A 72,089-nucleotide genomic window follows, 5' to 3' on the forward strand; every position below is an offset into this window, starting at 1 on the left:
ACTCAACACCAAACAAATAAACAATCCAATCGAAAAGTGGGTGGAGGACCTGAAAATATACCTCTCCCAAGAAGACATACAAACAGCCAATAGATGTATGAAAAGATGTTCAACCTCACTGTCAATCAGGGAAATGCAAAATAAAACTACAATGAGATACCCACCTTACACCAGTTCAAGTGGCCATTATCAACAAGACAAGCAACAATAAGTGTTGGAGAGGCTGTGGGAAAAAGGGAATCCTCATTCACTGCTGGTGGGAATGTAGACTGGTACAGCCACTATAGAAAGCAAGTCTGGTGATTTCTCAAAAAATTAAAAATAGAGATACCATATGACCCAACAATCCCACTCCTGGGTATAAAGCTGAAAAACCTGAAATCATTTATACGCAAAAATATATGCATCCCTATGTTCAATGCAGCATTATTCATGGTGGCCAAGAGTGGGAAACAGCCAAAGTCCCCTATGATAGAGGACTAGATAAAGAAGATGTGGTATATATACACAATGGAGTACTACATGGCCATAAGAAAGGATGAAATAGCGTCATTTGCAACAACATGGATGGACCTTGAGAACATTATGCAAAGTGAAATAAGTCAAACAGAAAAAGCTAAGAACTATATGATTTAACTTACATGTGGAATATAAAACTGGAACTTAAGAACAAAAAGACCAGTGAGATGGTTGCCAGAGGGAAGGGGGTGGGGGAAGAAAGGGGTCCTAATATGAGGTGACAGGAGATTTGACTTTGGGTGGTGGGCACATGGTTCTATATACAAATTTTGTAAATTAGTAATCCACACATGAAACCTACATGTTCATGTTGAGTAATGTCGCCACAATAAAATTTAAAAATAAAATGTAAAAAAAAGTTAAAGGTTAAGGAAAGGTCAGTCAGTACATGCCATCTTATATAATAAAGAGGTAATATGCAAATTGACCATCACTCCAACACATAAGATGGCCACCCCATGTGGTCAAAGATGGCCACTACCATGTCAACATAAGATGGCCACCACAAGATGACAAGCAGGGGAGGGTAGTTGTGGGTGATCAGGCCAGCAGGGGAGGGCAGTTGGGGGTGATCAGGCCAGCAGGGGAGAGCAGTTAGGGGTGACCAGGCCTGCAGTGGAGGGCAGTTGTGTGGAACCAGGCCTGCAGGGGAGGGTAGTTAGGTGTGACCAGGCCTGCAGGGGGGGGCAGTTGGGGGAGCACTAGGCCTGCAGGGGAAGGCAGTTGGGGGTGACCAGGCCAGCAGGGGAGGGAAGTTAGGGGTGACCAGGCTGGCAGGGGAGGGCAGTTAGGGGTGAGAAGGCTGGCAAGGGAGGGAAGTTAGGGGTGACTGGGCCACGGGGAGGAGAGTTGGGGGTGACCAGGCCAGCAGGGGAGTGCAGTTAGGGGCAATTGGGCCAGCAGGGGAGCAGTTAGGTGTCGATCAGGCTGGCAGGCGCGTGGTAAGGGGGTGATCAGGCCAGCAGGCAGAAGCGGTTTGAGGCAATTAGGCAGACAGGCAGGCGAGCAGTTGGGAGCCAGCAGTACTGGATTGTGATAGGGATGTCCGACTGCCTGGTGGGATCGGGCCTACACATGCAGTAGGACATCCCTCGAGGTGTCCCAGATTGGAGAGTGTGCAGGCTGGGCTGAGGGACAACCCCCCGCCCACCATGCATAAATTTCGTGCACCAGGCCTCTAGTTATGTAATAATTTTCATGGTGATTTTCTCCATAAGGCATTACAGGGGATGAAAATGAATGCATAGAACTTTCATTAAGCAATAAGTAATACTGTCTTACATAAAACTCTGCCCTGAAAAATCCAGATTTAAATATCTCAAGTTAGAAGTTGGAATACTTTAAATGTGCCTTAAAAGATGAAGCATTCAGTAAAATAAAAGGCATGTACTTTTGAATGAAAAAAAATATATATAGTACTGGATAAATCCAGGCATTAAATTCCCTGACTTGATTAGGCAGAGCGACAAAGAAAATTCCCCATATGGCCTTCACCATTAAAGGATCCCAGAGTGGGGGTACTTCCCCACATTTTGTGTCCTATAGGAAGAAACATACAATAAAAATGGTGCTGCAAATGCTGTACAAAGTTCTAGCTTTCTCCCTGGGATCCTTAGAAACAATTTTGGGAAGAGACACTCTTCAGGAAGCATTTAAAGCCCATTTCTAATTAGGCCTGGATCGTCAATATACCCTACATATATAAAGGATGACATGGAATGGCATTAAGTGGAACCACAGTGAGAAATACAAGGTTTGCAATTAGATAAGGTGGGTTAGAATCTCTAGAACCACTGAAGATAATGTATATTGATGGTGGCCATCTACATCTTGTATGGGCTAAATGCTCTGATGCTTTTATAGAGAATTTAATAAACATGCAAAGGTCAAATTTACTGAGTTACTCAACATTAAAACTATAAGCCTCTTAAGCCACAAATATAGCTCCACCTTCTGGATTATAAAAAAAATTCCCCTTGGGGAGATTATAGCATATGCGGTAAAATTTTCAATGCATCCCAAACTTTGCTTTGGTGTCTGCTATAATAAAGACCTAGTTTCTTTGCCACAAAATGTCACAGATCTTTCTCCCACTTTTAAAAAGCTATTATCAAAGATAGGGTGTTTTTTTTCTCTCTCAAACTTTGAAAATATAATGTGGTTTCATAAAATTACATTTAAAAAATGATGGTGAGGATAGACCTGGCCCCCGCCCAAGGTGCTGAGCTTTGCGCAGGGAGGCGCTCCCCCTTAGGAAATTTGGCGTGGGGGACAGAAGCAGCTCCCCTTCGGGGAAATCTGTCAGTGCACACAGAGGGCTCCCCTTCGGGAAATTTGGGGGAATTTGGCTTGCAGGTCACAGCTGCCCTTTGGGGAGTCTTAGAGCGTGCACAGAGGGGCTTCCGTTTGGGGAATTTAGCGCACAGGACGGACTCTGCCCCCCCTTCGGGAAATCTGGGAGAGTGCACAGAGGCAGTTCACCTTCAGGAATTTGAGAGTGTGCGCCCTAGCCGGTTTGGCTCAGTAGAGAGAGCACACACAGGACGCAGCTCCACTTCAGGGAATTTGGCACGCTGGACACAGCTGCCTGGGATCCCTGACTCACAGTGCATTCACACTAAGAGTCAGCGACCCCAATTGTTGGTGCATGCACACACAGGGACCCTGATTCTCAACGAGAAACCGCACAAGGCAACAGAGACTCTGACACTCGATTCTTGGTGCAGACACAGGGAAACTCTGACTCCTGGCACATGCTAAGGATCTCATTTTTGGCACATACCAACAGTGTGGTGCAGACAGGGCCCCTGATTCTAAGTGTGCACATGAGACCACATGGAACACTGGGGACACTGACCCTGGGCAAGTCTGGTTCCCACCAACCAAAGGCAGCCACACGTCCTAGTGTCAGAGCACTTCAGTGAAACTCGGGTGGAGCGAAGTCCCCACAGCACACGGCCCAGGTCCACGCAAACGGAAGCTTGAGCTTTCTGGTGATAGCCAGAATAGGGAAACGAAATAACTCACAGAGGAAAGAAAATGTGGAGTAGCCAAGAAAGGAAATTAGTGAAACTGAAGCTTGCAACATGACCGAAAAGAAGTTCAGAGTAATGGTCATGGAATTTATACATCGGATGAATGAGAAAATCAACAACTTATGCAAAAATCAGGAAGTAATGAAAAATGATATAGCTACAATAAAAAACACCATGGAAAGTTTCAACAGTAGACTACAAGAAGCAGAGGACGGAATTAGTGAGTTAGAAGATCAGGTACAGAAACAAGCTCAATCTCAACAGCAATTGGAGAAAAAAATTAAAAAGCAGGAGGAAAGCCTAAGGGAGCTTCGGGACAACATGAAACGAAGTAACATGCGTATAATAGGGCTGCCAGAAGATCAAGAGCAGAAGGGATTAGAAAATCTATTTGAAGAAATAATGACAGAAAACTTCCCGTATGTGGGAAAGATAAAAGTTAAGCAAGTACAGAGAGTCCCAAGCAGGATCAACCCCAAAAGACCCACACCAAGACATGTCATAATTTCAATGGCAAATATAAATGATAAAGAGAGAATCTTAAAGGCGGCAAGAGAGAGACAGAGAGTTACCTACAAAGGAACACCCATCAGATTGTCAAATTAGTACTCAACAGAAACACAACAAGCTAGAAGTGAATGGAAGGAGGTATACAAAGTGTTGCAAAGCAAAGGACTGAATCCAAGAATACTATATCCAGCAAGACTATCAATCAATTGAAGGGGAAATCAGGTCCTTCAAACAAAAAAAAAGGCTCAGAGAGTTTATCACCACCAAACCAGCAATGCAAGAAATGCTAAAGGGAATACTGTAAAAAGAAGAAATAAACAGGTAAGAAGGAATACAGACACAAAAATAGATATGACTACAAACGAATACCTTTCAGTAATAACTATAAATGTAAACGGACAAAATGCTCCAATCAAAAGACATCGAGAGGCTGAATGGATAAAAAAACATGACCCATATATATGCTGTCTACAAGAGACCCACCTCAGAACAAGAGACTCACACAGATTGAAAGTGAAGGGTGGAAAAATATCTTTCAGGCAAATGGAAATGAAAAACAAGCTGGGGTAGCAATACTTATATCTGACAAAATAGACCTCAAAGTAAATGCCATAACAAGAGATAAGGAAGGCCACTTCATAATACTAAAGGGAGAAATCCAACAAGAAGAAATAATTCTGGTAAACATATACGCTTCCAATATAGGAGCACCCAAATACATAAAAAAAACTCCTGGAGGATATCAAGGGAGAGATTAATAGCAATACAATCATAGTAGGAGACTTTAATACCCCACTATCACCATTGGACAAATCCTCTAAACAAAAAATCAGCAAAGAAACATCAATCCTAAATGACTCACTAGACCAGATGGAATTAATTGACATCTTCAGAACATTTCACCCCAAAGCCACAGAATATACATTCTTCTCAAGTGTACATGGGTCATTTTCAAAGATAGACCATATGCTGGGTCACAGGCAAAGTCTCTTCAAATTCAAGAAGTTAGAAATTATATCAAGCATCTTCTCAGATCACAGTGGCATAAAACTGGAAATCAACTACAATAAATACAATCCAAAGAAATCAAACACATGGAGACTAAACAGCATGCTATTAAACAAGGACTGGGTCACCAGAGAGATCAAGGAAGAAATAAAAAACATCATGGCAACAAATGACAATGAAAACACAGCAATCCAAAATCTATGGGACACAGTGAAAGCAGTCTTGAGAGGGAAGTTCATAGCTTTACAAGCCTATTGCAAAAAACAATAAACAATGGTAATAAATTACCTAACCCTAAAACTCAAAGAGCTAGAAAAAGAGCAGCAAGAAAAGCCCAGTGTAATGAGAAGGAAGGAAATAACAAAGATCAGAGCGGAGATAAATGACATAGAGACCAAAGAAACAATACAAAGATCAACAAAACCAAGAGCTGGTTCTTTGAAAGGATAAACAAGATTGATGGACCTCTAGCCAGGCTCACCAAGAAGAAAAGAGAGAGGACCCAAATAAACAAAATCAGAAATGAAAGAGGTGAAATAACAACAGACCCCGCTGAGATACAAAGAATTGTTACAAAATATTATGAACAACTCTATTCCAACAAACTGGACAACCTGGAGGAAATGGACATATTCCTAGAAAAATATAACCTTCCAAAAATCAATCAGGAAGAATATAAACAGCTCAATAGGCCAATAACTATGGACGAAATTGAAGCAGTCATCAAAAAGCTTCTGGCAAACAAAAGCCCAGGGCCTGACAGCTTCACAGGAGACGTACCAAAAATTCAAGGAAGAACTACAACCTATCCTCCTCAGACTATTCCAAAAAATTCATGAGGAAGGAACACTTCCAAGCTCCTTCTATGAAGCCAGCATCACCCTAATACCAAAACCAGATAAAGACAACACAATGAAAGAGAATTATAGACCAATATCCCTCATGAACATAGATGCCAAAATACTCAACAAAATTCTAGCAAATCGGCTCCAGCAGTACATCAGAAAGATCATACACCATGACCAAGTAGGATTTATCCCAGGAATGCAATGATGGTACAATATCCGCAAATCAATAAACGTGATACATCACATAAACAAATTGAGAGATAAAAATCACATAGTCATATCAATTGATGCAGAAAAAGCATTTGACAAAATCCAACACCCTTTCTTGATAAAAACTCTCAACAAGATGGGAATAGAAGGCTCATAACTTAACATAATAAAAGCTATACATGATAAACCCACAGCAAACAGCATACTCAATGGACAAAAACTAAAAACATTTCCCCTAAGAACAGGAACAGGACAGGGATGCCCACTGTCACCACTCCTGTTTGACATAGTACTGGAAGTATTAGCCATTGCAATTAGACAAGAAGAATAAACAAAAAGCATCCAAATTGGAAAAGAACAAGTAAAGCTGTCTTTATTTGCAGACGACATGATATTGTACATAAAAAATCCGAAAGACTCCGTCAAGAAACTAATAGACTTAATAAATGAATTCGGCAATGTAGCAGGATACAAAATTAACGCCAAGAAATCTATGGTCTTTCTATACACCAATAGTGAACTTACAGAAAGAGAGACTAAAAGGGCAATCCCATTTACCATCGCACCAAAAAAATTAAGATACCTAGGAATAAACTTAACTAAGGATGTAAAAGACCTATATGCGGAAAACTACAGGACACTGAAAAAAGAGATAGTGGAAGACATAAACAGATGGAAGAACATACCATGTTCATGGATTGGTAGAATCAACATCATTAAAATGTCCATACTACCCAAAGCAATCTATAGATTCAATGCACTCCCCATTAAAATATCAATGGCATATTTCACAGACCTTGAAAGAACTCTCCAAAAATTCATCTGGAATAAAAAAAAGACCCTGAATAGCCACAGCAATCCTGAGAAAGAAGAATAAAGTAGGAGGGATCTCAATATCAGATTTCAAGCTGTATTACAAAACCACTATTCTCAAAACAGCCTGGTATTGGCACAAGAACAGACATATAGATCAATGGAACAGAATAGAGAATCCAGATATCAACCCAAACCACTATGCTCAATTTATATTTGACAAAGGAGGCATGAACATACAATGGAATAAAGACAGTCTCTTCAATAAATGGTGTTGGGAAAATTGGACAGATACATGCAAAAAAATGAAGCTAGTTCACTAACTTACGCCATACACAAAAATGAACTCAAAATGGATACAGGACTTAAACATAAGACGGGAAACCATAAAAATACTAGAGGAATCCACAGGCAGCAAAATCTCAGACATATGCCAAAAGAACTTCTTCACTGATACTGCCCCTAGGGCAATAGAAGCTAAAGAGAAAATAAACAAATGGGACTACATCAAAATAAAAAGCTTTTTTACAGCAAAAGAAACTATCAACAAAAGAACAAGAAAGCCCACTGCGGAGGAGGAAAAATGGCGACTGAATAGTGTCGTGTTTGGAGTCTGGTCCTGGTGCGGAGAGTAGGAGCAGCAGAGGTTTGCTGGGGGAGTGTATGTTGACAAGCCAAGGGACAGCTAAACTCCAGGAGAAGGCGGGGGAGTGCTAGGCAGGTTTCCCCTGTCTGTGCAGCACCCACAGGGGCTGGGTCCCCTCCCGGAGCTGCGGGCTAACAGGGCACCTCGCCATCTTGCAAGGAAAGGAGGATTTTATTGGAAACTTGACTTTCCGCAACAACGGCAAACACTGAACAGCTGCGAGCACCAGAACACCGGTCCCCTATTGGCGCAAACATTCGGATTCAAAGGAACTCTTCACTGCACCATGGAAAGGTCAGATTTTGCCTGAAATAAGGTGTGGTTTCTAATCCCCGCGGTGGGTGAGGGAAGTGCGCCATCCACAGGACCAGCAGGAACCTGGAGGTCTGTGCCTAGAAAAATCGGCGGCAGTTGGAACTGCCGTGATCCGTGAATGTGGAAGGGGGTCCTCTGAGCTGCTAATAGAAGTGACCACTTAAAAGCAACTTATTTTAATCTGACGAGGAGGCTCAGACTAAGACTTTTCAAAGGAGTGCAGGCTCCTTAGTCTGGCGCACAGACCCACTGTCCGCACACTTGGGCTCTTTCCGACTCTGATTACTAAGCCCAATACATAGGAAAACCCAGGTGGAAAAACCCTGAAAGACTGCAGGGGGAAGTTGTTTTTTCGGAACCTGGGGAGCAGAGCTGGGTGTGACCATCAGAGAGGCAGCTCTGAGGCACACACCTCCACAAACCAGTAGTGAGTGCCATAGAGGGGAAAAAAAAAAAAGCTAGAGAGGCCCGGAAATCAATTCAGAAACACTGACACCCAGGGGCTGAAACGCTAATTACCTCTGGTGTAATAACAAATAAATACGAGAAATTAAGACACGGCCGGCTTAAAAAGCAGGACTGGCTTACAACACTGAGGAGCAGTGGAATGAAGCTGAACTGAAATACCGTCCAGACTGGGAAACAGGCGTACCAAACAGAATAATAGAGGAAGTGAATGACAGCTGCTACTACACATTTTAGTCTTCCTATTTTTTAATTTTAAATTCTTTTTTCAATTTTTTAAAATTTTTTTATTCTCATTTTTTTATTTTCATTTTTTGCATCTTTTACTTAAGAAACTAAAATTTTTTCTTTTTCCACACTCGATTTTCAACTTTTTAATTATTACATTTTTATTTTCAATCAGCATTATTATTACTATTATTTTACTTTTTTTTTTTTAATGTCATTTGATTTTCTCATTCTTTTATTTTGGGATTAGTGTCCTACATTCTATTTGCATCTTTCCCTTACAATCATTTTACCCTATCTCAACGCTAACATTATGCCATCACTCTCCTCCCAACCTTTCCCCTTTTGGTCTCCTGTTTATCTTAACCCTTTCTGGCTTTAGATTTTCCCTACTTTTTCAGTTTACCCTCTGCTAAAATTTCACCCTACTTATATATCCAATTCCCAACCTCCTGCTCCAAATCCATACAAACCTCTCTCTACGCTACCTTAAAAAAATTATTTTTCTCTCTGGCCTTTTGTTGTTGTTTGCGTGAAAGTTGATTAGATTGAATTTTTATGCTTTTTTATGAGATAGTTTTGATTATTCTTTTTGTTGGTTTGTTTGGTTCTTTTGTTTGCTTTGTTTTTGTTTGTTTTTTACTTCTGTTTTCCCTTGCCTCACTTGATATTAGTTGGTGTTGCAGTTTGTATTAATCTCCAGGTTCGTGTTGCTGGAATTTGCTGGGAATAGTGGTTGTTCTAGTGGAGTTTACTCCCCATATATATACTTTGTTCCCCTTTTCTCTCTTAGTATCATTCTTGTCTCTCTTATTTATTTTATTTTTTTTTCTTTCTGCTCTTTTCCCAAGTTCAGATTCACACTCCTTTTTTGTTGTTGTTGTTCTTTCTTTTTACTCTCCCTCTTCCACTCCTATTCCCTAATTTGTCTTTCTCTGGTGGTTACCTTTATTGGAGGTTATTAATATCATGAATACAATTCTGTTCAGTGCCTTGTCTGTTGTGCCTGGTAGTGTTGTATTTTGTACCTTTAAATCAACGCCAGAGAGAGAGATCTATATAACCAGACATCCGGAGAATAGAGACATTGGGGAGACAAAGAAATAGCCCCCATAGGAAAGAAAAGCAGGCATCACCAGAAAAGGAAGTAAACGAATTAGAGGCAAACAACCTATCAGAGAAAGAATTCAGAGAAATGGTCATAAGGTGGCTGAAAAGAATGGAAGACAAATTCGACACTATGAGTAAGAACCAAGAAGAAATGAAGAAGAACCAAGAAGAAATGAAAAATGACATCGCTGCTGTTAAGAACTCAATAGAAAGCATCAAGAGTAGACTAGAAGAAGCAGAGGACTGCATAAGTGAGCTAGAAGACAAGATGGGAAAAAATACCCATATACAACAGCTTCTAGAAACAAAAATTAGAAAGCTTGAGGAGAGCCTAAGGGAACTTCGGGACAACACAAAACAAAACAACATCTGCATAATAGGGGTTACAGAAGGAAAGGAAACTGAGACAGGAACAGAAAACCAGTTTGAAGAAATTATGACAGAAAACTTCCCTGATATACGGGAAAAAAAACACACAAATCCAAGAAGCTCACAGACTCCCAAGCAAAATGAACCCCAAAAGACCGACGCCAAGGCACATTATAATTAAGTTGGCAAACACCAACGACAAGTTAAGAATCTTAAAAGCGGCCAGAGAGAGACAGACAGTTACATACAAAGGAACCCCCATCAGACTAGCAACTGATTTCTCAACAGAAACTCATCAGGCCAGAAGGGAATGGAATGAAATATACAAAGTCATGCAAAGGAAGGGTTTCAATCCAAGAATACTGTAACCAGCAAGGCTATCAATCAAAATTGAAGGTGAAATCAGGAGCTTCACAGACAAAAGAGGACTAAGGGAGTTTATCACCACCAAACCAGCAATGAAAGAAATGCTAAAGGGTCTGCTGTAAAAAAAAAAAAAAGAAAGAAAGAAATAGGAAGCAAAGAAGGAACACAGGGGTATAGAATAAAAATGGCGTCAAATAAGTACCTATCAATAATAACTTTAAATGAAATGGAGTGAATGCCCCAATCAAAAGACACAGGGAAACAGATTGGATAAGAAAACAAAACCCATATATCTGCTGTCTACAGGAAACCCACCTCAAAAAAAAGGACACATACAGACTGAGAGTAAAGGGATGGAAAAAGGTTTCCAGGCAAATGGAAAGGAAATAAAAAAGCTGGGGTAGCAATACTTATATCTGACAAAGTGAAGGACATAAGAAGAGATAATGAAGGCCACTTCATAATACTAAAGGGAGAAATCCAACAAGAAGAAATAACTCTGGTAAACATATATGCACCCAATACAGGAGCACCAACATACATTAAAAAACTCCTGGAGGATATGAAAAGAGAGATTGACAACAATACAATCATAGTAGGAGACTTCAATACCCCACTATCACCATTGGCCAAATCCTCTAAACAAAAAATCAGCAAAGAAACATCAATCCTAAATGAGTCACTAGACCAGATGGAATTAATTGACATCTTCAGAACATTTCACCCCAAAGCCACAGAATATACATTCTTCTCAAGTGCACATGGGTCATTTTCAAAGATAGACCATATGTTAGGACATAGGCAAAGTCTCTCCAAATTCAAGAAGATGAAAATCATATCAAGTATCTTCTCAGATCACAGTGGCGTAAAACTGCAAATCAACTACAATAAAAACAACCCAAAGAAATCAAACACATGGAGACTAAACAGCATGCTATTAAACAATGACTGGGTTACCAAACACATCAAGGAAAAAATAAAAAACACCATGGAAACAAATGACAATGAAAACACAACAATACAAAATCTATGGGACACACTGAAAGCAGTCCTGAGAGGGAAGTTCATAGCTCTACAAGCCTACTGCAAAAAAACAAGAAACAATGGTAATAAATTACCTAACCCAACAACTCAAAGAGTTAGAGAGAAAGCAACAAGAAAAGCCCAGTGTAAGCAGAAGGAAAGACATAATAAAGATCATCTCTAAATGACATAGAGACCAAAGAAACAATACAAAAGATCAACAAACCAAGAGCTGGTTCTTTGAAAGGATAAACAAGATTATTGAACCTCTAGCCAGGCTCACCAAGAAGCAAAGAGAGAGGACCCAAATAAACAAAATCAGAAATGAAAGAGGTGAAATAACAACAGACCCTGATGAAATACAAAGGATTGTTACAAAATAATATGAATAACTCTATTCCAACAAACGACAACCTGGAGGAAATGGACATATTTCTAGAAAAATACAACCTTCCAAAACTCAATCAGGAAGAATATAAACAGCTCAACAGGCATGTAACTATGGAAGAAATTGAAGCAGTCCTCAAAAAGCTTCCGGAAAACAAAAGCCCGGGGCAAGATGGCTTCACAGGAGAGTTTTACCAAACGTTCAAGGAAGAACCAGAACCTATCTTCCTCAGACTATTCCAAAAAATTCAAGAGGAAGGAACACTTCCAGCCTCCTTTTATGAAGCCAGCATCAACCTAATACCAAAACCAGATAAAGACAACTCAATGAAAGAGAATTACAGACCAATATCCCTCATGAACATAGATGCCAAAATCCTCAACAAAATCCTAGCAAATCGGCTCCAGCAATACATCAGAAAGATCATACATCATGACCAAGTAGGATTTATCCCAGGAATGCAATGATGGTACAATATCTGCAAATCAATAAACGTGATACATCACATAAACAAATTGAGAGATAAAAATCACATAGTCATATCAATAGATGCAGAAAAAGCATTTGACAAAATCCAACACCCTTTCTTGATAAAAACTCTCAACAAGATGGGAATAGAAGGCTCATACCTTAACATAATAAAAGCTATATATGATAAACCCACAGTAAACAGCATAGTCAATGGGCAAAAACTAAAACCATTTCCCCTAAGAACAGGAACAAGACAGGGATGCCCACTCTCACCACTCCTGTTCAACATAGTGTTGGAAATACTAACCATTGCAATTCGGCAAGAAGAAATAAGAGGCATCCAAATTGGAAAAGAAGAAGTGAAGCTGTCCTTATTTGCAGATGACATGATATTGTACATAAAAAACCCAAAAGATTCCATCAAAAAACTAATAGACTTAATAAATGAATTCGGCAATGTAGTGGGATACAAAATTAACGCCAAGAAATCTATGGCATTTCTATACACCAATAGTGAACTTACAGAAATAGAGACTAAAAGGGCAATCCCATTTACCATCGCACCAAAAAAATTAAGATACCTAGGAATAAACTTAACTAAGGAGGTAAAAGACCTATACGCGGAAAACTACAGGACACTGAAAAAAAGAGATAGAGGAAGACATAAACAGATGGAAGAACATACCATGTTCATAGATTGGTAGAATCAACATCATTAAAATGTCCATACTACCCAAAGCAATCTATAGATTCAATGCACTCCCCATCAAAATACCAATAGCATATTTCACAGACCTAGAAAGAATTATCCTAAAATTCATCGGGAATAAAAAAAGACCCCAAATAGCCACAGCAATCCTGAGAAAGAAGAATAAAGTAGGAGGGACCTCAATACCAGATTTCAAGCTGTATTACAAAGCCACTGTTCTCAAATCAGCCTGGTACTGGCACAAGAACAGACATATAGATCAATGAAACAGAATAGAGAATCCAGATATCGACCCAAACCACTATGCTCAATTAATAATTGACAAAGAAGGCATGAACATACAATGGAATCAAGACAGTCTCTTTAATAAATGGTGTTGGGAAAATTGGACAGATACATGCAAAAAAATGAAGCTTGATCACCAACTTACGCCATACACAAAAATAAACTCAAAATGGATACAGGACTTAAACATAAGACGGGAAACCATAAAAATACTAGAGGAATCCACAGGCAGCAAAATCTCAGACATATGCCAAAAGAAATTCTTCACTGACACTGCCCCTAGGGCAATGGAAGCTAAAGAGAAAATTAACAAATGGGACTACATCAAAATAAAAAGCTGTTTCACAGCAAAAGAAACCATCAATGAAACAACAAGAAGGCCTACTGCATGGGAGAACATATTTGCAAATGGCATCACTGATAAAGGTTTAATCTCCAATATCTACAGGCAGCTTATACCACTTAATAAAAGGAAGATAAATGATCCAATAAAAAAATGGGCAACAGACCTAAACAGAATCTTTTCAAAAGAAGACAGAAGGAAGGCCAAGAGACGCATGAAAACATGCTCAACGTCACTAATTATCTGAGAGATGCAAATCAAAACAACAATGCGGTACCATCTCACACCTGTCAGAATTGCTATCATCAACAAATCAACAAACGACAAGTGTTGGCGAGGATGCAGAGAAAATGGAACCCTCGTGCACTGCTGGTGGGAATGCAGACTGGTGCAGCCACTGTGGAGAACAGTATGGAGTTTCCTCAAAAAACTGAAAATGGAACTCCCATTTGACCCAGTAATCCCACTCCTGGGAATATATCCGAAGAAACTAGAAACACCAATCAGAAAGGATATATGCACCCATATGTTCATAGCAGCACAATTCACCATAGCTAAGATTTGGAAACAGCCTGGGTGCCCGTCAGCAGATGACTGGATCAGAAAACTGTGGTACATCTACACAATGGAATACTATGCTGCCATAAAAAGAAGGAATTCTCATCATTTGCAGCAACCTGGATGGAATTGGAGAACATTATGCTGAGTGAAATAAGCCAGTCAATGAAAGAAAAATACCACATGATCTCACTCATTTATGGATAATAAAGAATATTACAAACTTGAACAAAAAGATAGATACAGAGGCAGTAAAGCATCAAACAGTCTATCAAATTACAGCAGGAAGGGTAGGGAGAGGTGGGGAAGATAAGAGATCAATCAAAGGACTTGTATGCATGCATATAAGCATAACCAATGGACGCAAAACTCTGGGGGGTGAGGGCATATATGGGAGTTGGGTGGGGGAGGCAATGGTAAGATATATACACATATAATACCTTAATAAAAAAAAATTGAAAACAAATAAATAAAAAGTGATGGTGAGGAGGAAGCAAGGTGGCGGCATTGGTAAACACCTGAACTTGCTGCCTCGCACAACCACATCAAAACTACAACTAAAAGACAAAACAGATATCATCCATAACTATGGGAAGGCTGGCTGAGTGGCATTTATACAACTAGAAAGAAAGGGAAAAAGCATACTGAGACTGGGAGGAAGTGCGGAAGTGAAGTGTGGAGGTACGGAGGCGTGCGTGGAAAAGGACTGGCAACTGCGTACGTTGTTTTTTCAATCTGGAGGGAGATATAAGCTCCCAACTTCTCTGAACTCCAGTTCTGGGCAAGACTCTGGGGACCCAGACTCATACAGTGAGAACCTGGACTGTCTGGCCTCAGGCCAGAACACGAGGCCAGCTTTCTCTCAAAGGTGCATGCAGAGATCATTGTTCCTGCACGGTGCCGCGGGACACAGAGACCCGGGGACCTATTCGGAGCATGGCTGAAGGTCAGTCATTGCTGTTTGCTCCGCCCAGGTGATTCCCTGAGACCCCACCCCACCCAATTTACAAACCCACCCACGTTGTGCACAGAGGCTTTTGCATATGAATGGCCTTGCCTTTTGCAATCTAAAACCTAACAAACTGCAGCTGGGTCAGAGAGCCCCAGAGTCTCCAAATAAGGCCCAAAGTTGGACAGCAGCTTGCATTACTTCACAGCTGGGCCTAATCTGGGCACCTCCAAACCCCCAACAAAGAGGAGGAATCTTCAGATCTCTCTGTAGCTCCTGCTGGGTGGCCTCAGGCAGTGGCTGACTTTGCACCTCCTTGGAGATCCAAGAACCAGTGTAGCCAGTGGTCAGAGTGAGACCATCCAAATTACAACTCTTCACAACCATAAGAAACACACTCAGGGGGCAGACTCAGTGAGCGCCAAAGCCCTACTGAAGCAAGTCTTGCCCCATAAGGGTGACTCCAGCACAGAAGTTCTCCCATTATAGACACAACTGACCCTCACAGCCAATTGGCCTGGAGGTCAATTCCTCCCAGTGATACCAACAGCAATCAAGGCTTAACTACAACAAGACTGTGCACACAGCCCACAAAGGGTATCCCAATTTCTCTTATAGGGACGTAAGCACAGGTGACCAAGGGTGCCTCAGCCAGTCTCTAAACAGACACTGACACGTACGACCCAAGGTACTTACTTAATATTGGCCGAGCATAAGTTACACAGGAGACAGACATGCAATGCACGAATCACTCATGGTTTATTTACAGAGTCCTGGTGGTTTCCAGACTTCTGCAGGCCACCCAGGGATCCGCGCCGACAGACACACACACTGGACATTGGACATTGCAGCTGCAGCTCGGCGTCTTGCTTGAGGCCTCAGTTTCCGGCTCACTGTTTGGACTCACAGTCCACGGCAGAGCTTGGGCAGATTGCAGGAAGTGGGGTGGAGAGTGACCGTCTGTGGAGGAGCAGAGCAGGCCTCTCTGATCTTCCTCTGGTGCTTCCTCTTTTTATGTGCCTAGATGGGCGTCTTCAGTGTGTCTTATCAGCAGGTCCCAGAAGCCTTACATATCTGGTTTTACATATGGGGAACAGATCACTTTATCTATTTTCTACATACATGCCACTCAAGGGTGTTTATCAACCTGTTTACATTACATTCAATACTTTTTAATATCACACTGTAATTCCACACTTTGATACTTATTCTATATTATTCTTATTACTATTACTATAACAAAGGGGTGCACCAAGAGTGTCCACTTCAGGTAATTAGGGAGGCTGAGCCTCTGGGCCCTATAGGACACCTAGCACACAAAGCCACTCTATCAACACAGGGAATCAGCCAAAATGAAGAGACAAATGAACAGGTCACAAATGAAAGAAATGGAGGAAAGCAAACTACTGATATAGAGTTCAAAAACCACAGTTATAAGGTTACTCAAGAATCTTCTAGAAACTTCCATGAAATTTAGTGAGACCCTCAAGGATATGAAAAAGGACCAACTACAAATTAAGCATACACTGACTGAAATAAAGAATAATATACAGAGATCCAACAGCAGACTAGAGGATCCCAAGAATCAAGTCAAAGATTTGAAATACGAAGAAGCAAAAAACACCCAACCAGAAAAGCAAAAAGCAAAAAGAATCCAAAAATATGAAGATAGTATAAGGAGCCTCTGGGACAACTTCAAGTGTACCAACATCAGAATTATGGGGGTGCCAGAAGAAGAGAGAGAGCAAGATATTGAAAACCTATTTGAAGAAATAATGACAGAAAACTTCCCCTACCTGGTGAAAGAAATAGACTTACAAGTCCAGGAAGCACACAGAACCCCCAACAAGAGGAATCCAGAGGACCACACCAGGACACATCATAATTAACCTTTTGCACTCAGATGTCGAGTGTGACTCGACACGGTTAGCATTAGAATAAAGGAATTGAGAAAAAAGCAAGCGAGTGCAAAGGGTTAAGATGCCAAGGGCAAAATACAAAGAGAGAATCTTAAAAGCAGCAAGAGAAAAACAATTAGTTACCTACAACGGAGTACCCATATGATTGTTAGCTGATTTCTTAACAGAAACTATGCAGGCCAGAATGGAGTGGCAAGAAATATTCAAAGTGATGAATAGCAAGAACTACAACCAAGATTACTCTACCCAGCAAAGCTATCATTTAGAATTGGAGGTCAGATAAAGAGCTTCACAGATAAGGATAAGCTAAAGGAGTTCATCACCGCCAAACCAGTATTGTATGAAATGCTTAAGAGTATTCTTTAAGAAGAGGAAGAAGAAGAAAAAGTTAAAGATAAAAATTATGAACAACAAAGTGACAACAAATACATATATATCAACAAGTGAATCTAAAAATCAAGTGAATAAAAAATCTGATGAACAGAATAAACTGGTGAATATAATAGAATCCAGAACAGAAAGGGAGTGGACTGACAATTCTCAGGGGGAAGGAGGTGTGGGGGGTGCAGGAAGAGACTGGACAAAAATCTTACACTTATGGATGAGGACAGTGTGTGTAAGGGCAGAGGATGGGGTGGGCACCTGGTGGAGGAGAGCTATGGGGGGGAAAAAAAGAGGGACAACTGTAATAATATGCATAAAGATTTATTAAAAAAATAAAAAATAAACAAAAAGTGATGATGAATGTAGGCGTTGAAAATGCTTTCAGTGAGTCATAACCAGATAACATCCACCTTGGAAAGAAGAATAAAGGTACCTTTTACTAGAAAAGATATAATGAGATGTTGCCATCATTTAGGACAGCACACTGGTACTTTACGAGCATAAAATTACTGCTTTACAAAAGTCTGACTTAGTACTTACATTTGAATACCCTAATATTATATTAAAGTAATTAATTAAAAAACACACACAACTCAATTGCAAGTTGACAAACAGGACAAAATTCCTCACCAAAAGTAGTCATTAAAAGCTAATAGTTACAGAATATATTTTACACTGACTTTTTAAAATGAAATTTTGTATTAAAATAATAAAATAAAGGGCATAAAACAGAAGCCATTAATTATGTTGTAATGGTGAATCCTGGGTTCAGGTTGCTATTTTAACAAAGTTTATTCTTTATAATATATTTATACTAGAGGCCCAGTGCATGAAATTAGTGCACTTGGGGGGTACCCTCAGCCAGGCCTGCACCTTCTCGCAGTCTGGGAGCCCTAGAGGGATGTCTGACTGCTAAGGAGGTGGGAGAGGCTCCCGCCACCACTGCTGCGCTTGCCAGCCACGAGCCAGGCTCAGGTTTTCTGGCTAAGCAGCGCTCCCCCTGTGGGAGCACACTGACCAACAGGAGGCAGCTCCTGCATTGAGGGTCTGCCCCCTGGTGGTCAGTGTGTGTCATAGCGACCAGTCATTCTGCCATTTGGTTAATTTGCATATTTTCCTTTTATTATATAGGATGGTCTGACATTCATTTCTCTTCCTCATTCCTCCTGTTTAAAATTTCTTAGAGTAAGCACAATGCCATTTCTTTAACTATTTACTGATCATCCAGAAGCAAAAGTGCAGCACAGGAAAATAATCTTTATTATATTGTAACTAGAAACAGACCAGATAGGAAGTCCACACAGTATTTTTCACTTTATTTTTTTTTACGATCAGGCTTCAATAACAATAATCAAACCGAGTCTCAGTTGCACAGATATTCTGGTCACTACTATAATCTTCAAGGGCACAAAAGACAGCAGCGTAAACTAATATGAAGGTAATGACTACGAAAATTTCCCATGGGCCAAAAATGTAGATCACTGCATTAAATTCTACGCTTGTATTTTCTTAATATTCTTCTTAAACATTGAACAATTTTTACTCAGCAAAATATCAAACATGCACATAGTATTCCTACAAGAATACTATCTTAATATTGTCAGTATTAATACCAAGCTATTCTTTCCCTCAGATTTAAATGAAACATGGTTCTATTACCCATATGTATGTGTGTTAGTGGTAATATGGAAACTTGATTTTGTTTTCAAGGTTAAATAGCAGATTGACTTCGCATTTGGTGGCCAGCTGTAGATCTTATTTTTTAAATAAATTTAACTACATTTCATAAACCCTGAGATTTTCAATAACTTGCCAATGATTGTATACTTTTCATTTATATTTCATTCCAATTAATTTGAACCCAACTTAAGTATTTAAAATTATTTACAGATGGTTGTAACTAAAGCAATGATAAAGTTTACTACTTGTAAAGTAAGACTCCTAATAAGGTCTTTAACTAAGAGCTGCATGTTTTATGCATTTTTTACTTGCTAAGGAGCAATTCTTAAAATTCTTAAAGTTATGATTCTCTGTCAGCAATAAGTCTTTTCACTTTGCTACATAAATAACCAGATTCACTTTTCCCTTTCTTGTAAAACAACTTTTTTTCTTCCCACAAACATGTTAATAGTCCAACTGAACAGGTGCCAAAAGAAACTTAGTATTTGAAGAGCAGATTGATAACCATAATGACTAGCAGAGAAATATGCTCATAACAAAGAGGCATTCAATAGTATTTGTTACACATGGAATGCGTGAATTGTAAGGCAGCTGTTAGGCAGATACTTTTCATCATACGCCATAACTCATTTTGTTTAACAAGGGAATTCAAGGTTACCAGATTTAATTTGCCCTCAAATGTAAATCCAAGATTTTGAAATTTTAAAAACTGTTTTAACAGTTCTCAAAAAATGTAAACAAATAGTAGTTGCTACTGCAATATTAGTTGAGAGGGAAAAAAAACAATTGCTTTCTACTAAATCATATGTACAACTGAGAAGAAATGCAAACTTAAGAAGTGCTAGCTAATTATTATTTTCTACAGATTTATCCTTGCAGTGATTTTTGTTCATATATTTATCCCTGTTAACTTCTCTGAAGCTGAAAGAGAATTTTATTATCTGAATGGATTTCCCTAACTCTTTAGGTACATAATGTTAGTGAAAAACTGGTGTAAATATAAGGTTCTATTTTCAAGTAATGCCATGTTTCTGTATTTGTTTTTTGCTGACATTAATTTTTTCCTATTGAAATGATTCTGTATATATAGAATATGAGCGAATCTGCCAACTTACTATGTATGAGATTGCTTGCTTATAATATTCAGTTTTTGAAGCAAATTGCACACTTGTCATCTAGAGTATTAATAAGTAACTTACTCTTTTTAGAAAGGATACACTGACAAATTCTCAAGTTAATGACTTTGGCCAAACAAGTTTAGTATGTCACAGGACAATAGCAATGGCAAAAACATTGACGATACAGTTCATGGTTCGGTTCTCCCATCTTACAGTACAGGTTCCTGAAAACACACACACAAAAGGACTTTGAAAGACCAGCAAAACAATGAAATTACCAGATAACATAGTTATGCATTTTCATAGGTTTTAATATCTTATTTCCTGCAATCTGTTAAATGTTAATATATCATATTTGTCTGAAGACATACTTGTTAGTTATAGTTAGATACAAAGCAATTCTATTGATAAAGTTTTTTTCAGAATTAGAAATAAATAAGCATTTGATAATAAGTACACTGCTTGACTTTGCTAGTAGTTGGATTTTGTTTGAATCAGCTTAGGGTCTCTTACCATCAGATGTGGTATCCCAAAAGCATGAGCTGGCTGTATGAAAGCCATATGCACTCCTCTGGACCACTGCACAGGTCACTAAAAATAAAGTCACAGAGTAAGGATGCTTATAAACAAAGGAAAAGATATCCAAGATCTAAGTGTTTGAATTTTTGGCTTTAAAAGGTGAAAAATAATAGAAAACAAAGCATTTAGCAAGCAAATAAATTTAAAAAATAAAAAAGTCCCTCACCTTGATTATCTAACACCATGATTTTGTCCCCACCGGATCCAGTCTGTTTGTTGCCCATTTCCATAACCAGTGTTTATGTGCCCTGCCTCATGGGCATAACTCAGTCAAAGAAAATATTCCACTTTAGAAATAATTATTGTGTGGTACTTCACAGTCCTACATGTAAGGAGGCACAGGGTTACTGTGAGGAAGACAGTAGTGCCCAGTAGGTTGTGGTAGAAAGAGCTAACTGATGTAAATGTAAAAGGTGATGTTACCAAGAAAAGGCTTTTGAAGAACAAGAGATATCTCTATTTTTTAGATATTATATACTAGAGGCCCAGTGCACAAAATTCATGCACAGGGTGGTTCCCCTCAGCCCAGCCTGCATCTTCTCCAATCTGGGACCCCTCGGGGGATGTCCGACTGCCGGTTTAGAATCGGGCCTAAACCGGCAGTCAGACATCCCTCTCACAATCCTGGACCACTGGCACCTAATCGCTCACCTGCCTGCCTGCCTGGCCGCCCCTAACTGCCCCACCCGCTGGCCTGATTGCCCCTCACTGCCTCTGTGTGTCAATCTGATCGCCCCTAACTGTTCCCCTGCCAGCCTGATTGTCCCCAACTGCTCCCCTCTTCTGGCCTGTTTGCCCCCAAGTGTCCCCCCTTCTGGCCTAGTCACCCCTCACTGACCCCCCTGCCAGCCTGGTCATCCCTAACTGCCTCCCACTGCCGGCCTGGTTGCCCCACGCAGCCTGCTTATTCAGTTGTTTGGTCGTCCCTCACTAACCCCCCTGCCAGCCTGGTCGCCCCACGCAGCCTGCTTGTTCAGTTGTTTAGTCATCCCTCACTAACCCCCCTGCTGGCCTGGTTGTAGGCAGCCATCTTGTGAGGGCGTGATGGTCAATTTGCATATCACCTCTTTATTATATAGGATTATCTTTGGATGAATAAATCAGAAGTCCTTTATACCCTATTAATATCCAACTACAGTGTCTATCATTCAGTTATATTCTCTAAATTCTGAGAAAATCACAAGGACAAAGGTGAGTAAACTTCTAAGGAAGGATAGTAACACTTACCAATATATTTATAAGCTTTTCCCAACTTAACCAAATGTGCTAAGGATTGTTCCACGATACTTGCAGTCCATTGGTTGATGTTGTTCTGATTATAATCTTCACCACCCAAAACTCCATCTATACACTAAAAGGGCAGAGGACAGTTAAACAAATTACACAAATTGCAGCAAAAATATATGCAAAATACAAAATGCATTTGTAACCCAATAGAGCATCTTAGAAATTATGTATCTAGTAAGTATTTAGTAAGCAGTGTTTCTAATTGTATAAGAATTTTCAAAGCATGTCCACATGCATTATCTCACTATGAGATACTATGATCACATAGAGATAAATATGCCATGGACCTGTTGTAAAGAACTTAACCTAGCAAAGAAGCTAATAATTCTGTAACACAAGGAAGACTAATAAAGGGTGTTAAGTTATATCATAAAAGGATTAGGCCAGTAGATATTTTAAAAGGGTGATATCAATTGGTTAAAGAATAGAATGGCTTTGAGAGAGAAAAGATGGCGACCAGCAAGAAGGTAGGGAGGGAGAGATTGTGAGAGAGTGAGGAAGTGATAGAGGAGTGTGTGGATGTGTGTGGTGTGTGTGTGAGAGCTAGGGACAGTTTGATCCTCCAGGTCTTCCAAGGGGCTTCCAAACTGGGCAGTCTTAGATGGGGAAACCCCGCTGCCACTGCAGACACTTCGGGGGCGGCCAGCACAGGCATAGAGACCACAACATCCTGAAAAACAAAACTGCTTGAGACTAGGATCCTAGCCTCACCACCACCCAATCTGGTCTCAGACGCAAACCCAGGACCCTACAGCCACTAGGGACAAAGACCTGCTACCCACAGACACCAAGAATCCAGACATCCTGGCCGTAGATTTCTGTGAGTCACAGAGTCCATCCCCACCATGCAGGCTCGTTGCAGGACCATAGGAACTGTTAGACCTGCTCCATGCAAGCAGGACTCTTGTCCACACAGGGCAGCTCCACTACCTGAATTTGAGCCTGGGCACTCAGACACTGGGAGGATGTTTCCCGCAGCACGCACTACCATGACCAGACCCCATGCCCACACAGGGCAGCTTCGCTACCTGAGTTTGAGCCTGGGTGCGTGGACATTGGGAGTCTGTTTCCTGCAGCACGTACACGTGTGACCAGAACCCACACCCACAAAGGGTGGCAGTGAGACCTGACTTCGATTCTAGGCAAGCGCACACAGAAGTCTATTTTTTGCAGTGTAGGAGTGGAACTCCTGCTGACACAGGATGGCTGTGCAACCTGGTCCCCCAAGCAGACTGGGGACCCTGATTCTCCACACAAGAGGCAGCACTGAGCACCAGTGATTTGACTCTTTCTCACTGCACACACCTGGAATCTCTGATTCCCAGTGCATGCACAATAAGAGCCAGTGACTCCAATTCTGGTTGCATGCACACACAGGGACCCTGAATCTCAGCATGAGGCCACACCAAGTAACAGAGACTCTGTTACTCAATTTTTGGCATGAGCACAGGGGGACTGTGACTCCTGGCATGTGCTAGGGGACTCTGATATTTGGTACAAGCCAGGAGGGTCTCTTTTTCAGCACGGCGCAGGGGCGTCTCTGATTCTAGGTGCACGCACAAGGCCGTACTGAGCACCAGTGACTCTGATCCTGGGTGAATGTGGCTCCCACCAACCCATGGTGGGCACATGTCTTGGTGTCGGAGCTCTTTAGTGACACTTGGGTGGCACGAAACTCCCACTGCACAAAGCCCAGGCCCCCTCAACTCAACATTTGAACCTTCTGGTGATAGTTAGAATGGGGAGGCAACAAAACAATTCCCAGAGGAAAGAAAAAGAGGAATCACCAAGAAAGTAAATAAGTGAAATGGAGGCATATAGCATGACAAAAAAAGAATTCAGAATAATGGTCATACAATTCATATACCAGATGTATGAGAAAATCAACAACCTATGCAAAAATCAGGAAGAAATAAAAAGTGATATAGCTATAATCAAAAACACCATGGAAGGTTTCAACAGCAGATTAGAAGAAGCAGAGGACCGAATTAGTGAGTTAGAAGATACGGTACAGAAACAAGCACAATCTGAACAGCAACTGGAGAAAAAAATTAAAAAGCAGGAGGAGAGCCTAAGGGAGCTTTGGGAGAACATGAAATGAAGTAACATACGTATAATAGGGCTGCCAGAAGGACAAGAAGAGCAGCAAGGATTAGAAAATCTATTTGAAGAAATAATGACAAATTCCCTGATATGGGAAAGAAAAAAGTTACACAAGTACAGAGAGTCCCAAGCAAGATGAATACCAAAAGACCCACACCAAGACACACCATAATTACAATGGCAAATGTTAATGACAAAGAGAGAATCTTAAAGGCTGCAAGAGAGAGACAGAGAGTTATCAACAAAGGATCCCCCATTAGATTATCAAGTTATTTCTCAACAGAAACACATCAAGCAAGAAGGGAAAGGAAGGAAGTATACAAAGTGATGCAAAGCAAAGGACTGAGTCCAAGAATACTCTATCCAGCAAGACTATCAATCAAAATTAAAGGGGAAATTGGGAGATTCACAGACAAAAAAAAGGCTAAGGGAGTTTATCACTAGCAAGCCAGCAATGCAAGAAATGCTAGGGAATGCTATAAAAAGAAGAAATAGATAGGGAGGAAAGAACAAAGGCATAAAGTACAGAAATGGCTACAGACAAGTACCAATAAATAATAACATTAAACGTAAATGGATTAAATGCTCAAATCAAAAGAAATCTAGTGATTGAATGGATAAGAAAACATGACCCATATATATACACACACACACACTAGTGGCCCGGCGCACAAAATTTGTGCACGGCGGGGGGAGGGGTCCCTCAGCCCAGCCTGCACCCTCTCCAATCTGGGACCCCTTGGGGATGTCTGACTGATGGCCAGTAAGTACAACACAGATGAGAAAGAGCCTATAATCTGATAAATAAAATTATTGGGAGGTACTATTTTGAGGTATTATTACATATTCCCACACATTCTCCTTTGTTTTCTCTTTTTCCTCTCTCCAAGATAAGTAATTGGTTCTACCTTTATTGTTAATGGAGAAAGATTCAACAGAACATCTGGATGGTGGCTACCTGGGTGTAGACATAGGTAAACATTTATTGAGCTGTACAATTGAGATTTCTGTATTTTACCTGGCATTTGGTTCTTGTGTTTGCATAAACATAAGCAGTGGCTTCTAACCCACAGGTTAGAATAATTCAGGGACACTTAAAATTTACTGTTGGCTGGATACTCTCCAAATCAGCAAAATCAGAATCTATGGAAATTGAACAGAATTGGAACACTAATTTCTGAAGGGGTAGACTTGTTGTTTGGAATATTTTACACACACACACACACACACACACACACACACACACACACACACACACACACTCCTCAAGTAATTCCCATGACAGCTATCATTGAAAATCAACCCCCAAGTGAATTTAGAGTCCTTGTAAGGGGGCAGAAGAATTCAGGCACAATAAATAGACAATTGTGTTGCTAGAAACAGCAGGAAATGTAGGCCTTCCCTCATGCCCTACAGCAGCCTAAAAAGCCTTGTGCTGCCCATCTGGACTCCCTGGGCCCCCAACAGAACGGGACTTTTCCTGCAGGTCCTGGCGCTGCCTGTCTTGCCTCCCGGGTCCCCTATGGACCTGTACCCCTCATTTGGGGCTTGGTGCTGCCCGCCCCGCTTCCCCAGACCCCCATGGACCTGGACCCCATGGTTGGGGCCTCAAGCTGCCCGCCCCGCCTCCCCAGGCACCAATGAAACAGGACTTTGTGGGCTGGCCCTGGTGCTGCTCGCCCCACTTCCCCAGGCCCCCCTATGGAACGGGACTTTGTGGTCGGGGACTGGGGCTGCCCACCCCGCCTCCCCTGACCCCCAATGGAACGGACCCATGGTTGGGGCCTTGCGCTGGTTGGGTCCGCGATTGGGGCTTAGGTCAGCACCCACAGCTGGTGGGCGCTGACCCAATCCCCAATCGCGGACCCAAGCTCCGATCATGGACCCAACCAGCCCCCCGAGTTGGCGCTGACCAACGGCCCAGCTGCCCCGGTCCGCGCTCAGGGCTTGGGTCAGCGCCCTCCAGTGGCAGGCAGTGACCCACGTCCCACCTGCCTCGGTCCGCGATCGGGGCTTGGGTCCCAATGGCTGCGGTGGGCGCTGCCCCCTTCCCCGGCCATCCTTGCTGGGTTAATTTGCATAGCACCCCTGATTGGCTGTGGGCGTAGCGAAGGTACAATTAGCATATTACTCTTTTATTAGATAGGATATATATGTACTGCCTACAGGAGACCCACCTCAGAACAAGGCACTCACACAGACTGAAAGTGAAGGAATAAAAAAATGTCTATCAGGCAAATGAAAAAAAAAAGCTGAGGTAGCAATATTTATATCTGTCAAAATAGATCTCAAAGTGAAGACCATAATAAGAGACAAGAAAGGCCACTTCAATTCTGAAGGGATTGATACCACAAGAGGATATAACTCTGGTAAACATTTATGCACCCAATGCAGGAGCACCGAAATACATAAAAAAACTTCTAGAAGATGTCAGGAGAGAGACTTTCTAAAAATGGTGGCAGAATAGACAGACGTGTTCTGAGCCTTGTCCCGGAGCAGAAAGAAAGAACAGCTGAGGGTTGCACGGGGAGTGTTTGTTAGCAAGTTAAAGGACAGCTAAACTCCTGGAGATGGAGGGAGACTGCTAGACGGGGTTCCCCTGACCTGGCAGACCCCACTGTGGCTGGGTCCCCTCCCAGAGCAACGGGCTCGGACGCGGAAACCGCGCCATCTTGAAAGGTAAAGTGGATCTTATCGGAAGCCTGAAAATCCACAACTGCAGCAACCACCGAACAGCTGGGAGCCCCAGAACACCAGTCCCCAATTGGAACAAACAAGCGGATTCAAAGGAGCTATTCACTCCACCACAGAAAGGTCAGATTTTGCCTGGGATAAGGTGAGGTCTCTGGTCCCGGCGGAAGAGAGAAACACACACTTTGTGGGAGCTGGAGGACCGGGGAAGTCTGTGCCTAGAAAAGTCCTTGGCTGTTGGGGCTGGCATGATCTGTGAAAGTGAAAGGGGGTCCTCAGAGCTGCTAACAGAAGGGAATCTCTAAAAAGCAACCCATTTTGAGCTGATGCTGAGGGACAGCCTAAGAATTTCAAAGGTGTGCAGGCTGCTTAGACTTGGGTGCAGACCCATGGTTCGCACACTTGGGCTTTTTCCTCTTTATTTCCTTGATTCTGATTACTAAGTCCAATACATAGGATCACCCAGTTGGGGACACCCTGAGAGACTGCAGGGGGAAGTTGTTTTTCTGGAACCTGGGGATCGGAGCAGGGAGTGACCATTGGAGAGCCAGCTCTGAGGCAGCCCACCCCCACAAACCGGTACTGAGTACCACAGGGAAAGAAGGCTACAGAGGGCATAGAGACCCGGAAGTAAATCCAAAAACACTGCCACCCAGGGGCTGAATCACAAATAGATTCTTGTGTAATCAAAAATAAAGGAATACAAGAAATTAAGACACGGCCTGCTTAAAAATTAGGACTGGCTTACAACACTGAGGAACAGTGGAATGCAGGAAACTACAATACTGTCCGGACTGGGAAACAGGAGTGCCAAACAAAACAATAGAGGAAGTGAATGACCTTCACTACTGCACATTTTATTATTTATTTTATTTATTATTTATTTTTTATTCTCATTTTTTTGCATCTTTTACTTAAGAAACTATTTTTTTCCTCACTTGATTTTACCTTTTTAATTATTAAATTTTTATTTTCAATCAGTATTATTACTACTACAATTTTACCTTTTTTTTTTAAGTGTCATTTTATTTCCTCTTTATTTTACTTTGGGATTAGTGTTCTAAATTCTATTTTCATCTTTCCTTTACGATCGTTTTACCCTATTTTAACTCTAACTTTATGCCATCACTCTCTTCCTAACCTTTCCCCTTATGGTGTCCTGTTTATGTTAACCCTTTCCTGCTTTACATTCTCCCTATTCTTTGTGTTTACCACCTGCTAAAATGGCACCCTACTTATATATCTAATTTCCAATCCCCTGTCCCAAGTCCATACACACCTCTCTCTTTTCTCTCTTAACTATCCAAAAATTTGTTTTTTTTCTCTCTACTTATGTTATTCTATGCTTGATTGTTGATAATATCAATTCTTTATGCTTTTTTGTGAGATTCTTTTGCTTATTCTTTTTTTATTTGTTTTTTTTTTTGTTTGCTTTATTTTTGTTTGTTTTTTGCTTCTCTTTTCCCTTGACTTGCTTGATATTAATTGTTGATGGTAGTTTCTATTAATCTCTAGGTACTTGTTGCTGGCATTTGCTGGGATTAGTGGCTGTTCTCTTGGAATGTTCTCCCCATATATATAGTTTGTTCCCCTTTTCTTTCTTAGTCTCTTTCTTTTCCCTATTACTTTTTTTTTCTTTTCCCAATTACATTTGGCACTCCTTTTTTTTTCTTTTTCCTCTTCTTTCTCTCCTTTCCCCTAATTTGCCTTTCTCTGGTGGTCACCTTAATTGGGGGTTATTAATATTATGAATACATTGCTGTTCAGTGCCTTGTGTGTTGTACCTGGTTCTGTTGTATTTTGTGCCTTTAAATCAACACAGGAGAGAGAGAACTACATGACCAGACATCTGGAAAGGAGAGACCATGGGGAGACAAAGAAACAGCCCAAAAAGCAGGCATCACCAGAAAAGGAAGTAAACGAAATAGAGGCAAGAAACCTGTCAGAGAAAGAATTCAGAGAAATGGTTATAAGGTGGTTGAAAAGAATGGAAGACAAATTCAACAATATGAGTAAGAACCAAGAGGAAATGAAAAAGAACCAAGAAGAAATAAAAATGACATCGCTGCTGTAAAGAACTCAATAGAAAGCATCAAGAGTAGACTAGAAGAAGCAGAGGACCGCATCAGTGAGCTAAAAGACAAGATGGGAAAAAATATCCAAGTAGAGCAACTTCTAGAAAAAAAAAATTAAAAAGCAGCAGGAGAGCCTAAGGAAACTTTGGGACAACACAAAACAAAACAACATCTGCATAATAGGGGTTACAGAAGGAAAGGAAACTGAGACAGGAACAGAAAACCAGTTTGAAGAAATTATGACAGAAAACTTCCCTGATATACGGGAAAAAAACCACACAAATCCAAGAAGCTCACAGACTCCCAAGCAAAATGAAGCCCAAAAGACCGATGCCAAGGCACATTATAATTAAATTGGCAAAAACCAATGACAAAGTAAGAATCTTAAAAGTGGCCAGAGAGAGACAGAAAGTTACATACAAAGGAACCCCCATCAGACTAGCAACTGATTTCTCAACAGAAACTCATCAGGCCAGAAGGGAATGGAATGAAATATACAAAGTCATGCAAAGGAAGGGTCTCAATCCAAGAATACTGTACCCAGCAAGTCTATCAATCAAAATTGGAGGTGAAATCAGGAACTTAACAGACAAAAAAGGACGAAGGAATTTATTACCACAAAACCAGCAATGCAAGAAATGCTAAAGGGTCTGCTGTAAAAAAAAGAAATAGGATGTGAAGAAGGAACACAGGGGTAAAGAATAAAAATGGTGACAAATAAGTACCAATCAATAATAACTTTTAATGTAAATGGATTAAATGCCCCAATCAAAAGACATAGGGTAATGGATTGGATAAGAAAACAAGACCCATATATCTGCTGTCTATAAGAATCCCATCTCAGAAAAAAAGACGCACACAGACTGAGGGTGAAGGGATGGAAAAAGGTATTCCAGGCGAATGGAAATGAGAAAAAAAATAAAAAAGCTGGGTTACCAATACTTATATCTTACAAATTAGATCTCAAAGTGAAGGACATGACAAGAGATAAGGAAGGCCACTTCATAATACTAAAGGGAGCAATCCAACAAGAAGAAATAACTCTGGTAAACATATATGCACCCAATACAGGAGCACCTAAATACATAAAAAATCTCCTGGAGGATATCAAGGGAGAGATTGACAGCAATACAATCATAGTAGGAGACTTTAATGCCCCACTATCACCATTGAAAAATCCTCTAAACACAAAAATCAGCAAAGAAACATCAATCCTAAATGACTCACTAGACCAGATGGAATTAATTGACATCTTCAGAACATTTCACCCCAAAGCCACAGAATATACATTCTTCTCAAGTTCACATGGGTCATTTTCAAAGATAGACCATATGTTGAGACATAGGCAAAGTCTCTTAAAATTCAAGAAGATAGATATCATATCAAGCATCTTCTCAGATCACAGTGGCATAAAACTGGAAATCTACTACAATGAAAACAATTCAAAAAAATAAAACACATGGAAACTAAATAAAACAGCATGATATTAAAAAATGACTGGGTTACCAAAGAGATCAAGGAAGAAATAAAAAACATCATGGCAACAAACGACAATGAAAACACCACAATCCAAAATCTATGGAACTCAGCGAAAGCAGTCTTGAGAGGGAAGTTCATAACTGTACAAGACTACTGCCAGAAACAAGAAACAATTGTAATAAATTACCTAAACCTACAACTCAAAGAGTTAGAAAAAGAGCAAAAAGAAAAGTCCAGTGTAAGAAGAAGGAAGGAAATAGTGAACATCAAGGTGGAGATAAATGACATAGAGACCAAAGAAACAATACAAAAGATCAACAAAACCATGAGCTGGTTCTTTGAAAGGATAAACAAAATTGATGAACCTCTAGCCAGTCTCACCAAGAAGCAAAGAGAGAAGACCCAAATAAAATCAGAAATGAAAGAGGTGAAATAACAACAGACCCCACCACAATAGAAAGGATTGTTAAAAATACCACGAACAACTCTATTCCAACAAACTGGACAACCGGGAGGAAATGGACATATTCCTAGAAAAATATAACCTTCCAAAAATCAATCCGGAAGAATCTAAATAGCTCAATAGGCCAGTAACTATGGACGAAATTGAAACAGTCATCAAAAAGCTTCCAGCAATCAAAAGCCCGGGGCCAGATGGCTTCACAGGAGAGTTTTAGCAAACATTCAAGGAAGAACTAAAACCTACCCTCCTCAGACTATTCCAAAAAATTCAAGAGGAAGGAACACTTCCAGGCTCCTTCTATGAAGCCAGCATCACCATAATACCAAACCAGATAAAGATAATACAATGAAAGAGAATTATAGGCCGATATCCCTCATGAACATAGATGCCAAAATCCTCAACAAAATTCTAGAATATCGAATCCAGCAGTACATCGAAAAATCATACATGACCAAGTAGGATTTATCCCAGTAATGCAATGATGGTACAATATCCGCAAATCAATAAATGTGATACTTCACATACACAAATTGAGAGTTAAAAATCACATAGTCACATCAATTGATGCAGAAAAAGCATTTGACAAAATCCAACACCCTTTCTTGATAAAAACTCTTAACAAGGTGGGAACAGAAGGATCATACCTCAACATAATAAAAGCTATATATAATAAACCCACAGCAAACATCATACTCAATGGGCAAAAACTAAAACCATTTCCACTAAGAAAAGGAACAAGACAGGGATGCCCACTCTCACCACTCCTGTTTGACATAGTACTGGAAGTATTAGCCATTGCAATTAGGCAAGAAGAAGAAATAAAAGGCACCCAAATTGGAAAAAAAAAGTAAAGCTGTCCTTATTTGCAGTTGACATTATATTGTACATAAAAAAACCTGAAAGACTCCATTAAAAAACTAATAGACTTAATAAATGAATTTGGCAATGAAACAGGATACAAAATTAACGCCAAGAAATCTATGGTCTTTCTATACACCAATAGTGAACTTACAGAAAGAGAGACTAAAAAAGCAATCTCATTTACCGTGACACCAAAAAAATTAAGATACCTAGGAATAAATTTAACTAAGGAGGTAAAAGACTTATACGTGGAAAACTACAGGACACTGAAAAAAGAGATAGAGGAAGACATAAACAGATGGAAAAACATACCATGTTCATGGATTGGTAGAATCAACATCAATAAAATGTCCATACTACCCAAAGCAATCTATCGATCCAATGCACTCCCCATTAAAATACCAACGGCATATTTCACAGACCTTGAAAGAACTCTCCAAAAATTCATCTGGAATAAAAAAAGACTCCGAATATCCACAGAAATCCTGAGAAAGAAGAATAATGTAGGAGGGATCTCAATATCAGATTTCAAGCTGTACTACAAAGCCACTGTTCTCATAACAGCCTGGTATTGGCATAAGAACAGACATATAGATCAGTCGAATAGAATAGAGAATCCAGATATCAACCCAAACCACTATGCTCAATTAATATTTGACAAAGAAGGCATGAACATACAATGGAATCAAGACAGTCTCTTTAATAAATGGTGTTGGGAAAATTGGACAGATATATACAAAAAAATGAAACTAGATCACCAACTTACACCATACACAAAAATAAACTTAAAATGGATACAGGACTTAAACATAAGACGGGAAACCATAAAAATACTAGAGGAATCCACAGGCAGCAAAATCTCAGACATATGCCAAAGAAATTCTTCACAGATACTGCTCCTAGGGCAATGGAAGCTAAGGAGAAAATAAACAAATGGGACTACATCAAAATAAAAAGCTTTTTTACAGCAAAAGAAACCATCAACAAAATAACAAGAAAGCCCACTGTATGGGAGAACATATTTGCAAATGTTATCACTGATAAAGGTTTAATCTCCAACATCTACAGGCAGCTTATACAACTTAATAAAAGGAAGATAAATCATCCAATAAAAAAATGGGCAACGGACCTAAATAGAATCTTTTTGAAAGAAGACAGAAGGAAGGCCAAGAGACACATGAAAACATGCTCAAAGTCACTAATTATCCAAGAGATGCAAATCAAAACAACAATGTGGTACCATCTCACACCTGTCAGAATGGCTATCATCAACAAATCAACAAAGGACAAGTGTTGGCGAGGATGCAGAGAAAAAGGAACCCTCGTACACTGCTGGTGGGAATGCAGACTGGTGCAGCCACTGTGGAGAACAGTATGGAGTTAACTCAAAAAACTGAAAATGGAACTCCCATTTTACCCAGTAATCCCACTTGTAGGAATATATCCCAACAAAGTAGAAACACCAATCAGAAAGCATATATACACCCCTATGTTCATAGCAGCACAATTTATAATAGCTAAAATTTGGAAACAATCTAGTGACCATCAGCAGATGACTGGATCAGAAAACTATGGTACATCTACAAAATGGAATACTATGCTGCCATAAAAAAGGACTTCTTACCGTTTGCAGCAAACTGGATGGAATTGGAGAACATTATGCTAAGTGAAATAAGTCAGTCAATGAAAGAAAAATACCACATGATCTCACTCATTTATGGATAATAAAGAACATTATAAACTGATGAAAAAAAGATACAGAGACAGGAAAGCATCAAACTGACTGTCAAATTACAGCGGGAAGGTTAGGGAGAAGTGGTGGAGATAAGAGATCAACCGAAGGGCTTGTATGCATGCATATAAGCATAAACCAATGGACGCAAACCTTGGGGGGGTCAGGGCATGTATGGGAGTGGGGTGGGGGGGGTAATGATAAGATATGTACACATATAATACCTTAATAAAAAAATGAAAAAAACCAACGATGTCCTGGGAGAGCTTGACAGCAACACAACCATAGTAGGAGACTTTAATACCCCATTAACATCACTGGATAAATCCTCTAGAGAAAAAATTAGCCAAGTGACTTCAATCCTAAATCACTCACTAGAACATAGAACAGATGGACTTAATCAACATCTTTAGAACATTCCACCAAAAAGTACAGAATATACATTCTTCTCAAGCTCACATGTGATAATTTTGAAAGACAGACCACATATCGGGACACAGCCAAAGTCTCTCCAAATTCAAGAGAATTGAAATCATATCAAGCTTCAACTCAGATCACAATGGCATAACATTAGAAATCAACTATAGTAAAAACAATCACAAAAATTCAAACACTTGGAGGCTGAATAGCATACTATTAAACAATTAGTGGGTTACCAAAGAGATCAAAGAAGAAATAAAAAACACCCTGGAAAGAAACAACAATGAAAACATAACAATCCAAAATCTTTGGGACACAGTGAAAGCAATCCTGAGAGGGAAGCTCATAGCATTACAGGCCTACCTAAAAAAAAAAAAAAAAAAAAAAAAAAAAAATTGGTAGTAAACCATCTAACTCTGCAACTTGAAGAATTAGAAAGAGAGCAACAAGAAAAGCACAGTGTGAGCAGAAGGAAGGAAATAATAAAGATTAGAGTGGAAATAAATGACATAGAGTAAAAAAAAAAAAAAACACAAAAAAACACACAAAAAAACCCACAATACAAAAGATCAATGAAACCAAGACCTGGTTCTTTGAAAAGATAAACAATATTGATGAACCTCTTGCCAGGCTCACCAAAAAGCAAAGAGAGAAGGACCCAAATAAAATCAGAAACGAAAGAGGAAAACTTTACAATAGACTCCACAGAAATACAACGGATTGTAAAAAAATTCTATGAACAACTCTATTCTTACAAACTAGACAACCTAGAAGAAATGGACATATTCCTAAAAAAATACGACCTTCCAAAACATAACCAGGAGGAATAAAAAAAATCTGATTAGGACAATAACTATGGATGAAATTGAAGAAGTAATAAAAAAACTTCCAACAAACAAAAGCCCTGGACCAGACGGCTTCACAGGGGAGTTTTATCAAACATTCAAAGAAGAAATAAAACCTATCTTCCTCAGACTATTCCAAAAAAATTCAAGAGAAAGGACCACTTCTAAGCTCATTCTATGAAGCCAGCATTACCCTAATTCCAAATCCAGATAAAGACAATACAATGAAAGAGAATTACAGACCAATATACCTCATGAACATAGATGCCAAAATCCTCAACAAAATTTAGCAAATCAAATCCAGCATCACATTAGAAAGATCATACACCATGACCAAGTGGGATTTATTCGGAGATGCAAGTATGGTACAATATCCGCAAATCAATAAATGTGATACATCAGATAAACAAACTGAGAGACAAAAATCACATAATCATATTAATTGACGTAGAAAAAGCATTTGACAAAATCCAACACCCTTTCTTGATAAAAACTCTCAGCAAGGTGGGAATAGGAGCATCATATCTAAGCATAATAAAAGCCATATATGGCAAACCCACAGTCAACAGCATAGTCAATGGGCAAAAACTAAAACCATTTCCACTAACAGGAACAAGACAGGGATGCCCACTCTCATCACTCCTGTTCAACATAGTGTTGGAAATACTAGCCATTGCAATCATACAAAAAGAAGATATATAAGGCATCCAAATTGGAAAAAAAGGAGGAAAACTGTCCTTATTCGCAGATGACATGATACTATACATAGAAAACCCCAAGGCTCCATCAAAAAACTACTAAACTTAATAAATGAATTCGGCAATGCAGCAGGATACAATATTAACATCCAGAATTCTATAGCTTTTCTATACATCAATAATGAACTCACAGAAAGAGAAATTTAAAAAGCAATCCCATTTACCATTGCAACAAAAAAATTAAGATACCTAGGAATAAACTTAACCAAGGAGAGAAAGGACCTGTATTCAGAAAATATCAGGATGCTGAAAAAAGAGATTAGAGGAAGACATGAACAAATGGAAGAATATAACATGTTAATGTATTGGTAGAATAAACATTATTAAAGTGTCCATACTACCCAAAGCAATCTACAAATTCAACGCAATCCCCATTAAAATACCAAAAGCATACTTAAAAGACCTAGAACAAATTTTCCAAAAATTTATCTGGAATAAAAAAAAGACCTCGAATAGCTGTAGCAATATTGAGAAAGAAGAACAATGTTGGAGGTATCATAATAACAGTATCAATCTATACTACAAAGCCACTGTTCTCAAAACTGGCTGGTACTGGCACAAGAACAGACATATAGACCAGTGGAATAAAACAGAGAACGCAGAAATCAACACAAGCCATTATGCTCAATTAATATTTGGCAAAGGAGTCAAGAGCATACAATGGAGACAAGACAGTCTCTTCAATAAGTGGTATTTGGAAAACTGGAGAGATACTTTCAAAAAAATGAAACTATACCACTAACGTACACCATACACAAAAATAAACTCAAAATGGATAAATGACATAAATGTAAGATGGGAAACCATAAAAATATTAGAAGAAGCCATAGGCAGCAAAATAGCAGACATTTGTCATAGCAATATCTTTACCAATACAGCTCCTAGGGCAATGGAAACTAAAGAGAAAATAAACAAATGGGACTACATCAAAACAAAAAGCTTCTGTACAGCAAAAGAAACGATCAACAAAACAACAAGAAAGCCTACTGCATGGGAGAATATATTTGCCAATGTTATCTCCGATAAGGGTTTAATCTCCAACATTTACAGGGAACTCATACAACTTAACAAAAGGAAGTTAAACAATCCAATCAAAACATGATAAACGAACCTCAATAGACACCTTTTGAAAGAGGACATTTAGAAAGCCAAGAGACATATTGAAAACATGCTCAAAGTCACTAATCATCTGAGAGATGCAAATTATGACAACAATGAGGTACCATCTCACAGCTGTCAGAATGGCTATCATCAACAAATCAACAAATGACAATTGCTGGCAAGAATGTGGAGAAAAAGGAACCCTGGTGTATTGCTGATGGGAATGCAGACTGGTGCAGCCACTGTGGAAAACAGTATGGAGTGTCCTCAAAAATTAAAAATGGAACTGCCATTTGACCCAGTAATACCACTTCTAGGCATATATCCCAAGAAAATAAATACACCAATCAGCAAGGATATATGCACCCCTATGTTCATAGCAGCACAATTTACAATAGCTAAGATTTGGAAATAGCCTAAATGAACATCAGCAGATGAATGAATTAGAAAACTGTGGTACATCTACACAATGGAATATTAAGCTGCTGTAAAAAATAAGGAATTCTTACCATTTGCAACAGCATGGATGAAACTGGAGAGCATTATGCTAAGTCAGTGGTCGGCAAACTCATTAGTCAACAGAGCCAAATATCAACAGTACAACGACTGGAATTTCTTTTGAGAGCCAAATTTTTTAAAGTTAAACTTCTTCTAATGCCACTTCTTCAAAATAGACTCGCCCAGGCTGTGGTATTTTGTGGAAAAGCCACACTCAAGGGGCCAAAGAGCCGCATGTGGCTCGTGAGCCACAGTTTGCCGACCACTGTGCTAAGTGAAATAAGCCAGTCAGTGAAAGATAAATACCACATGATCTCACTCATTTATGAATAATAAAAAACATTATAAGCTGTTGAACAAAAATACACAGAGGCAAAGAAGCATCAAATAGACTGTGAAACTACAGTGGGAAGGTAGGGGAGGGTTGGGAGGGGTAGGAGGTCAACTGAAGGAGTTTTATGCATGCATGTAAGCACAACCAACAGACGCAAGACACTGGGGGAGGGGGGAGAGCAAAGGAGGCTAGGAGGAGGTCAATGGGGGTAAAAAAGGAGACATATATACTACTATTTGTAAGACCTTAAACAATAAATAAATAAATAAATAAATAAATAAATAAATAAAAAAAATTAATAAGTAAAAACAATATGCACAGACACTAAAAAAAGAATGGCTTTGAAACAGTTGGGATTTTTTAAAAATATATTTTTATTGATTTCAGAGAGGAAGGGAGTGGGAGAGAGATAAAAATATCAATGATGAGAGAGAACCATTGATTGGTCGCCTCCTGCACACCCCACTCTGGGGATCGAGCCTGCAACCTAGGAATACGGCCTGACTGGGAATCGAACCGTGACCTCCCAGTTCATAGGCCCATGCTCAACCACTGAGCCACAGTGGCTGGGTCAAACAGTTGAGATTTGAACTAGGTTTCAGATGCCGAAAACAAAGGATGAGACCAATTTAAAATTTAATTATCCTATATAATAAAAGGCTGATATGCAAATAGGCCGAAAGGCGGAACAATCACACAAACAGTCGCTATGACATGTGCTGACCACCAGGGGGTGCGCATGGAACATGGTGGGCATTGGCAGCAGGCGGCAGAGGGTGGAACATAGTGGGCATCGGCCAAGGCGGGATGGTGGAGCAGGTGAGCTGGGGTTCCAGACCAAGGTGGGGCACCGGTCGCTGTCATAGGGCGAGCTTCTGGTGGTTACTGAAAATTCTTTGCTCTCACACGTGCACCATGGTCCTGCCTGGTGCTTGCACCTGCTGCCAGCGCTGGCCCCGATCGCTGGGCACCGTCAGTGGGTGCGAGCTATGGCTGCCATCCCTGATCGCCCCTCTGGGCTTCTCCACCTCCCACTGCTCCTGAGGGGCAATTGGTGCTGCTGGTGCCAGCTCCAATCTTTCCGCGCCCTCAGCGGGTGCAAGTGGGCTGGCACAGTCAGTGCATGGGAGCAGCTGCAGCAGAGTGGGATTGCTGGCAGACAAAGGACTGGGGGCAGTGGCGGGAGGGGTTGGGTGGGGGCGTGGAGGATGGGCTGAGACCTTCCCCTGTGCCCACTGCAGCCTTGCGGCCCACAGTTCATTTCAAGGTGCACGAATTCGTGCACTGGGCTCCTAGTGTATAATAATTACATTCTCATTCATATTACGGAATTGCTTAGCTATAAAACTAGAATATTTGCTATTCATCAAAAAACACTGTTTTTGGGGTGCCCTGTAAAGGGAAAGTTAAATAATTTTCCACAATATTTACTTCTATTCACTTCTGATATTTGATTAAGAGCACTGGTTTAGAATCACAATCTTAGGTTTTAAGATCACCACTGCCACCTACTTCCTATGTATCCTTTTGCAAGTGACTTAACCTCTTGAAGCCCCTATTTTCCTAATGCTTCAAGATATAACAGTTTTGCCCTAACTGGTTTGGCTCAGTAGATAGAGCGTCAGCCTGCGGACTGAAAGGTCCCAGGTTCGATTCCGGTCAAGGGCATGTACCTTGGTTGCGGGCACATCCCCAGTGGGAGGTGTGCAGGAGGCAGCTGATCGATGTTTCTCTCCCATCGATGTTTCTGACTCTCTATCCTTCTCCCTTCCTCTCTGTAAAAAATCAATAAAAATGTTTAAAAAAAAAAAAAAAGATATAACAGTTTCATCTCAGCAGGTTGTTGTGAGACTGGAAGGAGATAATGAATGCCATGTGCTCAAACACAGTGATGGCCACAGAGTAAGCACAGAAACTCATGCTAGATATTATTATCATCATTATCATTATTACTGCTTATTTTATTTTCCCAGTTTTACTGAAATATAATTGACATATAATATGTAACTTTAATGTATATAATATGATGATTTGATACATGTATACATTGTGAAATAATTACTATGACAAGGTAAATTTACAAACCCATCTCTCACAGTTATTATTTTTGCATGTGTGTTGAGAACATTTAAGATCTACTTTCAGCAACTTTCAAGTATACATTACAGTGTTAACTGTAATTACACACTGTACATTAGGTTCCCAGAAATTATTCATCTTTAACTGGAAGTTTATACCCTTTGAACTACATTGCCCTGTTCCCCTGGCTCTCCCAGACCTCAGAAAACACCTTTCTACTCTTTGTTTCTATGAGTTCAACTTTTTTAGATTCCACATATAAGTGAGTATACAGTATTTGTTTTTCCCTAACTAGTTTTGCTGCTATTATTTTATATTCGAGTGATAAGAGCCTGGATAATAAAGCACTCATTCAATTAATTTATAGAATCCAGCTTAATCACACACACACACACACACACACACACACACACACACGCATGTGCACATATGCAGCTTTCATTTACTACAATTGTAATTAAAATCCAGAAAGGCACAAATTAATATGAAATGTTAAGCTGGGCAGTATGAAATTTTCACTAATGATAAAATGTAGAAAGAAAAGTTAAATTTAGAGGACTTTAAGAAAGGAATGGGGCTCAAATTATTCTCCTAGAATATGCAATAGCATAAGAGTTAGGAGGGCCAGTGGACCAGGGGTCAGGGCAACAGGGTTTTGATTCTGTCTTTACCATCCCAAGCTGATGACTTTAGGCAAATCTCCTACTCTCCCTAGACTGTTTTTCCTTAATGAGAAACTAAGAGCACTCATTTTTCTTTCAGATCATCTAAACAACAGAAAAACATCATGGGGCTCTGGATCCCCTTGTAAATAGCTAATTACTATTAATTAAGATTTTGACTTCTTAATTAGCATAAACCAGGAGGCCCACTAGATAATGAGGTCCTTAACCTGTCTATTCCCAGGGCCAAACTGAGAAAGTGGACACATAGCAGGCACTCAGTAAATGTTGAAGTAATATTGGCTTTGATATATTTGTTGGGTATCCTAAATCAAATCTACTTTAGACTAAGTTCCATGAGAATTTATGTGGAGGGAAATTCTATTACTGACAACAGATAAAATGTATGCATATCACTGATAAGTGAGTGGTTCTAAGACTTCAGAAAGAAATATATTAGCATAGGGGCTCAGAGTAAGAAATCTAAGGAGAGAAAATAAAGGAGATTAGAAAGAAATAAGGAAAACATAAATACCTGCTGAAACTATGGAGAAAGTACTTAAATGTTTTAAAATAGTGCTCTCTCACTCTCTCAAGCCTTTCCAATGCTGGAGCAGGGAAGAGGATAGACATGGAGCTGAAAGTCACCCGGAGGAAACCTGAGATTTGTTTGAAGTCTCTTATTTCATATAAAAACTTCAAGTGAAGCCTGCTTTTGACTCCATAATGTATCAGAGTTTGTTTTTTATTTAAAATGTTTTTGGTTAAATTATTTATATTACTTAACTCCTTCTTGCAAGTACTTAAGTAAAACCGATGCTCTAAAACACACCCAGTGGCTCTACCTAGCCACCACCAAGTATGCATATCCCAGTTTATGAAGCATGGTTCTTTTCATTTAATAAAACAGCCTCTGCACATAGTTTTAAAAATTCAACGGAACAGAAAAGCTTACAATGAAAAGCAAGAATCCCCTCCCCACCCTTTCCCATACTCAGTTCCATTCCCTAAAGGAAATCCCATCAGTGCACAACTGTTTTTATTTTCTAAGAGATTACTTACATATCTCCAAATAATGTTTATACCACCATTTCTTGATTTATGAATTATAGACAACATTCTTAGAGCTCTTGCTATGAGAGATGAAAATTTAGTTCCATCAGATCACCTGCTTCTTCCCTCAATAGTGAATTCAGTATTTTTACTTCCATATATATTTATACTGTTAGGAGCATGTTTCTTTTCTACTCCTGGCGTTTCCTTCCATACACAGGATTTTTCCTTAACATTCCTGGCTTCTTGGCCCACCTGTCATTATTCCTCCTCATGGAGGTACAGTGAATTACTTGTTTAATGAGTGACAACCATTGATCCACCATTCTCGTTTGGAAAAACAAATCTCCCAAATGCCTTGGACTTAAGTATTTTTCTCCTTTCCTCTCCACCCAGACCAACAAAAGGCAACAGCCTGGCTAAGTGTTTCTCTCTGTTGACTTAATCTTTCCCTTGGATGCGTCTACCAAGGTCTGAACTGAACAGGTAGGGAGTTAGCAAAAATAAGCTCCAATCTCCAACCCCTTCTTTATATTTATAATAAAGATAATATTTTATTCTATTTCTAGTGACTCTTGTCTTTTCATTTGGCTCAGAATGTTAGTAAAGAACAAGGTCTATTTAAAAGGCTCCTCAAATAACCCAGCATCATTTTCTTCATGTTCCATCAACCACAAACACTTTGAAAAAATGAGGTTGTTATCACTCCTGCCCTTCCCATGACCTCTATGCCCTCCTCTACCTCCAAGCTGACTGCATTTTGCTTTTGTACTGTCAAGGCATTGAAAACATTTGTATTGTTTTAAAAATTAAATATTCCTGGGTTACATAGTTCTAATACATATTTCTGAACTATTAAAATATGGCAGGATTTTCAGGTGCTTATCTAGGCCTCAAGCTGACCCTAGTTGTACAAGGCCAGAACTGATTGAGTTCTGGGTGAACTTGTGCACCAGAACATTCAGGCAGGTAAGGCACTGTCTCAGGACAGGCTGATAAGGTGTTCAATGCCTAGACTAAAGGCAGGTAGGTTTGGCTAGGACACAGGCCCCAAGAGCCATACCCACATAACAAGCCTGCTTCCTAGGCCAGCTCTTTTTTTTCCCTAGGATTTGGCACAGTTAAAAATGACTCAGGACTATTAAAAATGTTCATAAATACCTTACCCACAGTGCAGATGCCACCAGACTAATTCCTCTGCCAGAATTGATTCCCAAAGAGAACTACTTGTCTATTTGCCTAACAGGAGGGTCAGATTGATATTTCAAATATTGTTCTTAAGATTTTGATTTACCATCATACAGTGTCTAAAAGATGTCAAGTGATTCTAGTTCCAATACAGTGCTAAAAAAACACAAAATGACCAAAGGCAGATATTGGTCTCTATGGTCTCTTATTTCTTTGGTATATATGACATATATCTATAACAATAAAAGCATAATATGCAAATTGACTGAATGACCTAACAGCAGAACGACCATCTGGACAACCTTCTAGATGACCATACTATGACACGTACTGGCGCCAGGCCACCCAAGGCGGGTGTCATGCGATTGGTCGGGGGCCCCGCCATCACCCCACAATCGCCCCCCAAAGGGAGGCCTAGGCCACCCTCTGCAGGGCAATCGATTGGGGGGGTTCCATGGAACCCAGGAACCAGGGGTGTGTGATGGCAGATGGGGGCAGTGCTAGGCTAGGGCGGGTGTGGGCGGGGGGCAGGGGCGGGGGCTGTGAGAGCGACAGTTGGGGGAAGGAAGGACTACCCTTGCATGAATTTCATGCATTGGGCCACTAGTAAATATATAAATTTACATATATAAAAGTATATATATATATATGTATATAGCATTAGCATTTAAAGTAATATTTGGCCTGCTGAGATAAAAGTTATTTTGTTCAAAAGACATCAATTTTAGAAAACAGTAAATCAGTTTTCTAGATTCATACTTAAACATCACTTTCAGAATAAGCTCCAGGATGCCTGGCAGCATACAATAAAACATAGAAGCACTGGCTGGGTGGGTCAGTTGGTTGGAGAGTCATCCCACATACTGAAAGGTTGCAGGCTCGATTGCCAGTCAGGTGCATACTGGAGGCAACCAATCGCTGTTTCTCTCTTTCCCTTCCTCTCTCTCTAAAAATCAACAAAAACAAATCCTTGGGTGAGGATTAAAAAACAAACATAGGAGCACTCCTGTAAAGAGTTAGTGAACAACTGTTAAAAATCTTGTTTTAATACTAAGGTTTCTTTGTACTAAAAGTCAAAACACAGCTTTTTAAAGCGCAATCAATGCAGCAGCCCTCAAAATGAACAAGATGTATAACTTACCTCTTTAACAAGGTTGTGGGCTTCATCCACATTGAAGCCAACCTAAAGGGGGAAAATAAAAGACAAAGCTGCTTGTAACACAGACTTCATCTTATTGGTGGTAAACAGAATCCCCTAGGCTGGCCTAGACAGGTACTAGTGAATATAAGGGGAATCCAGGCTACTGAGGCTACTAATCCTACCTCAAACATTTAAATTATAGTATCCTTTTCACACCTACCTCCCTGGAGATTTTGATTCATTTGGTCGGGGGCAGAACCTGGGCAACTACATTTTTTAAAAGTGCTTTACTGGTGATTCTGATGAACACCCTAGATTGAGAATCATTGCATTGGAGAGTGCAGGAAACAGCAGGATGTGGATATAAAGATGTGTCATCAGTATACAGGAGATGGTTGCAGTTAAGTGAGCATAAGGTGGTCAATGAGAACAGAATGCTTATTACTTTAACTAGAGGCCCGGTGCACAAAATTCGTGCACTGGGGGAGGATGTCCCTCAGCCCAACCTGCACAGTCTCCAATCTGGGACCCCTCGGGGGATGTCTGACTGCCTCTTTAGGCCCGACAGGGATCGGGCCTAAAGAGGCAGTCAGACATCCCTTTCACAATCCGGGACTGCTGGCTCCCAACTGCTCGCCTGCCTGCCTGATTGCCCCTAACCACTTCTGCCTGCCAGCCTGATCACCCCCTAACCCAGTGATGGGCAACCTTTAGAGCTTAGTGTGTCAAACTTCGCCAAAAAACTGAGCATAACTCGGGTAGTGTGTCACTTTGAGGAAAAAACTAACTCCAAGACTCTAGTCGCAAATGTTTCATCCTCAGGAGCAGCAAATGTTTCATCCTCGACATGCTGCCGCATGTCATCAGAAATGGCTACGTGTGTCAGTGCTGACACGCATGTCATAGGTTCGCCATCACTGCCCTAACCACTCCCCTGCCAGCCTGATCGACGCCTAACTGCTCCCCTGCCAGCCAGATCATCTCCAACTGTTCTCCCCTGACAGCCCGGTCACCCCCAAATGCCCTCCCCTGCATATTCTCTCTTTATTAGATAGGGTTTTTTTCTTTAACATAATGGACTGCTCTAACTGGTTTGGCTCAGTGGATGGAGTGTCGGCCTGCAGACTCAGGGTCCCGGGTTTGATTCTGGTCAAGGGCATGTACCTTGGTTGGGGGCACATACTGCAGGAGGCAGCTGATCCATGTTTCTCTCTCATAGATGTTTCTAGTCTCTATCCTTTTCCCTTCCTCTCTGTAAAAAATCAATAAAATTTATTTAAAAAAACATATTGGACAGTGTACCTGCTGTGGTCTTGACAAAACAGTAAAAATGTAAACCCAAACTAAAAGAATCATAAAATAAACTCCTTAAACAGGAATTTCATGAGACTTGGAAAGGTGATATCCTGTGGTTGTTTCTTCCTTTTTTTCTTCTCTTTCTTTTTCTTGATGTTTCATCTTTTGTCCTTTCTTACTTTTCTCCTTCTATTCCTTTTCTATCCTCTCTTTCTCTAAACTTTTCCTTTGGAAGAATCATCAGTACTTGACTCGCTCCCTGGGGGGCGCGGGTGCCTCCCAGCCAGATACCTAGAGCTGCCTCTGGGAGGGGTTGGCGGGGTGGGGTTGAGGGGTGCCTCTGGGAGGGGATGGCAGTGTGGGGGTCCTGGGCTGCCTCTGGGAGGGGATGGCAGTGTGGGGTCCTGGGCGCCTCCTATCCAGACACCCCGTGCTGCCTCTGGGAGGGGATGGCAGTGTGGGATCGTGGGTGCCTCCCATCCAGACACCCCGGGTTGCCTCCAGGAGGGGATGGCAGTGTGGGGTCCTGGGCGCCTCCTATCCAGACACCCCAGGCTGCCTCTGGGAGGCGTTGGTGGTGGGGGGTCGCGGACGCCTCCCAGCCAGACACCCCGGGCTGCCTCCAGGAGGGGATGGCAGTGTGGGGTCCTGGGCGCCTCCTATCCAGACACCCCGGGCTGCCTCTGGGAGGGGATGGCAGCGTGGGGTCCTGGGCGCCTCCTATCCAGACACCCCGTGCTGCCTCTGGGAGGCGTTGGCGGTGTGGGGTCGCGGACGCCTCCCAGCCAGACACCCCGGGCTGCCTCCAGGAGGGGATGGCAGTGTGGGGTCCTGGGCGCCTCCTATCAGGACACCCCGGGCTGCCTATGGGAGGGGATGGCGGCGTGGGGTCCTGGGCGCCTCCCAGCCGGACACCCCGGGCGGCCTCCCGGAAGGGTTGGCGGCGTGGGGGCTTGGATGCCTACCATCCGGACACCCCGGGCGGCCTCCGGGCGGCGATGGCTGCGTGGGGGCGCGGACGCCTCCCATCCGGACACCCCGGGCGGCCTCCCGGAGGGGTTGGCGGCGTGGGGGCGCGGACGCCTCCCATCTGGACACCCGGGCGGCCTCCGGGCGGCGATGGCGGCGTGGGGGCGCGGACGCCTCCCATCCGGACACCCCGGGCGGCCTCCCGGAGGGGTTGGCGGCGTGGGGGCGCAGACGCCTCCCATCCGGACACCCGGGCGGCGATGGCGGCGTGGGGGGCGCAGACGCCTCCCATCCGGACACCCCGGGCGGCCTCCGGGCGGCGATGGCAGCGTGGGGGCGCGGACGCTTCCCATCCGGACACCCCGGGCGGCCTCCGGGCGGCGATGGCGGCATGGGGGCGTGGACGCCTCCCATCCGGACACCCGGGCGGCCTCCGGGCGGCGATGGCGGCGTGGGGGCGCGGACGCCTCCCAGCCGGACACCCCGGGCGGCCTCCCAGAGGGGTTGGCGGCATGGGGGCGCGGACGCCTCCCATCCGGACACCCCGGGCGGCCTCCGGGAGGGGTTGGCGGCTTGGGGGCGCGGACGCCTCCCATCTGGACACCCGGGCGGCCTCCGGGCGGCGATGGCAGAGTGGGGCGCGGACACCTCCCATCCGGACACCCGGGCGGCCTCCGGGCGGCGATGGCGGCGTGGGGGCGCGGATGCCTCCCATCCGGACACCCCGGGCGGCCTCCCAGAGGGGTTGGCGGTGTGGGGGGCGCAGACGCCTCCCAGCCGGACACCCCGAGCTGCCCGGCTCTCAGCAGCAGTCCTCCCTGGAACTGGGGAACTCCGGCGGGGATGAGCATACTGGTCGCCGCCATCTTGTGGCTATGGGGGCCGCCATTTTTTGTCGCGGAGGTACGGTTAATTTGCATACTACTCTATTATTAGATAGGATTTTGTTTTTAACATGGTAGGCAAAAATATGGCTTTCCAGAATTAAGGATTGTAAAAATACTTTGACCATTATAAATTAATGATCCTTTAATCTACACTAATAAAAGAGAAATATGCAAATTGACCATACCTCCGCAACACCCACCAGCCAATCAGAAGCAAGTATGCAAATTAACCCAACAAAACTGGCGGGTTAATTTGCATACACAGGCATGCAGCCGCAGGGTGGGGTGGGATGCTGGCTATGAGGGGGAGGGCGGGGGTGGAGGGAGCTACAGGAATGTTGCTCTGGCTGGAGTGAAGAAGACTGAAGGCTCCTGCGGGAGCCAAGACTGAAGGCAGCGGCCAGAGCAAAGGCCTGGGTCCCGGGTGCCGGAAGAAAACCGGTGCTGTCAGCCAGGGGAAGGAAGGCCTATTGCACGAATCTTTGTGCAATGGGCCTCTAGTACTATATAATAGGTCTGGCAACTTAGTCTTTCCTTTGGAGTGACTTGATTGACTCCTGAGTTAAAAGCAACTATTAATGACATCCAAGTGTCTGTCCCATAGTAGAGAACTAGGCTATGTGATAAGATTGAAATCTACACCAAAATACTTCAGGTTAATCCATGGAGAAGCTTTCTGACTCAGCATTTTTGGAAATCCCACTATACAATTCAAAAATGGTTTAAAAAACAAGTAAATTCTGAAAATAAGTATCATCTTGAATATAGATGTAAAGTATTTTCAACTCAGTTACACCACAGACTTCCCCACCAAAGGAATAAAAATTCCCTAAGTTATTAGGAATATTATGAAAAAAGCCCACACATTTTGACCCTATTAAAATGTTAATTTCACCTTAAAATAGGTCATCTATTTTTGAAAGTGGTCTACAAATGAAAGGGTGTCCATTTCACTTTGATTTGGAAGGTCACAAATACATAACCGGGATGTATGGTGTGGTCATGGTGACATGTAATTTCATTTATTTTTAATATATTTTATTGATTTTTTACAGAGAGGAAGGGAGAGGGATAGAAAGCTAGAAACATCGATGAGAGAGAAACATCGACCAGCTGCCTCCTGCACACCCCCTACTGGGGATGTGCCCGCAACCAAGGTACATGCCCTTGACCGGAATCGAACCTGGGACCTTTCAGTCCGCAGGCTGACGCTCTATCCACTGAGCCAAACCGATATTGGCTTCATTTATTTTTAAATATAAGTATTTAGGAAGTAATGTCATACAGAAACCTCTTAAGAGTCAGAGTAGCACTTGCTGGGGTATATGCCTGAGGGTGAAATTGTTTGTGGCTCAATTTCTAAAATAAGAATAAATTAGCACTAATCTGTAAGTATGTTTGCTACCTGCATCACAGAACTAATTAATTTTAATGTAGTTTTAGCTTCTATAGGAGCCCACATCCTAAAGATGGACGAACCAGAAGTCCCTTCTGGGGGTCCAATAATATATTATTTTATGCTGCCCCTCAACTATGCGCCTACTTTCTTTTCACCGCACCATTCAACTGTGGCTGTATTTTCTGTGAAACAGAAAATGTCTTTGTCTCTTCTGCCCTTGCAGGCAAGAGTTGTTGGGAGGAGGTCAGAGGCCTGGGTTCAAACTGGAGCATCTGGCATTCCTTGCAGTTTTAACTTCACCAATAAAGTCAGAGTTGCCATCAGTAACAGGAAAATAACCGACACCATAGGGTTATGGTGAGATTTCAGGAAGTCTGAGTCAGTAAATAAGGGTTCTTAATCCATAAAGCACCTCCTTTCAGGCACCCAGGACAGAGCGACAGGGAGCTGGAGTGGCTCTGCAACCAGGGCCTCACTCGCAGGGCGGCGGCACCTACTTTGGGGAAGCCAAGGGACAGAGGCAGCGCCCAGGAAGACAGATTTGCAAAGCCTGTCCCCACCCCCACCTCACGCATCCCGAGTCAGGTTTTCCACCCCTTGGCCTAACCCCACCGCCAACCCCAATCGCTACTGACCGCCCTGGCCACCCAGGCCTCTCAGCCCACCCTCCAGGCCTCGGTGTGGGAGGACGGAGACGGGAAGGGTGAATCCCTGGCCTGGCGGAGGAGACCCAATTCTGGGGCCTCCGGGCGCTGGGAGAGCACACGGCAGAGAGCCACGCACTGCGGCGGGCGGGGGCTGGGGTCGCGCTAAGGCGGCAGAGCAGCAATACCTCCTCGCAGTGGCGATGGTACTCCTCCATGGTGTTTCCAAATCTTCCGGGGGGTGGAGCGATGGGCGGGTGGAGCTCTGCGGCCGCCGCGCACTGGCCTCCGGGGAGACACCGCCCTTGTTTTTGTCGCTGGTGGTTCTTGGAGCCGCCTTTGAGACTCAGCTGCACTACCTTCCTGGCATAACGTCTCAGAGTTCTAGGCGATCAGAGGTCTCTCCAGCTTCCTCTGACCTTTCTGGAAACAAGGGATGGGTGTTAAAGAGCTGGGAATTGTGCCAGGGTGGATCATATGACGTGTCCTGGTGTCAGTTGCTCTGAATCCCGCATTATTATTTGAGTGTCACTGCTGTGGTTATTTGCATATATTTGTTCATCATCATCCAGCAAATAAGTGTAGTTAATGCAGTGGTGAACAAGCCGCTTTGATTTGTCCAATTACTAGCTATGTTACCTGCAAAAAATTAACCTCCCTACAGCCTCAGTTTTCTTGTATGAAAAGTTAAAATTATACCCATTTCATTATTGGTTGTAAAGATCAAATGAGATGCTGTATACATAACTCCTAAAGTGTACACTCCTATACTCCTCCTCCTCAATGACTATATAAAAAGAAACATTTGATTCATAAGAAAGAAGGTACAAATATCTCCATTAATTGATAACTTTTAGCAGAACAATGGTTATGTTTATTTAAAAATTCCTGAGAGTCAGATGATCCTAAAGATTTTCACATTAAAGCTCATAACAACCCAGCAGGTTTGGTTCACTTACCACCAGCCCATTTTTATTTTCTTTCTTTTCATTAAATTTATGGGGGTGACTGGTTAATAGGATCATATAGGTTTCATGATACAAGTGTACATTTCTATGATACATAATCTATATATTGCCTTATGTATCCACCGCCCAAAGGCAAAACATCTTCTGTCACCAAATATTTGGCCCCCTTGACTCCCCTCCAACCATTCCCTTCCATCTGGTAACTACCATACTATTGTCTGTGCCTGAGTTTCAGTTTTATCCCACATATGAGTGCAATCATATTGTTCTTAGCTTTCTCTGATTGGCTTATTTTGCTTAGCACAATATTCTCAAGGTCCATCCATGCTGTCACAAAATGGCAGTATTTCATTATTTCTTATAGCTGAGTAGTAGTATTCCATTGTACACATGTACCACATCTTTCTTCTTTATTCAGTCCTCTATTAAGGGCACTTTGTCTTGCCCACCATAAATAATGCTGCAATACGCATAGGGGTGCATACATTCTTTGCGAATAAATGTTTTTTAGTTTCTCAGGTAGATATCCAGAAGAGGAATTGCTGGGTCATATGTTAACTCTATTTTTAATTTTTTGAGGAACCGCCAGATTATTTTCCATAGTGGGTGTACCAATCTACATTCACCAGCAGCAAATGAGGGTTCCCTTTTCTCCACAATCTCTCCAACGTTTATTATTACTTGTCTTGTTGATAATATCCATTCTAACAGGTGTGAGGTGGTATCTCATTGTACTTTTGATTTGCATTTCCCTAATAGCTAGTGAAGTTGAGCATCTTTTCATATATCTGTCGGCCATTTGTATGTCTTCTTGGGAGAAGTATCTGTTCAGGTCTTCTGCCCATGTTTTAATTGGATTGTTTGTTTGTTTGGAATTTAGTTGTATGAGTTCTTTATATATTTTGGATATTAACCTCTTGTCAGAGCTATTGTTTTCAAATATCATCTCCCATTCTGGTAGATTGTAATTTTGTTTTGTTGGCAGTTTCTTTTGCTATGCAGAATCTTTTCAATTTGATATAGTCCCATTCATTTATTTTTGCCTTTACTTCCCTTGCCTTTGGGGCCAAATTCATAAAATGTTCTCTACAACTAAGGTCCATAAGTTTAATGCCTATGTTTTCTTCTATGTAATTTATTGTTTTAGATCTTATATTTAGGCGTTTAATCCATTTTGAATTAATTTTTAAATATGGGGACAAACTATAATCTAGTTTCATTCTTTTGCATGTGGCTTTCCAATTTTCCCAGCACCATTTATTAAAGAGGCTTTCTTTTCTCAATGGTGTGCTTTTGGCTCCTTTGTCAAAAATTATTTGCTCATATACATGTGGGTTATTTCTGGGCTCATATAGCCAAAGCAATACTGAGAAAAATGAATAAAGTCAAAGGTATTACACTACCTGACAGCTAGTTAACTACAGAGCTACAATAATCAAAACAGCATGGTATTGGCAGAAGCACAGACATGCAGACTAATGGAACAAAAGTAAAACCACATGTATATGAGCAAATAATTTTTGACAAAGAAGTCAAAAACACACCATGGAGTAAAGAAAGCCTCTTCAATAAATGGTGCTGGGAAAATTGAAAAGCCACATGCAAAAAAAAAAAAAAGAAACTAGATTACAGTTTGTCCTCATGTATAAAAATAAATTCAAAATGGATCATCCCATTTTCAAAATGAAAATTTAAGTAATTTCCCCAAGGTTATATATGTAGTAGATAGTAGGTGAAGGATTTAAACTCAAGAGTCTGATAGTAGCACCCAAGTTCTTAACCACTGTATTAGTTTCCTATTGCTGCTATAACAAATTACCATAAAATTAGTGGCTTAAAGCAGCACAAACTTATTGTTAGAAGTCAGAAGCCTAAAATGGGTCTGTAGGACTGTGTTCCCTCTGGAGACTCTAGGGGAGAATCCATTCTCTTGTTTTTTTTTCAGCTTCTAGAAGCTGCCTACATTCTTTGGCAATATTTAGTCTCATGCTCACACATGGCTGCAGTAGTTCTGGATTCACAAGGAATGAAGGTATTACCTCCAATGAAGAAGATGGACATTGAGTTGGGTTGATCAGTTTTTCTTAGGAAGGCAACTATTTTCTTTAAGTCACCAGGAATCTTTTCAGGTTCCATTGGCCAAGATTGGACCATTTAATTTCTCCTTTGGCAAAACCTATGGAAAAACATATGTTTGACATCTTCATCTTCTATGGTGAAAATGAGTCCTGCTAGAAAGGAAAAAGAAAAGGGAAATAATTGTTGGTAGAATAGTCGTACCCACATTTTTGATGCCGTGGTCCACATGTAAAATATGATAATATTTACATGTTATATTGGGTGCATCTCTAGTTAAAAATATCTTCTCCAAATTATGTAATTAGATGGAAAAGGAAAATAAAAAAATGTTAAAATTGAATTTGTAAAATCTTCCAAATACTTTAATGAGGCCCTCAATGTTGCTTTTATGAACATAACATTTCATATCTGGATTTATTATTAAAATAGCTATAAACAATTCTCATTTGAGAGTTTTTAATAATACTTTTCCTCCAAATCTTAATAGTTTCTATTGTAGAGAAGTATTCTTCATAAAACTAACTGACAAAACATTTTTTATTGCCATAACTAAGGGTGGGTGCACATAATGAGTACAGACCACAGATGCTGCTAAACACAGCCCCCTCAAAAATAATTTTGCTCAAAAATGTCAATATTGTGTTAGATGAGGGTGAATAAGAAAATTTCCCTGTCTCCATTGAGTTTACAGTCTAGTGGGGGAAAGCAGCCAATATGCAAATACTATATATTTGTGTATATATATGTATATGTATATGCACATGTATATATGTATGTATATGTACATGTATATGTATATAGAGTGGGGCAAAATTAGATTTACAGTTGTAAGTATGCGAAAAACAAAGATTATTCTTGTATTATTATTTATTAACTAGAGGCCTGGTGCACAAAATTTGTGCACAGGGTGGGGGAGGTGTCCCTCAGCCCAGCCTGCACCCTCTCTAATCTGGGACCCCTCAAGGGATGTCCGACTACCCGTTTAGGCCCGACCCCGGTAGGATCGGGCCTAAACGGGCAGTTGGACATTCCTCTCACAATCCAGGACTGCTGACTCCCAACTGCTTGTCTACCTGCCTTCCTGATTGCCCCTAACCACTTCTGCCTGCCAGCCTGATCACTCCCTAACCACTCCCCTGCCACCCTGATTGATACCTAACTGCTCCACTGCTAGCCTGTTTGCCCATAATTACCCTCCCCTGCAGGCCTGGTCCCCCCAAACTGCTCTCCCCTACAGGCTTGGGTCCCCCCCAAATACCCTTCCCTGCAGGCCCAGTCACCCACAATTGCCCTCCCTTGCAGGCCTGGTCCCTCCCAACTACCCTCCCCTGCTGGCCATCTTGTGGCAGCCATCTTGTGTGCTGGAGTGATGGTCAATTTGCATATTATTATTTTATTAGATAGGATTAGATAGGATAGAGGCCTGGTACATGGATGGGGGCCAGCTGGTTTGCCCTGAAGGGTATCCCACATCAGGGTGGGTGTTCCCTTGGGGCATGGGGCAGCCTGGGCAAGGGGCCTGTGGTGGTTTGCAGGCTGGCCATGCCCCCGGCAACCCAAGTGTTGGCCCTGGTATCTGGGATTTATTTATCTTCTATAATTGAAAATTTGTAGCCTTCAGCAGAGCCACACCTCCTGCTCACTCCGTGGCCACAGCCATTTTTGTTGGGATTTATTTATCTTCTATAATTGAAACTTGGTAGCCTTAACTGGAGGCCAAGACAGGCCAGGGCAGGTAGAAAGCTTGGCTTCCTCCATTGCTGGGGAAATCCAAGCCTCCTGCTCTTTCCGTGGCTGCAGCCATCTTGGTTGGGTTAATTTGCATACTTGCTCCTGATTGGCTGGTGGGTGTGACTGGTGGGTGTAGCAGAGGTACAGTCAATTTGCATATTACTCTTTTATTCGATAGGATTGTTGTATTATTTTCCATACAAACAACTGTAAACCTACTTTTACCCCAACCATGTATGTGCTTGCCTTCAATATTTTTACCAAAGTTGAGCTGATATATGTATATATATGTGTATATATACATATATATATATATATATATATATATATATATATATATATATTTCTCTCTAGAGTGAAACCTTCTTGAGCGCTTCTTTGTGTTTATTTTAGGGCTTAGTGGCATTTTGTGCATAATAGGTGTTCAATTAATATTATTACAAGAATATATTCAACAATAAAAAATAAAATATAGAAAAATCATTTCAAATTATTTTGTAATTTTATATTCCTTCCAGAATCCAAATTTCCAATGTCTTAAACTATTAATTATCTGTATAGCCTTCCCCAGTTCTGTTAACCCCATCAATGCATTAACCCAAGCATGACAAACTCAAAGGCTAACATGGGCCAAATAAACAAGGTTTAAGTTTATGTGGGCTGCAAAAAAACCAAAAGCTTCAATTTTTATAGAAACGTAGGTTTATTTTGATAGAGACATGCTGAATAAAAAGGGCTGAAATAAATGAGTAATGATTAACATAAAATAATAGAATATATTAACAAAAACTCGTATTTTTTCTTGAACATTAACTTACCAGACACTTAATAACTGCACAAATTAATAAGTGTAATGCAAATAAATCTATTTTTCTTGTTCTCTGAAAGTGAAATATTTCCTGTTGCACACACCAAACAAGTCAGTACAAGACTAATGATGTGGCAATCAGATGCTAAAATATTTGCTGCTAGTATTATTGGAGAGAAATGGTTCGCCTGTAAAGCACATAAGGGATATGAATGCAACACGATTATAGTAATCAGTCATTAGCGAATGTTGTAGTTCATTATTAATAATTACATATAACAGGGTATTGTAAAAATTAAGTTATGAAATTTTTATTAAAACCTTTCTTACATATTGTTATATTGGCGGGGCTGCAAAAATATTCATTGTGGGCAGCAGGTGGCCCACGGGCCATGAGTTTGACATGCTTGCGTTAGCCATTCTCATTATAAAACACTGAGAATTGATCCATTACCTTGTAATGGCTTTTATGATCTGTAGAAATGGTACAAAAACAGATACTTATCATTTTTATTTTTGTGTGAGGAGGAATTAAGAAGTTTTTGTATCTCTTGTCCTGGGAATATTTTTACTTCTGGCTTTTTTATTTTTGTTCTCAGTTCTAACATGATATAAAAGATAAAATGTTTGGATAAAATACTTATCTATATATATAAAAGGCTAATATGCAAAGTGTCCCCTTGGGAGTTCAACAGTGAGACCAGGAGTTCAATTGCTCACTGTGACGTGTGCTGACCACCAAGGGGCAATGTGGAACATGGCAGGCTACCAGCGGTGGCAGTGGCAGCAGGCTGCTGAGGGAGAGAGGGAAGGAGGAGGAGGGAGGGTGGGGAGGAGGGGAACATGATTGGCTCTGATCGCCAGCCAGGCTTAGGGGCCCTACCTGTGCATGAATTTTGTGCACCAGGCCTCTAGTTTAATATAAATCATATATGCATAAGACAAGTCTCTGACTATATTAGATAGTAAGCATTTTTATTATACTTTAATGTAGGAAGAACAAATGAATTGCATGAATGTTTACTCTTCAAGCAGATCCCCAAGATAAGCATTATATCCAGTAATATATTTTCTTGCTTTAGCAATTTCTATTGAGAACTAAATTGTAAAGCTTGGTATATTAGTTGAAAAAATATTCACAGACTTAAAACTTTAAAAACAAGATTTGCCCTTTATAAGAAGAGCATTGAAGAAGGAGGAGCTAGATTCCTCAACATTCCAATTCCTTTGCAAATCAAAAGTTCAGATTTTCTTTTATACATTAGTATAATTAGTGTTTTAATTTAGATGTCCCTGAAAGTGGAGACAGGTATAGAGTTCTCTGTGGGTGGCTTCTACTTTTCAAAGCTCCCAGTCACCTGGGCATATTTTAGGTTTTAGGTACATTCTTAAACCCTACGTCATTTTTCTTCCTCTCAGTAATTCCTCATCATTTCTGGAGGTAGAAAGGGCTCACTATTTTTTGTCTTCCAGCACATTTATAGATTTATTCACATTTATATATATACTAGAGGCCCGGTGCATGAAATTCGTGCACTGGGGAGGGTGTCCCTCAGCCCAGCTTGCACCCTCTCTAATATGGGACCCCTCGGGGGATGTCCAACTGCAGGTTTAGGCCTGATTCCTGTGGAATCCGGCCTAATCCTGCAGTTGGACATCCCTCTCACAATCCAGGACCGCTGGCTCCTAACCGCTCACCTACCTGCCTGATTGCCCCCTAACTGCTTCCTTGCTGGCCTGATTGCCCCCAAATACCCTCCGCTGCTGGCCAGATCACCCCCAAGGCTTTTATTAGTATAGATATGACCCTGCACAGAAAATTTTACTAACCCTGCTTTACAATAAGGGCTTGACGATTGAATCATTAGGACCAGACACCAAGATTTCCTTTCTTTGAATAGTGGAGGGAATACTTATCTTGTCTTTAAGTTGCCTGGAAATTAAAATGAGATAATGACTTAGAAAAGTATAAAAGCACCATATAAAGACAACTGTCTTTTTAATGAAGTGGCAAAATGAAAAACACTTTTTATTCTCCCCTTCCTTCCTTTACAGTTTTTATTTAAACTTTGAAATTTATAAAAAATTCACTCCAATTTTCATTTCTTTACATTCAACATTATTTTGTATTGGTTTCAGGTTTTATATTAGTTACAGAATAGTGGTTAGACAATCATATACTTTACAAAGTGTTCCCCGATATTTCTAGTACCCACCTGGCATCATACCATCATTACAACACTACTGACTATATTCCCTATTTAAGTGACAATGGGTTCAGTCTTTCTTTTGTGTTTCTTGTCCTTCCTTTTCTTTCTCACTTCTTCCCTCATTTTCTTTATATAGTATCTCAATTGGCCATCAAAGCTCAGTGAAGGCACTGGGACACGCTTCATCCATTTTACAGACCAGGAAACTGAGGCCAATTCCAGTTGGCTGTGGAACTTGACTCAGCACACAGGAAGCCCTCAGAGCCATGCTCTTTGCGCTTCCTATGGGGCAGCGGCCCAGCAAACAGAACAAACCTTCCAGTCAGGCTTCCGAGCCTCTTTCTCAAGCACCTCTTCATTGGGGATGCTCCACATTCTTTCCTCTGCCCCCATTCTTTACTGCCCCCCCCCCTTCTCCGAAGTAGGTGGAAGGCTTCCCACTCACTGCCTAGGCATGCTCTGCCATGGGGCAGGGTGTAGCAAGCTTGCTTTTGGGTCAAGGCAGGAGCAGTAGTCACTGCCTCTGAAGTGTGAAGGCTGCCTGAGCGAGGCCCATTAGCACTGGGAGCTTCTCTGAATCATGTCAGTCAGTCCAGTACCCTGCAGTGCAGCACCCCTTCACTGAGGTGGCTCCACCCTTCAACCCCCGCCTCAGGGGTGAGGGTCGTTGCCCCTCTGCCAGGAGTCCTTCCATGCCCCTTGATCCCATGGCTGGGCCCACCCACGTCTTGGGGGCACTGCAGAACCTCTGTCTCTCTGCAGATGAGGCAGATCCCTGCCCTAGGTCTCAGAAAAGTTATGAATCTGTGGCCAGAGGCCTGGTCTGGGTCTCAGCAACCACATGCCTGCAATGTTCCCAGGGACCCTGGGAGCGGCTGGGCGAGTCCCGCCTCACCTCCCCGGGGTGCCGATCTCCCCAGGGACCCCCGGGAGCGGCTGGCTGGGCCCGGACACGCCCCCCCAGGTTGGCGATCTCCCCAGGGACCCCCGGGAGCAGCTGGGCGAGTCCTGCCACGCCCCTCCAGGGTGGCCATTGCCCCTGGGACCCCCAGGAGCAGCTGGCTCGGCCCGGCCACGCCCCCCCAGGGTGGCGATAGCCCCCGGGACTCCCGTGAGCGCCTGGCTCGGCCCGGCCATGCCCCCCCAGGGTGGCGATAGCCCCCGGGACTCCCGTGAGCGCCTGGCTCGGCCAGGCCATGCCCCCCCCCCCAGGGTGGCAATCACCCCCGGGACCCCCGGGAGCGGCTGGCTCGGCCTGGCCATGCCCCCCCAGGGTGGCAATGGCCCCCGGGACCCCCGGGAGCGGCTGCCTCAGCCTGGCCATGCCCCCCCAGGGTGGCAATCGCCCCCGGGAGTGCCTGGCTGGGCCTGGCCACGCCCCCCCAGGGTGGCGATCGCCCCTGGGACCCCCGGAACTAAGAGGATTGGGCACCGCCATCTTGGTCTTCTCAACGGTCAGATAGGCCACCCGGAGTCCCGCCCCCAGCCTCTCGCAGGCCCAATCATGGGCATAGCGGAGGTACGGTCAATTTGCATGTTTCTCTATTATAAGGTAGGATTTTTCATTTTCTAGGAACTAGTCACATGAAAGGGAGCTTGTTTTATGTTTTCAGTCTACTGTCATAAACTGAAATTTATAATTTTCACTAACCCTGTGATAGTGGACTAAAGAAGTATGAAAGTCTATTTTGAGTTTATTACAATATTTGCTATGAACTACTGGCAAAGTGGATCTCAGTTCTAGAAACCTGTCCAGAGCTTACTCTTCCATATAAGAGTGCTTATTGTTCCCTTATATGCATTGTGTCCTTATTCACTGTAATAAAATCTCTAAATTATAGGTAAACATATGTCCACCAAGGTAGAGACTACATGTCCTAGCATCCCTTGTAGCTAGATGTGCCCACGTCAGTAAATTCTGGCTAAAGAGATATAGTGGAAGCAATTATGTATTGTAAATGTTTAACTATAAGATCTCCAGGGGATGGATTGATGAAGCCCTAATTTATAGTATTTGCTGATTTGTATGGTGTAAATACTCCCACCATGTCTGATTTCAAGATACAGTGTCACTGAATAAAAATATTTTTAAGTAGCAAATGGTGCAGTAACACCATTATATAGTACTAGAGGCCTGGTGCATGGATTTGTGCACCGGTGGGGTCCTTCGGCCTGGCCTGTGGGGATTGGGCTGAAACTGGCTCTCTGACATCCCCAAGGGGTCCCAGATTGCATGAGGGCACAGGCCAGGCTGAGGGACTCCACTGGTGCACGATCAGGGCTGGGAAGGGACCACAGGAGGGCTCCAGGGCATGTCTGGCCCATCTCACGCAGTCCCAATCAGCCAGACCCCAGCAGCAAGCTAACCTACTGGTTGAAGTGTCTGCTCCCTGGTGGTCAGGTGCGTCATAGTGACTGGTTGAACGGTTGAGCGGTTGGAGGGACAATTAGCATATTAGGCTTTTATATATATAGATTCCCACTATACTGATAACATAGATGCAAATAACATCAATAGCATAGATAATGTAATAAATGGAGTAAAATAACTAAGAAAACACAAGCTTTAACTACTTACTTTTTTACTACAATTTGTTTAATGGTAAATTTATATTACAATCTTTTTTTTTATTATTAATCCTCATTGGAGGATATTTTTCCATTGATTATTGAGAGAGTAGAAGGAGGGTAGGAAGAGAGAGAAATATCAATGTGAGAGAGACACATCACAAGTGCCCCAAAGAGGGCCAGGGATTGAACCCGCAACCTAGGCATGTGCCCTGGACCAGGAATCAAACCCACAACACTTTGGTGGGCAGGCTGACAGTCTAGCTATTGAACAACACTGGCCAGGCCTAAATTTTTTTTGTTTTAAGTGACTAAGTTGTTTTGTTTTTTTAAATCCTCACCCGAGGATAGTTTTCCATTGATTTTTAGAGAGAGTGGAAAAGGGAGGGGAAGACAGAGAGAAATATAAACATGAGAGAAACACATTGATTGGTTGCCTCCTGCATGAGCTCCCGACCAGGGCCCAGGCTGGGGTGGAGCCTGCAACTGAGGTACGTGCCCTTGACTGGAATCGAACCTGGGACCCTTCAGTTCGCAGGCTGATACTCTATCCACTGATCCAAACCAGCTAGGACTATATTATAATCTTTAATAATGGCTGTATTTAACAACTGGCTCACAAAATTCTTTGAAAACCTGAAATCTCTGTCATGGTTTTAAAAGGGAGCTTCTTGCTTACCACTTCCCTTTTTTCTGTTTCTGTAGTCCAGAACCTGGATAAGTGGTGGTGAGCCACTTTTAACCAAACATGAAGACAACATCCTTGGGGATAGTAAAGTCAAAAGAGAAGAAAGCTGGGTCTCTTAATGACTTCTTCAGTCTACCTCCCATTCAGACTTTTCTGTGAGAGACATATGAATTGTCTACCTTAAAAAAAATCATTGTATTCTGATCTCTGTTAAAGCAGCCAAACATACTAACACTGAGTTTGCTACCAGAAGCAGATCTGACAGCAGAATCTAAAGTATGTGCTACTTGCTTAACACTTTGGCCAGCAGGCAGTGAGGAAACACATAGTACAGGCTGGGTAGATGGTGAACCTTATTATATCATAGTGAACATTTGGTAAACCTTTTTTTTTTTTTTCAGTGTATTTGAAGAAAGCCTATTTGCCTACTGAGCTGGAGGCTCATGGAGAAGCTACAAAAGTCACTGCACTCAAGAACTAGACACAGGCAAGGAAGAGTTAACCAGTTTGCAAAAAAAAAAAAAAAAAGATAAAGGGAAGATACTAAGGGATGCTTTCAACTTGTAGCCTACAGAATAAATTGATTGAGAAGTTGATAATTCAAGGTTTTGCAATTTTGGAAAAATCAACTGCTTCCATACTGCCAACACCACAAAGGTAAGATTGTTGCTCCGAGCCTTTCTCAAGAACATCTCATATAATTGTTCTCAGCCAGGAAATAGGAATCAGAGCAGCAGAAAAGTTTAGATTAAGGGTTTTATCATGTCTCCTAAGCTCACAGTTTTGTGTACCTTCAAGGTAAGTCACCATTATACTGAGGAATAAAAAATAATAATTGAGGAACAGAGTAACAGTTGAGTGCAGAGGTTAGCAAATAAATGAAAAATTTGACAAATTTAAGAACTACTGTTCCTGGTTACTTTTACATGGAACTGGTTGAAAACAACTACACTTGTAGTATCCTAATTTTTTGATGGATCTATAATGCCCAAACCTGTTTAAAATCTAACCCCTAGTCCTTCAAGTGTATACTGGCAGAAATTGGGCTATAAAAAACTGTGCAACATATTTCAAATAGGGCCCTCCAGAATAAGAGATAAGGGAGTTACTCCCAGAGAAGAACCAGTGGCACTCCAGGGCAGGAACTTTTCACAATTGCTGGGCAGCAGAATTTGATAGCTGCAATGGGCAATGAGTGTCATGTGTTTCCCATTCTTCCCTTTTCCAGAATGGGAGCTTTAAGTGTGGTTATTATATCCCTCCTCACCATGGTATATTAGATTATGGAGAGGTTGATCATTTGTATTTAAATTTACAGATTGCCAGACCTTGAGAAGTAACATTCAAACCTGATAAAAACATGCTTCATCCAGAGATGGTGGGTTTTGAGTTAGATAAAGTAACTGCATGGCAGTTTGGGTTGTTTCCCTAAGGAACGTGGTATTCATGAATACTTGGGTTACCTGAGAGTGGACTGTCACCTGGACACAATGACCTGGACTGCAAAATGTCCTCAATATTCATTCTTCCTCTTCTTCTTCTTCTTCTTCTTCTTCTTCTTCTTCTTCTTCTTCTTCTTCTTCTTCTTCTTCTTCTTCTTCTTCTTCTTCTTCTTCTTCCTAGCAACCTCCACTGTTAAACTGGGTAGCCAACAGCTAAAGACTACATTTCCCAGAATTCCTTGCAGCTAGGTTTGGCTATCATGCTCTGGTGTGCAACTCTTGGGCACTATCCTTAAAAGAAAGATGCCTGGCTTCAAATTCATTTTCTCATTTTTCCCCTGATGGGTATAAGCATATGTGATGATGATCAGCCTCCTTTGACTCTAAGAAAAGGAAGGGGTGGCAGAGCAACTGGAAGAAAGGAATGTGAGTCTATTGATAATTTTGTTGATTGGGACTTCTTTATCCTTCTGTTCTATCAGTCTGGGTTTTCAAATGGAAGAGAAACAAACCTTCCTTTTTTAAGGGCATGATAGTTTATTTTAAAAAGTGGTATCACACTGATCTTTGTGACCAGCATACACATTATGATGGCTTTTCTCTTGGGTTGTCACATCGCAGTATCTTTTATATTTAAACTAGAGGCCTGGTGCACAAAATTCATGCACGGGGGGGTGGTCCCTCAGCCTGGCCTGCACCCTCTTGGAGTCCAGGAGCCCTTGGGGGATGTCCGACTGCTGGCTTAGGCCCACTCCTAGTGCTGCTGTGGAGGTGGGAGAGGATCCCGCCACTGACACTGTGCTCCCCAGCCGTGAGCCTGGCTTCTGGCTAAGTGGAGCTCCCCCTCTGGGAGTGCACTGACCACCAGGAAGCAGCTCCTGCATTGAGTGTCTGCCCCTTGGTGGTCAGTGCACATCATAGCGACCTGTCATTCCGCAGTTCGGTCTATTTGCATATTAGCCTTTTATTATATAAGATGTTTCTTTTTTTAATTTAATAAATCTTTATTGTTCAGATTACAATTGTTTCTCTTTCCCCCCCCCCCTCATATTTCCCCACCACCCGGTTCCCACCACCCTTCTGCCCTTACCTCCCCCCCGCTGTCCTTATCCATAGGTGTATGATTTTTGTCCAGTCTCTTCCCATACCCCCCACACAGACACCCCTTTCCCCCTGAGAATTATCAATCCACTCCCATTTTATGCCTCTGATTCTATTATGTTCACCACTTCATTCTGTTCCTCAGACTTTTAATTCACTTGACTTTTAGATTCACTTGTTGATAGATATGTATTTGTTGTTCATAATTTTTATCTTTACTTTTTTCTTCTTTTTCCCCTTTTTAAAGAATACCTTTCAGCATTTCATATAATACTGGTTTGGTGGTGATGAACTTTTTTAGCTTTTTCTTATCTGTGAAGCTCTTTATCAGCCCTTCAATTCTGAATGATAACTTTGCTGGGTAGAGTAGTTTTGGTTGTAGGTTCTTGCTATTCATCACTTTGAATATTTCTTGCCACTCCCATCTGGCCTGCATAGTTTCTGTTGAGAAATCAGCTGATAATCATATGGGTGCTCCCTTGTAGGTAACTAACTGTTTTTCTCTTGCTGCTTTCAAGATTCTCTCTTTGTCTTTTGCCCTTGGCATTTTAATTATGATGTGTCTTGGTGTGGTCATCTTTGGATTACTTTTGTTTGGGGTTCTGTGTGCTTCCTGGACTTTTAAGTCTATTTCTTTCATCAGGTGGGGGAAGTTTTCGGTCATTATTTCTTCAAATAGGTTTTCAGTATGTTGCTCTCTCTCTTCTTCTGGTAACCCCATAATTCTGATGTTGGGATGCTTGAAGTTGTCCCAGAGGCTTCTTACACTATCTTAAACTTTCTGAATTCTCTTCTCTTCTTGCTTCTCTGGAGGAGTGTCCTTTGCCTCTTTGTATTCCAAATCCTTGAGTTGATTCTTGCATTCCTCTAGTCTGCTGTTGGGTCTCTGTATAATATTTTTTATTTCAGTCAGTGTATGTTTAATTTCTAGTTGGTCCTTTTTCATATCCTTGAGGGTCTCATTAAATTTATTGGCCTTTTCCATGAAATTCTTGATAAACCTTATAACCGTGGTTTTGAACTCTATGTTCATTTGCTTGTTCTCCTCCATTTCTTTCGTTTGGGATCTGTTTCCTTGCCTCCTCATTTTCACTGCTTTCCTGAGTTGGTTGGGTAGCTTTGCGTACTAGGTGTCTTATTGGTTCAATGGGTCAGCCTCCCAGTTACCTGAGGTGGACACTCTTGGTGTACCCCTTTGTGTACTGTGTGTAAAGCCTTGTTGTAGTTAAGTCTTGATTGTTGTTGGTGTCACTGGGAGGAATTGACCTTCAGGCCAATTGGTTGTGAGGACCCGCTGTGTCTATAATGGGAGAATTGCTGTGCTGGAGACACGTTTATGGGGCAGGATTTGTTCCAGTAGGGCTTTGGTGCTCACTGAGTCTGTCTCTTGAATGTGTCCCTTATGAGAGTGGTTGAAATCTGGTGTCGTCTCACACCGACCACTAGATACATTAGTGTCTGGATCTCCAATGGGGTGTAGGTCAGCTACTGTCTGAGGCCCCCCAGCAGGAGCTACAGCAAGAACTACAGTTTTCTCCTCTTTGCTTGGCGGTTTTGGAGCAGTCTGACTGGAGCTGCAGTTAATTTGGTTAAGCTGCCACAGAACAGGCCATTTATATGCAAAAGCCACTGTGTGGAGCCTGGGTGGGTTTGTGGAATGTGAGGGGCGGGGTCTCAGTGCGGGGCAGGGTCTCAGGGTGTCACTAGGCTAGGGCGTGGCAAACGGCGATGGCTGCCGTCAGCCGTCTCTGCCTTTTCACATTTCCAAGTCCCTGCGTCCCGTGTTCCAGTGCAGTAAACACTGATTGCTGGGCGCACCTCTGCAAAAAAAAGTCACTCTCACTTTCCAATCCAATGGCCAAGAGTCCAGCTTCTCCCTGTAGGCATCTGGGTACCCCACGTGTCCCCAGAAACTGGATTTCAGACTGATCAGGAGCTTGTCTCCCTTCGGGTTGAAGAAAAGTCACGCGTCCAGTCACCCACCACCAACCCGATTTGCGCGCCTCCATACCTCAGCTTTTCAGCATTTGTGCTCCTTTCTCTCCTTAGTTGTAAATCTGCCACTCAGCCAGCTTTCCCGTGGTTCTGGGTGGTAGATGTTTTGTCTTTTAGTTGTATTTTTGAAATTGTTGTACAAGGCGGCAGTTTAGTTGTTTAACTTTGCCACAATCTTGGTTCCTCTATATAGGATGTTTCAACAGGACCAAGAACGTTATCGAAATAAAGACTCAGGTGGAAATGAGCACGGGAACTCCGGGGTCTGAGCCCAGAGAGTTACCTGAAACCTCCCGAGAACCAGCGGCAAAGGGTGTGGTTGCCATGAAGCACGGAAGTCCTCGAGGTCGGCAGCACCAGTGTGCACTCCTTGTGCCTTCATCTTTAGTCCATATCATAGAAGCCCTGGCCACCGTGGCCCAAGCACAAGCCTCTGAGATACCTCAGGTAATGTCCAGGCTGCCAGAGCATGGGTTTAGTGAGTTAAAAAAGAAAGTCAAACCACCATCAAAATAAAGAGGCAAAGAAAACGGATTTTCAAATCATTTGAAAGCATAGTGCTTATTTGTCCAATACACAGACCCAAACTTAAAGTAAATGCTAGAATTATAATCTCCAAACTTCTGCCATAAAATTAACATTTATACACACATGGGTTTTGTTTATCAAACTGTATTTTGCCATTAATGAGAGGAAGTTACTCCTTAGAGAACAATGTATTTGGTCACAGCCCGCGTCGCAGGAGACAACCTAAGGAATACAGTGTTGATAACAATTATGATAACCTGATCTTAAAAACCCTACCCATATGAGATTCCTTTCAAGAATAATTGTGCTGTTGAGTAATTATTCTGATAACTGTCCTCTTCCTTAATCAATGCGACTCACCAATATTTCAAACTGGCCTCTTCGCTTTCTGCCCTACCATGCCAACGCCCAGGGTTTTGCAGCAGTGTAAGTCTCACTTCCTAAAAACATCAGGTACCTTAACTTTTCAGTGACATTCACATCTCTAAACGCAACCAGACCTTATTTAGCTCAGCAAGGATGAAAGACATGGAGATCCGTCATTTCTAGCCAGAATCTTTGTGCTTTTTAAAATGAAGCTGCTTTGAAATCTTTTTGGTATGCGACAGCCTTTGTATTTTCTTTAAAATAATATAGTTAAGGTAATTTTTAATGTTAAATGTCCTAAGTGCTTATCAGTACTTAAATATATCAATTCTTCTTGCTTTCAGCATCTGGAATAGAATTGTTTCTGGTCCCTCCTCAGATCAACGCTACTTGCATCACGTGTAACATTGAATTTACAGACATCCCTGAAAAGTGGTTGATTAAGTAAACGAGTGAGTGAATTACAGTGGAGTCTCGATCGGTTAACAGTGTAGATCCATTAAAAAAAATCACACTGAACAGGAAAGAAAATCTTCAAGCTAAAAAGGAAAGAAAAGAAACCCTCCTAAGCAGAGCTGAGGGTCCTCATCTAATCTGTGCTTGTTCAGCGGGCAGGCCCCTGCCTCTGTGGTGAGTTGGGTGCGCATGTTCCGCACACAGACCTACAGGATGTGGGAGGGAGGCCACATGGAGCTCCTAAGGGAGCAGAGTGTCCCATCGCCTCCCCAACGGACCATAAGTTCCGGATGAGCAAGAGCCCGCTGCGGTGCTCACACGTCGGCCTACACCAGCTGCCCCTCCGCCTGCCTGGTGCCACGTGCAGTCACCAGCAGTCTGTCCCTGTACGCACTGGCCTTTCGCTCTTTCGATCAAAAAGTTGTGGTTGCTTTATAAAAGGGGCGGGGAAATGAAAACCCTAGTCTAAAGGCACGAAGTCACACAGCTGCTCTCATCGGCGTTTGTAAACAGAGAACAGGCTGAATTTCTGGGACCCCAGTCTGTGGGCAGGAAAGGCATGGGGCAGGCTGGTCCGGGGCTCCCCGAGACCCTGCTGGCCTCTGAAGTCTGCCAACTCTGCGCTGAAGACCCATCCTCCAGAAAGCAATAAGGCAAATAGTATAATCATATCCCCAAGTTACATGGTAGTATAGGCTAAGGTGACCAGATAGTCCCGCTTTTGGCGGGATAGTCCCAATTTTTACGTGACCGTGTCACTGCCCTGCCCTGCGCCTGTACACAGTGAGCCCAGCTGCAGGCACACAGACCGGCCTGTACCACGCAGGAGATGGCAGCAGCTCTGAGCAGACTGTGCTCTGCTGCAGAAATCACCCTTGAACTGTGTTAGAAATAAGGCGAACCCCCCCCAAGTCAGGGGTTCTGGTAGACTATAAAACACTCAGGAGCCAGGCAGCAAGGCAAACATATTTACTTCTACGTAGAAGGGTGCACACTGAGCAGGCAGGCTGCTCGGCTTTATAATCCCTTACGCACATGACCTGCCCTTTGCTCTTGATTGGAGCTCAGGTGAACAGTCTTTCAAGATTGGCTAATTCAAAGGGAGGGGTTGGCCTTTGCAGTTTCAAGATGGCAGCCCCAGGGGAGCTGCAAGCCATGCGGCCAACACGGTGGCTGCCAAGTCACGCAGTCTAAAATGGCAGCTGTCTAAACTGTTCTTTGACAGAAAAGATGACTTGTTTATTCTCACAATTCCTCCCCTTTTATTTATTTAAACTCTTTTCTTCAAACTCAGCTGACATCCATTGACTTTCCTGCTCTGCAGTGTCTAGGAGGAGACTAATTTGCTGTTTGGTCAATGCTGTTTCAATTAATCCTTGGATAAGACATGGGATGATGTGACATCCCATCACTGTAGCTCCTAAACAAAGGGGTGAAGTGGACACCATTGCTCTACTGCATCAGAGAAATGACCTCGATCCCAGGCTCCAGCTCACTCGTCACTAAAACTGCCAGTGCCTTAGGCTCAGTGATGGTCCATCTGCTGTGTTGTCAGGGATGAATGCACAGCACTGGCCCCAATATTACAAATCTTCCTCCTTCTTCTGCCTGTTCTCCAAGGGCACCCCACTGCTGGCATCTAGCTGTTCACTATCCCTTTAGCTGCATCTAGAATCTAGTTAACAAGCCTTTGCTGGTTCTAGAAAATATAACTAATCCACCACATTCTTGTTCACAGTGGGCCACCAACACAGGACAGACTCAAACCCTGCAGCTATCTGATTTCTAGCCTTAAACTCCTTGACACTCCTCCTGGAACCCCAATGTGTGTATATGGGGATCAAAGGAACCCCCTAGATTCTCTTTCCTCTTCCTAGTCTGTCTGTCCATTGAAAAAGGTTTATGATATGCCAACGTGAAAGGGATAGCCAATTGTATCAGAGTGCAAGGTCCACTCCATTTGCTGGGCAAGGCCACAAGTCAGGGTCCCTCATGACACCACCAGACATTAGCACGGGGTACTGATAGTGCAACATGATGGGCTTCTGAGGATACTCGGCCATTTACACATCCGGATACATTCCTCATAAACTCCTTGAGAGGCAGGAGGTATAGTTTATGTCGGAGGATGGGCCAGATTGTTGTCCTAGTTCTTTACCTCTGTTGAATGGGAACAACAGGGTGAGAGTCTTACAGGAAGCGTTTCCACAGATGGTTTCCGTTACTGTCTGAGGTCCAACCGAATGGGAATGGGACCACTTGGGCCTCTAGCCTTCCTGCCTCGCAAGTGTAATAGTCACTTTTATTTAGGGTGTGTACAGAATATTTAATCCATTCCACCCAGGCATTCCTTCCCTTATATTCTACTTCTATTTTAATGGTGGTGGCATTGGCCTAAGGAGGTGCAGAGCAGAGCCTACCAGTGATGGCGAACCTATGACACGCGTGTCAGCACTGACACGCGTAGCCATTTCTGATGACACGCGGCCGCATGCCGAGGATGAAACATTTGCTGCTCCTGAGGATGAAACATTTGCGACTAGAGTCTTGGAGTTAGTTTCTTCCTCAAAGTGGCACACTACCCGAGTTATGCTCAGTTTTTTGGCGAAGTTTGACACACCAAGCTCAAAAGGTTACCCATCACTGGCCTAGGGGATCTTGTCTTGTGACATCTACTCCTAAATCTAGTCCTAGCCAATCTTTTGACCTAAAGGCTGAAAATCCAAGTCATTCAAGTTATCTATAACTGATAACTTAACTGGGTAAGCATGATCCAGAGTGTACACATTTCTCCAGCCCACATTGTAAGCCCGTGCAATTTTCCAGATTTCTTAAGCAAATAGAGCCCAGTACATGATGGTTATTAAGACAGCTCACAGTTTTTAGCATCACTTTCAAGGGGATATGTCCTGGTATGGCTGTTCAAGTTGAGGTGTGTCTGCCCTTAACCTGTGTGAGATGGGTCCAACCTCCCTCTGCATTCCAAATAGCAGTCTCTGTAGTAAGCAAGAGAGGTAAGGTCCAACTTGCTTCCCTTCCAAATCTTGATTAGAACAAACCCCAGGAGGGTTTCAACTTGCTTCCCTTCCAAATCTTGATTAGAACAAATGTAGTCTTCCAGTCGATGGTGATAAACCAGAAACTCAAGAGGGCCTTGGGTCAGGAGGCCTTCTAATTTGAGAGAGTTTAAAGTAGAAGAGCTACCCAGTACACAGTTCTTAAGAAACTAGTCCATAGTTTCTATTGTAGGTAGATCTTGAGGCATTCCAGCGCCTATTGGAATCACCTACAGTCAACTCTACGTAAAAACAAAACAAAACAAACAAACAAAAAAAACTTTTCTTAAAATTCAAACCCTAGGAAGGTTGTCAAACTTGATTTTACCAAAAGATTATATATTAAAGTATATTAGACAGGAACATAGGCCAGCAAACTTCAGTTCCTATGATTAAAAGATGGTCTTTTTATTAAATACCCAATTAATATAACAATTATTTTACTAGGAAAGAACTAACCAAAATAAGGCGTATTTTCTAACTTCATTTGTCCTTGGGTGTGGACAACAAATGACACTAATTGGATTTCTCCCATCAGTCTTCCTGAGTACTTTGGCATAAGCTATTTACCCTCTGTTTAGGGAAGCAAAATGCAAATCATTGACTCTTAAGTGTCCTTGGTTTAGGAAGACAGAGTTTTCTATGTGGTTGCAAACTGCTGTTTTAATATTTCAGTTTCCCTGCTCTGTCTTGGCTTACTGGCCTATAACATTTCATCAATTTCCTTTTAACATTTCTTTTTTATAATCTTATAATTACCACAGACATTCTTAAAACTTTCAAAAACATTTTTACAATTTCCAGAAATAACCACCTTTAGAAACCACCTTATTTCCTTCAAAATGCATCACCTTGCCTAAGTCCTTCCATTAAGCATCTCCATTTCAATATTCTTTCTGTCACACTTTCAGCAATTTGTACAGACCTTTTTTTTAATGTATTAGAATTCTTCATTCTTAGAAACCTTGCATTTTTCAATAATTTATTAAAAAGTAAACATCCAGCATTTCTTAGATTAGCATTTATCAACTCACTTTTTGTAATTATTCTAAATAAATTATTAAATTTAAACCGGTTTTAATATTAAAAATTTGGTTCAGACCAATTAATCCTCTTTTTTATCAGGCCAATAAATTATTATATCCTAGGTGAAATTTTACCAGACATATTACACATAAAGACTACAATATATTTTGAACTAATTTTCCAGAGAAATTACAAGATTTTTCTCAAAAATGAATTTCTATACTTTATGCATTTTTACAACCATATAATTTCTCCCAACTTAATTTGAACTTTTAACTCTTAGAAGCCTCAAATTTTAGGTGGCAAGTTCAATACTTAGCATTCTTTTTTTTAAAATTTCTTAATTGATTAAAGTATTACATATGTGTCCTCATCCCTCCACAAACCCCCCAACCCCTCCCCCCACTCATGTCCTCACCCCCCTGGTGTTCATGTCCATTGGTTAGGCTTATATTCATGCATACAAGTCCTTTGGTTGATCTCTCTTCCTTTCGCCCACCCTCCCTTAACTTCTCTCTGAAGTCTGGCAGTCTAATCGATGCTTCTCTGCCTCTGGATCTGTCCCTGTTCATCAGTTTATGTTGTTCATTATATTCCATAAATGAGTGAGATCATGTGGCATTTGTCTTTCTCTGACTGGCTTATTTCACTTAGAATAATGTTCTCCAGTTCCATCCATGCTGTTGCAAATGATAAGAATTCCTTCTTTTTTACTGCAGCATAGTATTCCATTGTGTAGATGTACCACAGTTTTTTAATCCACTCATCTGCTGACGGGCACTTAGGCTGTTTCCAAATCTTAGCTATGGTGAATTGTGCTGCTATGAGCATAGGGGTGCATATATCCTTTCTGATTCGTGTTTCTAGTTTCTTGGGATATATTCCTAGAAGTGGGATCACTGGGTCAAATGGGAGTTCCATTTTTAGTTTTTTGAGGAAACTTCATACTGTTCTCCACAGTGGCTGAACCAGTCTGCATTCCCACCAGCAGTGCAAAAAAGTTCCTTTTTCTCCACATCCTCACCAACATTTGTTGTTTGTTGATTTGTTGATGATAGCCATTCTCACGGGTGTGAGATGATATCGCATTGTTGTTTTGATTTGCATCTCTGGGTTAATTAGTGACGTCGAGCATGTTTTCATATGCCTCTTAGCCTTCCTCCTTCGAAAAGTGTCTATTTAGGTCCATTGCCCATTTCTTGATTGGATTGTTTATCTTCCATTTGTTAAGTTGTATGAGTTCCCTGTAAGTGTTGGAGATTATACCCTTATTGGTGATGTCATTGGCAAATACGTTCTCCCATGTAGTGGGCTTTCTTGTTGTTCTGTTGATGGTTTCTTTTGCTGTGCAAAAGGTTTTTATTTTGATGTAGTCCCATTTGTTTATTTTCTCATTAATTTCCATTGCCCTGGGAGCAGTATCAGTGAATAAGTTCCTTCGGCATATGTCTGAGATTTTGCTGCCTGTTGATTCCTCTAGTATTTTTATGGTTTCCCGTCTTATGTTTAAGTCCTGTATCCATTTTGAGTTTATTTTTGTGTATGGTGTAAGTTGGTGATCTAGTTTCATTTTTTGCATGAATCTGTCCAATTTTCCCAACACCATTTGTTGAAGAGACTGTCTTGACTCAATTGTATGTTCATGCCTCCTTTGTCAAATATTAATTGGGCATAGTGGTTTGGGTCGATTTCTGGGTTATCTATTCTATTCCATTGATCTATATGTTGGTTCTTGTGCCAGTACCAGGATGTTTTAAGAACAGAAGCTTTGTAATACAGCTTGATGTCTGGTATTGAGATCCCACCTACCTTGTTTTTCTTTCTCAGAATTGCTGCAGCTATTCGGGGTCTTCTTTTATTCCAGATGAATTTTTGGAAAGTGCTTTCTAGATCTGTGAAATATGCCATTGGTATTTTAATGTGGATTGTATTGAATCTGTAGATTGCTTTGGGAAGTGTGGACATTTTGATTATGTTGATTCTACCAATCCATGAACACGGTTATGTTCTTCCATCTGTTTATGTCTTCCTCTATCTCTTTTTTCAGTGTCCTGTAGTTTTTCGCATATAGGTCTTTTACCTCCTTTGTTAAGTTTATTCCTAGGTATCTTATTTTTTTGGTGCAATGGTAAATGGGATGGCTTTTTTAGTCTGTCTATAAGTTCACTATTGGTATAAAGAAATGCCATAGGGACTACAGGGAGAGAAACCAAGATGGCGGCATAGGTTAAACACCTAACCTGCAGCCGGGCAC

At 41.7% G+C, this 72,089-nt stretch overlaps 1 protein-coding gene across 1 annotated transcript; it reads right to left on the reverse strand.

Moving 5' to 3' along the window:
• Nucleotides 1-18,708: 18,708 nt before the first annotated feature.
• DYNLT3 (dynein light chain Tctex-type 3) lies at nucleotides 18,709-49,205 on the reverse strand. Its single transcript, XM_008159537.3, has 5 exons — nucleotides 49,002-49,205; nucleotides 43,619-43,660; nucleotides 22,076-22,199; nucleotides 20,783-20,860; nucleotides 18,709-20,493 (listed from the first exon to the last, which is right to left on the reverse strand). The coding sequence occupies exons 1-5, from the start codon at nucleotides 49,029-49,031 to the stop codon at nucleotides 20,417-20,419; spliced, it is 351 nt and encodes a 116-aa protein (XP_008157759.1). The 5' UTR covers nucleotides 49,032-49,205; the 3' UTR covers nucleotides 18,709-20,416.
• Between the last annotated feature and the right edge of the window lie 22,884 nt (nucleotides 49,206-72,089).

Source organism: Eptesicus fuscus, chromosome 1 (assembly GCF_027574615.1).
Source record: "Eptesicus fuscus isolate TK198812 chromosome 1, DD_ASM_mEF_20220401, whole genome shotgun sequence".
In the NCBI taxonomy this organism is placed as follows: Eukaryota; Metazoa; Chordata; class Mammalia; order Chiroptera; family Vespertilionidae; genus Eptesicus; species Eptesicus fuscus.

Excerpts from the sequence above, each read along its gene's own strand:
- DYNLT3 (XM_008159537.3), bottom strand. The coding sequence starts at position 49,031 with ATGGAGGAGTACCATCGCCACTGCGAGGAG. Across the intron at positions 43,661-49,001 it reads ACCATCGCCACTGCGAGGAG|GTTGGCTTCAATGTGGATGA; the intron begins GTATTGCTGCTC and ends TTCCCCCTTTAG. Across the intron at positions 22,200-43,618 it reads CCCACAACCTTGTTAAAGAG|TGTATAGATGGAGTTTTGGG; the intron begins GTAAGTTATACA and ends CTGCCCTTTTAG.